Consider the following 72,089-nt stretch of genomic DNA (forward strand, 5'->3'; position numbering starts at 1 on the left):
GAGAAAGGGACAAGGGGAGAAGTCAGTCCAAAATAAATACTTGAGAGCCAGTGTAAGAAGAGGCAGGAAGGTTGTTAAATCCCAGGGTAGGAGTCCAGAATTCTACATCAAAGTCTGACCATGAATCAAAGAGTCAGTACCTGGGCCGTGAGAGCAATCAAAATAAGGTAAAAGTTGTGTGGGGGTGGGTGAGGCTGGGAGGGAAAGAGAGAACTGTCTGGAGCATTATCACTGGGATACCATTACATCAGAATAAGGGCCGCTGCTCTGGGCCTTATGCTTTAGGGAAGCATTGTCTGAGAAAGCCACAGATGGGAACCACATAGGTAATTAAAAGTTTTCTGTATATTCATTTAAAAAACTTAGAAAAGCAAAAGAAGTGACTGCAATACATTTAATGATAAATTTTACATTCTTTTAATTTTTTGTACTGTATTTTTAATATGCAATATGCATTTTACAATCAACTCATTCCCTGCAACTCAGTTCGGAGCAGCCACATTGCATACAGGTGCTCAAAAGCCACGTGTAATTAGTGGCTGCCATATTGGATAGCACAGCCTTGAAGGGCTCCACTTTGGTCCTTTTCTGGGTATACCATGGGGTAAGGAATCTGTGAGGCCAAAGTGTTCTATATACCTAGATGCACAACACCTCCTTCTAGATCACACACCAGATAAATGAGACTTTCAAATTCCCTGCCTGAAAAGTCCACAGTTCACTTTCAGGGTTTGCATGAACTCTTTCCCTGGGTCCATCATAAGGGAGAGTCAACCCTTCTGAGGGTGAACTATGCTGCTGCTCTCTGCGCCCCCAGACTTGAGAGGGTCCAAAGGGTTGGCTGCTTGTGGGGACATATGGACAGAGCATGGGCTTGTGGGTTGAGATTCCTGTGTAAGACAGAGCTGAGAGTGGGGAAGAAAAGAGAGACAGGTCATCCTCTAAAACAGGGAGCCTGGCCATCTCCCCCCACACTGCCATATGCCAGCAGAGATTTCTGAAATGGCTGAGAATCTTGCATTCGAGGCTAAATTTGACAAGGCAGGAGAATAGAATATATTTTATTTAAGAGTTTCTTACCCTAACTTGTAACTTTAAAGTCTTTAGTCATTGTATGTGAGCCTTCATTTTTACTTCTGCCCTGGACCCCAGGAATGCTGGAAGCAAACCTGATCCTGGGTTTACTTACTGTAATGTCTGGATTGTATTTATTTAAATTCTAATTTGTCTTTGTGGGGGAAGTGTGAGGAAATTGGCCCATCTTAAAAGATCTAGGACACAGTGAACTCTGTAGCACAAATTATTTAGCATAAGGGTTCTAGGCTGCTTTACTGAAGGTGGTCTCAAGGAGACGAAGTCATATCACCACTACTGTGGAGATCACCCCAATTTTAATTAGTATAACAAATAATTTCTTTCTCTTTGTTCCTACCTAGCAGTTTATTCAAAATATCTTTTTTTGTAGAATATACCATGTGTCTGTATTTTCTTCTGAAACACTTCATCTTTATCTGTGGGAATCATAGATCATTTTGAGAATAGTATAGTGAAAGTCGTGAGTCCTTTCTCCAGCGATTTGGGGGAAGGAAAAAATATATATTACAGGTACAGGATCAAGCATATGATAAACTTCCATAATTATTTGAGGGGGGAGGGAAGGAAGGAAGGAAAGAAGCAAAGGGAAGGAAGGAGGGAAAAGAATGGGAGGAAGTCTGATCTCAGAGCTACACTGTTAATCACTCTTAACCATTAGATCAGCTCTAAGTACAAATTAATATTTAGAAGCAAAAAAGAATACTTAAGAAGGCAAACTAACTTGTGTGTCCCCTCAAGGACTTTCTGAGAAAAGATGAACACACAGGCAAAAGGAAACAGAAGAAATGCTTGTTACTTTGTGGGGCAAGGGGGGGTATTTCAAAAGAATGGTGGAGATCAAGCAGGAAAATGGAGTGAAAAATGAAAGCATCAGGGAGATAATGAGGTGGAAAGGACTGACAGGGAGGGACGCTCAGGGGGGTGGACCACATTTCATTAGAGAGGGGGCGATGCAAACACCTCCCAGGTGAGCAGAAGGATTAAAGTATTCAGATTGGCTTTGCGAAATGCAGTTCTCAGGATGAGTCATAATTTCAAAGATTATGGACAAAAAATGTGCAAAATAGAAAATTTAATAGCAGGTGCAAAATTTTATTAATCACAAAACTCTTATATGAGACTGCTGGTTTTCTGCTCCAAAAAGGGATAAAATATATAAATCTTTCTTTATAGTTAAATCAAAAAGAGCCCACCAGACTAGCTAAAATAAGAAGAGATGGGTAAAACCAAACATTAGAAAGGATTTGGAACAATGGAACTCTCATACTGTTGGTGGGGATGAAGTCCAGTATACCAACTACTGAAAACTGTCAGCATCCACCAAAGCTGAACACACACACATTTTCTATGACCTAACAGTGTCATTGCTGATCTATACTCAATGAAAATGCACCCATGTAGTCCTCAAAAGACGTTCTAAAATGTTCACAGCAGCACTATTCATAATGAGCTCCACTAGAAACCACCCAACTGCCCATCAACAAAACAGATAGGGGTACCTGGCTGGCTCTGTTGGTAGAGTGTGCAACTTGATCTGAGAGTCGTGAGTTCAAGCCCTACTTTGGGGGTGGAGATTACATTAAAAAACAAAACAAAGCAGTAGAGCAGATAAATCATGGTTATTCACACACAAATACTACACAGTAATGAGCATGAACTATCACACAGTTAAGTACAGAACTATGGTTGAACCTCACAGACCTGAACATTTAAAGTAAAAAAAGAAAAGGCAAACCACGCTGGGGAAGTCAGGATAGTGATTACCCTTGTGGGAACAGGGAGGAGCTTCTGCAGGGGGTCCGGGGACAGACTTTTTGGGTTACAAGGTCACCTTTCTGTGTGGATATTTTGTCTCAGTCAAACATTTCAAAGAAGCTGTAGTCATTTTCAAAAACAAGATAAACATCTTCAAGAACCTAAAAAGGAGTTGTTCTATCACTATGTTGTACACATGAAACTAAGGTAGCACGGTGTGTCAACTAGACTTCAATTAAAAAAAAGCTGAATAGGGATACAGATACAAGACTGAGAAGAAGCAGTGGGCAGAGGAAAAAAGCCAATGAAGTTGTGTAACAACCTCCTTTCATGATCTGTTTGGAAGACACAAGGGGATCATTCTGGGGCCCCTGGAGGAATCGTTAGGCTGGAGAAATCGGAGAATCCACATCCCTCTCTCTTTATGGTGTCTTCTGTCCTCTTTCCTTCCTCAGCTCCTAGCATTTTACCTCAAGCATGGTGGGCTTGCAGTAGAAGTATGGTGAATGAGTGATAAATAAATACAATTAAGTGTCTCTTTTTAAAGGCTATGTCTTTAGTTGAGTTCCTCTAGTGGCAAACCCTAACACAGGAGTATATGAGTTTGTTTGGGTACTGCACCTCAGAAGTAGCTGTAGGGAAGTGAGGCCAAGAAGGCAAGAAGCCAATACTGAATGAAGCAATGAATAGACTTCCACTCTGGGCAGCTGGGGCTTAATCCCCTGGGGAGCTCACAGTATGAAACATACCTCAGATGGGTCCCACCTGAGGTGTGAGAATATGGAGGCATTGACCCTCCAGCTTGCGTATGTCCTTGGCCAGAAGCTGTTTCCAGAAGGCTAACCCCCTGACATGTCTTGAGAGTCACAAGTCCTTCCAGTAGAATATCTTGGGATGGGAGGGGAATCCTGAGGGGAGGAGTGCGGCGGCAAATTGGAGAGCGTCTGCCACAGCTGGTCATGAGAAATCTTAATAAGAAACATAATTTTGTTTTCCTCCAATGGTGGATGTTGGCCATGAACTGAAAATGAGAACTGGGTTTCAAGAGCTAAAAAGAAAAAATCATAACATTCTCAGTAGAAAAGCACTGTAAAAGACTTTCTTCTCTGACCACTCTTTGATGTTTAAATCCCTCTTCACACAGTTCATTCAAAGAACACCCCTGAAGCAACCTACCTGAGGAGCTTTAAGAAAAACAGCGCTGAATTCCATATGTTCCATCCCTTTTTCCATCTGCCTGGAGCCTCGCGCTTTTAAATAATTCTCTCTCGGAAGGGACATGGCCTTCTCTGGTCCATGTTATTCTATGACTTACAACATGAGCTTCAATATAGTTCTCAATGATGAAGCATGGTGCAAATTGGCTTTCTGTCATCAGTTTCCATTCCAGGATCCGCCAGAGGCTGGAAAGCACACAAGATTCATTTTGAAATCTCCAGAAAAGTCATTCAAATGCCAGATTTTAAGATCAATGTTTAGAGCCTGTAAGTCCCAGCTACTTTAGAAATAAAGACACGCCTGCCTTATTTTCACCCAAGCCCTTTGGTCTCATTACAATTCTCCCCAGCCAGGGCTGTGAGTACTAATTCCATAATGACAGCGGAGCATTGACATAAAATGTAACAGTTCCTTGGTTAATCATCAAAATTAGCCCATCATGGTAAATCGAGGAATTTCTACTGTTTCGGTGCCATGTAATTGCAGATAATAAGTGAGACGGTGAAAGAGGAATTTTAATGCATTATAAAGCCCATAGAGGGCATTGAGCTTCCTTGCATAGAAGTTTTGAAATTCCAGAGAAGAGAGAAAAAACAACAGGGACAAAAACCTAGCTCCAAGCAAAGTCTCTTTGGATACAGTTCCTAGAGATGAAAGCAGCAAGGGCTTGAAGATCTGGCAAGGAGAAGTTATTTGGAGATGCTTTTTTATAACTGCTCCTAAGAAAAAAGCAAAGTCCTTGAGTAACATTTTGGCTCATGATATGGTGATAACTTAAAGCCACCAAAGCCAAGATCAAATCTCTATGTGGAAAATATTTATGACTGATTGTGAACCTAAAAAAAAAAAAAAAAGGTTTAGTATAAAAAATACCAACTTCTTAAAGGAATCAACCTTACCTAAGAAGCAGAGTTATTGTTTATTAATTATTATTATCTGCAATGGTGACCAGCTCAGTAGTGGGTACTTACAGGGGTTCTCAATGAACTACCAATTAGAATGAATATTTTAAGGTATTTTCCATGGAGCAACATTTTAAAACATTTTTATGTGGAAATAATTTCCAAACTTACAAAGTTTGCAAATGAGCTACATTTCAAAAATCAAAACACTTGTGTAACTAGGAAGCATACTGACAGCTACAAAATCCAGAAACACATTTGTAAATCCACTGTGAAGAGCTGCTTTTCTGTCCTACCAGGACAAGATGGTGGGATTGGAAGGAAATGGTTGAGAACACATGACTTCCTCAGACAGCCCACTTCCTTTCTTTGTCCTTGTGTCCCATCACGGGAGACGCTGCAAATTAGACCATCCAAATGGGGAGCAAAGTCTCCTTTTTTTTATTTTTCTTTTGTATTGAGCTTTTGCATGAGTTGAGCAATATTTCCCTACTGCCTATAATCCCAGGGTTTCTACAAGTTTTAAAGACATTAAATCAGTTCCACACAAAAGATCTGAATGATATGTGAGACAATGATGTGTGCAAGTGGGTTCCGTCTAAATGGCCTCCCTCAGCAAACTTCCTCCCCGTGGAAGTTGGATTCAAGGATATTCTGATTAATGTTTTTGTTCTTTGTGGGTTTGTTTTTTAATTGTAATTTTTTTTTTTAACCTAGTGTTCTCCCAGACTTCTGAATTTCCTTGCCTATTAAATAGATCAGAAGTACTGAGTGAACAGCTGAAAGCCCTCTGGTCCTAGATGACTTACTTCACCTTTGCCCTGTCATGTTGGGTTTTTGTGCTTTGTTTTTGTTTTTGTTTTGTTTTAATTTTTTTTACTGTGTTATGTCAGTCCCCATATAGTACATCATTAGTTTTTGATGTAGTGTTCCATGATTCATTGTTTGCGTATAACAACACTCAGTGCTCCATGCAAAACGTGCCTTCCTTAACACCCATCACTGGGCTCACCCATTCCCCCACCCCCTTCCCCTCTAAAACCGTAAGTTTGTTTTCCAGAGTCCATAGTCTTTCATGGTTCATCTCCCCCTCTGATTTCTCTCCCTTCATTTTTCCCTTCCTTCTCCTAATGTCCTCCACGCTATTGCTTATGTTCCACAGATAAGTGAAACCACATGATAATTGTCTTTCTCTGCTTGACTTGTTTCACTTAGCATAATCTCCTCCAGCTCTGTCCATGTTGATACAAATACTGGGTATTCTTCCTTCCTGATGGCTGAGTAATATTACCTTGTGCTTTGTTTTGTAACTAACTTGTTGTATCCGGACACTGATGGAGGCAGCTAGTTGGGGAAAAGAACGCAAATGACAGGGGTGCTTGGGTGTCTCAGTCTGTCAAGTGTCTGTCTTCGGCTCAGGTCGTGATCCTGGGGTTCTGGGATCGAGTACTGCACTGGGCTCCCTGCTCAGTGGGGAGCCTGTTTCTCCTTCTCCTGCTCCTGCTGTTTGTATTCACTCTCTCTGTCTCTCTCTGTCAAATAAATAAATAAAATCTTTTAAAAAAATGATAACACTGTGGTCAATTTTATTAAATTACTTTTATTCAGTCTGCTAGATATTCATGAATATGGTTACGTGTTGTATAACTGATTTTTCAAAATGGAATAATCCCCAGGGTTTGGTTTTTTTTTTTTAAGACATTTATTTATTTTAGAGAAGGTGAAGAGGAGAGAGAGAGAGGGAGAGAGAGAATCTCAAGCAGATTCCCTGCTGAATGGGGTTTGTTCCCATTATCATGACCTGAGCGAAAACAGAGAGTCAGCCTGTGCTCGACTGACTGAGCCACCCAGGTGTCCCTTCCCAGTTTTGATAGTCTGAGCTTACAAAAGTCCAACTCAACAGGGACTTGGTTTACTTGAGTCGGATATACTTGGCTCACCTGCTACCTTAGGCCAGGTAACACAGGGTCTCCAGATTCCAGGAGCAGCCAGAGAGAGCAAACCCCAGAGCACGAGTTCCCTGCAAGCCTCTACTAATGCCTCATGGAACAAAACAAAGCCCATGTCTGAGCCCAGCTTCAAGGAGCAAAGTTCAGGCTCCCCCCTTAATGAGAAGAGGGACAAAATTCACATTGCAAAGAGGCGTGCATTCAGGAAAGGGCAGAATTGGGGGCCATTTTTGCAGTCTGGCTTAGAGAATTGTTCATCGTCATACCATGAACCTATAGCAAAAATCTGAGAACTGCTGTTTTTGTTTCGTTCACAAGTTGCTGCTGAGAGGACCAAGGAGCAAACAAACAATCCCGTCACCCTTTCCAAATCTCTAATCGCTTGTCATCTTCTGAAAAGGGCCAGAATATTTAGTTCTGGGTAGTTAGCTCTGAGACACAGAGCATAATATTTTTTTAAACACATAATGATACTGATTCAATATAACATCTGTGGAAAGACCATAAAAGGAGAAGTTAGGGAAAGGCCCATCGGAAATAAGATTAGAGATGATGTTTCAGCTTTGCAGCTTTCCCTGGGCCCTGGGAAAAGAAACACAGCAAAAAAGGTTAGTTAACTTTCTCTCTCCTAATGAACATTATGAGGACAAATATTCTGTTCGCATGTACCCTTTTGGCAGCCTGGTTAATTTGTTAAGCCCAACTGGACACATAAAGAGAGCCCCTTTATCTTCATTAAACCCGATGAGAATGAATGGCAAACAGCAGCATCATTAGTCTGGCCTGATAGGTTTCATCAAAGAGCCTGGAAAGCTCTTAAAAACCCAGATGCCTTTAAGGTTGGCTGGGTTAGGGCTTGTTCATCTCTTATAACAAACACCGGCTGCTCTCACATTCATCCAGACTCAGGCGAGTCACGATCGGCTTTCGAGTAGACACAGTAGAGAAAAACATGGGTGCACAGGCATGCACATGTCCACGTGCACACGCTCGCTCACTCACACACGCACAACACACACACATTGATCAACCAGCAAGGTAACCTGGAAGGAGGCCTAAGAAAGACAAGGAAGGTGGAGGAGATAGCATGGCCTCTGTTCTCTCCCTGGTCACACTGACTGGATGAGAGCCACTAAGAACCCGTAAGAGACCACAGTTAAAAGCATGGGCTTTGGGGCCACCTGGGTGGCTCAGGTGGCTAAGTGACTCTCTGCTTTGGCTCAGGTCATGATCTCAGGGTTATGGGATCAAGCCCCACATCACGCTCTGCACTCAGCAGGGAGTCTGCTTGAGATTCTCTCTTTCCCTCTTCCTCTGTCCCTCCCATCACTCAGGTGTGCACTCTCTCTCTCTCTCAAATAAATAAATTTTTTTTATTAAAAAGCATGGACTTTCAATTGGACCACCTGGATTTAAACCCTGGCTCTCTGACTATAGGCTGAGTGAGCCTGGGAAAATTACTCCCACTCAGTATCTTCACCTGTGAAAACAAAACAAAACTCATGGAGCTGTTGTGAAGTTTAAGTAAGTTAATATTCTTGAAGTGGTTAGAATAGCCCTGTGCCCCACAGTAAGTGCTCTTTAAGAGCTATTGAAGAAGTCATGGTGACTAGGGCTGGCGTGAAACTGCTAAGGGAGGGCTTTGTGTCACCCTGAGCTGTTCTGGAGCCCAGGTGACAAAATGTGACCAAAAATTAGGGACACGGGTCTCTTCATGCCCCAACACTGAAGCTTCACCAGCCTTGGAATTACCAAGTACTGGCAGCTTTAGAATCATTCTTCTTCAACAAGGACTTTGAAATGAGAGAGGAGGGAGGGCAAAGGTGAGGATAGGAAATCTCAGGCAGCATCACAAACACGAGGAGAAAGACAGGGACAAGGATGGACCTGTGACCACAGCAGAGACAGCAGGCAGCGACCAGTTTGTGAGTACATGCAAGAGACCCTTTCCAGACCTCCCAGAAATAATATGCTGAGTCTGACTGGATGGAGCTTGACCTCACCCCAATGGGTCTTCATCCATGTGTCTGGTAATTGATACTGATTTCCGTCTGGGATCTTCTCTTGAACTATCAGCTCCAGGACCCACACATGGTCTCTCCATTGACCTGCGCCTCCTCACAGTGTGGTGGCCTCAGGGTATTCAGTCTTACTCCCTGGTGGGTCAGTGCTCAAAAAAAAAAAAAAAAAAAAAAAAATTGTCCCAACTAATAAGGTAAGAACAGCATTGCTATGATGACAGCCTCAGAAGTCATACTGCCTCACTTCTGCCACTTTCTGTTCATTACTAATGAGACACTAGGTTGCCCAGCTCCAAAGGAAGGAAACATGGACCACCCATCTTGATAGATTAAGTGTCAAGGTCACACTGTAGAAGGACACGTGGGATGGGAAATATCAATGCGGCTAAAATGCAATCAGCAGCAGGAGATATCAAGCCAGGAGATAGTTGCATTACATATAATTTATTTATATATGTTTTAACTTTAATGAGATAATAATCTACTTAGCCTACAAAATCTTTATATTTCTCTATGGCAATATTATTACAAAGGATAATCACAATATTATGCAGCCATCATGTGCTACCTTATGGAGTGGAAATAAAAACCCAGGAGTCAACTGTGTTCTTTGAAACATAGCAATTCTATATGGTGAAAGGTTGATAAGCACAAAAGGAAGGTATTGGCTTTTGTAGCAAGGAAAGTTGCTAAATGGCTCACAGAACTGAAAGACCTTCATGACCCAGGATCTACAGGATGACAGCTGGGGTCTCAGTCCTGACACCAACTTTTTCTCTGCCATCTCTCATCTCTGCTTGTCTCTTTCCTTTTTGTGTATTGTCCTTGTTGTCTCCCACTGTTGACACAGGACCTTCTCTGTAAGGCTGGTGAATGACCCACCAGCAACCACACAGTAAGTCAGAGCTTCTTTTTTCCAGTGTCAAGACTGATCTGCTCCACTTTAGTCACATAACTTCTCCTTGGAATTACTCTTGCTGGGGGATAATGCCCTCTACTTAGCTAGGTCACATATTCACTCCTTGGCCCAGAGGTCAAGATCTGTGGCATCTATTGAGTACTGTTGTTGTTTGAACATATGAGTGTATGCATCGGGTTGGTCATGAAAATAAACAGCCCTAAAAAAGTCAAAATATTCCCACAAATTTGCAGGTACCCCAGTGTATACTGTTTTCCATAGCAGTCTTGGTTGAGAGAAAGAGCTGATTATCTTACCAGTAAGAACAGACCAGTATTCTTGTCTGGCAAGGACTGGAAAATACCTAAAGACATTACCTGCTGCTGCCTGGGACTCATAGGCAAAGGAATTCAATGATGCACAAGTATTCAATTCTAGTATTAGGATTTCGCAGTGTCCCTTGTCCTTTGGAAAGTTGATCATCCCCCCCTTCTAGGGATGGGGGTAACTCCTGGATTCAGCTAGCTTTTGGTAGGGAACCATGGAAGATCTCCCAGGGTCATTCATTGACAATAAGAGGAAGTGATACTGGGAAATGATAGCAGAGCTAAAATAAACAGTTTGCCTGATGGAAACTAATAATAATGTATAAGGTATTTTAAAAATTGAAATGGGTTTGTCCAACCTAAGGGGATGAAACAATGCCTCAGTATTAACCATCCAGCAAGACAGCTCCCTCGAGTTTTTCTGGAAGATATTAAGACACTGATTTCATTCAGCTCCGTTATTGTCTGGCTTCAATACTGTAAATTTTTTTTAAAGATTTTATTTATTTATTTATTTGACAGAGATCACAAGTAGGCAGAGAGGCAGGCAGAGAGAGAGAGAAGGAAGCAGGCTCCCCACTGAGCAGAGAGCCCAATGCAGGGCTCGATCCCAGGACCCTGAGATCATGACCTGAGCTGAAGGCAGAGGCTTTAACCCACTGAGCCACCCAGGTGCCCTTTAATTTGGTTTTAATCAAGTGTCTCTTTGAGAGATACCTTTAGACCAGACAGATGAGTGTGGAAGCCAGATGATCAGTGAGGACCTTAACTGTTCCATTGAAACACCTTGCTAGCATATTGGCTTATTCTGGTGTCCATAGCATATGTGACAACCAAATTTTGGACAGTGGGGTTGCTGGAGAACAGGCAACTTGCTTGGGCTCAGTTTCTCTAACTTCAGGGCTCAGAGATAAAAGGGCACAACAATGACTTCCAAGGTTGACTGAACATTCAAAAGTGATTATAGTCTCCCCACCCATGGCAGATTGTCTCCTAAGATCACCACAGAAAACCACTCCCCCTCACTCCACTCCTCATGCTCTTTGCAGTGTGAATGTGCTGCTCTCTCTTCCAAAAAGGGGTCTAGTCCCCTTCCCTGAGCCTCAACTGACCCTGTGACTTGCACTGACCAAAAGAATGTGGCAGAAGGGAACTTGTGGGACCTCTCAAGCTAGTTGTGAAGAGGCATGGCATCTTCATTTTTTGTCCTTTTGCCAAGTAATGATGTCCAGTATCCTCACAGACTAAGGCCATGGGGAGTAAGAAACCCTGGAGAAGGAGAAAGGACGCAGGGAAGAGAACCAAGGCACCCTAGCTGATAGTTATTACCAAAAGCCCAGATGTGTGAGTGGGGCCATCTTGGCTCCTCCATCCCCAGTCAAGATACCGGCCCACCTGGCAACACCTGGAGCAGAGATGAGTACACGCCCTCCCCGAATTCCTCACTTACAGAATAGTGAACAATAAAATAGTTGATGTATAAAGCCACCAAGTTGTGCAACAACAGAACCTCATCCACCCTCTTGTTCTACTTGGAGAAATTGGCCCCTTAAATTGGGAAGGCCTGCCCCAAATGGGGCTATTGAAAAGATCAGAATAGGCTTTGCATCTTTATCACTGGATACAGAGCATTTCTCTCCAAAGATTAAAGCCAAAACCAAATGAGTTGCTTTTCTGCAGAGCTGGGCCGTGCCATTCAAATCCAACCATTTTATTTGGTCCTCAAATCTTTTCGGCAGCCTTATGTGAGGTCAGCGAGCATCCCCCTAGTTTTCTGAGAGCCACTGGTGCCATTTTAGCAACGCTGAATCTCTTCAGTTTTTATCACTCTTCTTACTGAGCTTGACAAATGACTGTTGACAGAAATTTTTTAAAATTGATATTTGATCCCCCACTGAGTATAAGTGCAACAAAGTTTCTGTTAGCTATGGAGGGGAACACACAGACTGCTGAGCGGATCATTTCCCGTTTTAGCACATACACACTGAGAGTGATCAATTCTCCGTATCGTTTTCCGTGGACTGAGGAGGACTTTCCAGCAGCTTAGGCATGTTCCCTCATTATCATATGGTCAATAAATTATTTGCCGAGGTGCATTTTATGGTTGCCCGATCCACCAGCATAATAAAAGTTTGAATTAGGTAATGCTCCTTTTTATTATCAGAAATGAATTACCTCACGGGGCCAGCAGATACACAAATGCAGTGTGGCCTTCCACTAATTGGAAGGTTTTTTTTCAATCTGCTTCTGACAAATGCAGAAGAAAAAACAAAATCACCACGTTCCAAGATTGTTCGATTATCAATATTATAGATTTATCTTATTGGACTCATTTTTGCTCTTCATTCAATAATAAACAATACCACCATTTCCATAGCAACCACAGCATACCATTAGGACAATGCCAAACATAAATTCCAAACTTTCAGTGTTCTCTCTGAGCCCAGAATGGGAAGGTTTTCTGCAGGGCATGGCGAAATGTTCATCCTGGAGAAAACTTCCATTTTTGTTCCTACTAGACCTGAGATGCTGGCAAAACAGCACATTACACTAGTAAATACATGTAATCACACTGGCATTTATGTTCACCATAAAGGGAATATCACGCTTTGATATATGAGTGATGGTGTATTCCTATGACTCAAAAAGCTCGTATTTCATTTCTAACTTTTAAACAAAATTCAGCTCGTAATGATTAAGTGCTTCCTGTATACAAGGGATGGTCTGTCGATTTTCTCACTCCTTGCAGCTCATGAACTAGGAGCAGGACACTTGGGAATCCAGTCTGCGTGCTCCTTAAGGGCGAAGTCTGAGTCCTTGCCTTGGCTCTATTTCTAACACCTGGCATGTAGCAGGCAAACAGTAAATGCTTATAAAAGAACAAACACTTCTTAATAATGCTGAGAAGTTAGAAGCACAGAAAATTAGAGAACCATAAGTGTTGTTTGAAAGGATGGATAGAGTTTAGTCCAGTAAGGAAAAATAGGAGAAGGACATGGGACATGAGAAACAGTGAGGAAGGTGAGGAGAGGGGCTGGGCAGGAGAAGCAGGAGTTTGCAGACTCTGAAGCCCCTGGCAGCCCATGTCTGCAGTAGGCTGAGGGCAGAAGGGAAGCCAGGGAGGGAGAGACCAGACAGGTCATAAAGCACCATAGAGCACGAACTGAAGTCTGGGCATCACGAGGGGTATTGAAGCAGAGACACGTCTTGGTTGGGCTTTAGAAAGATTATTCTTTAGAAAGATTATCCAGGCTTAGTATGGAAGTGGAATCCAGAAGACAGAGCAAGAGTGAAAGAGACCATCTACTGGAGAAGTCCAGTAGAGTTTTGGCCATCCTGACATCCCTTCATTGCCACCACAGGTAAATAGCACAATCGAGTTCTGGCACCCTTTCCATACCAACGCCCCCTGAGATTCTCAACAAGCTCCAACAAAGCATCTCAGGGCTCCAGTTCTTGAAGCATCTTGAGTCTTGGACACTGCTTTTTGGAAGACGTTTTGCTCCACAGTAAAATGCTAGCCCTCACACCTTCTCTCCGCCCTGACCTGTTCCCATTTGTGGGCACTTTCCAGGAGGATGGGCAGGGTAGAGAAAGGGGATGGGGTGTTGCCTTCTCTTGCCTAGTTTCAACATTTATGAGGACAAGCCTCTCTCGGGGACAGAATCCTGGTCTTGAGCCAGCACTAAGAGGACAAGCCGTACAGGCTGAATTTGCCGACAAAGAGCTTTCCACCACATGGGGGGGGGGGGGGTGAAGCCACTTTATTCCCTGATGATTCTCATTAGAAACACACTCAAAACCACTAGCATTTAGGATCATAGACCCTCCCAGCCTAAAGCACACCATGAGCCTACTTGAGCTCCCTCAGCCTTTGCTTTCAAGCTGCTTTCCAGAACCTTGTAGGTTTTAAAAGAGAAGAGCCCAAACCTTGTACTATTTTGTAAACATCAAAAACCACCTGTCTAATGTGGGCCTTTTTCAGATTAGTCTGTGAAAATAGTAAAAAAGTTTCTGAAGAAATATTCAAGACATGGAGATTACTCAGAGTAGATGAGAAAAAATCTTCAGCAAAGACTCAGTGAATCCTTTGAATCCAGGTTACTGTTCTTAATGGCAATGGGCGCCTAATTGGTTTGCCAGCTACATCAGAAACCCAGACAAGGAAATGCTGGCTTTGTAGCAGAGGGATTTAATTTGAACAGAGGGAAAACTTACTGGTAGGAAAGGTTGTTAGGGACTGTAATGGATTACAAAGAAAAACCCTTTCAAATTCCTTCTTCCTGCAAATATTTATTGAGCATCCTCTCTGGACTAAGTGCTTCTCTGTGTTAAGGGAATTAATTTATGAATAAAACCAAGACTCCTGCCCAAAGGGAGCTTACGTTCCAGCACAGGGTCTAAGGAAGACCAAACAAATGAGACTGCCGGACACCTGAGCCCAGAGTGGTACAGTCAAGTGCGGGTACAGTGGGTACAGTCCAGTGAGGGACCACCGGGGGTGGGGCAGTGCAGTGAGGAACAGCCCAGTGAGAGCGGTGTGGGACATTCCAGCGTGGGACAGCTTGGTGTGGGGAATTCCAGTGTGGGGCAGCTTAGTGTGACACAGTCCAGTGTCGGACAGCCCAGTGTGGGACAGCCCAGTGTGACATAGTCCAGTGTGGAACATTCCAGTGTGAGACAATCCAGTGTCAAACATTCCAGTGTGGGACAGCCCAGTATGGAACATTCCAGTGTGGGACCACTTGGTGTGACAAAGTCCAGTGTGGGACAGCTTGGTGTGACACAGTCCAATGTGGGACAGTCCCAGTGTGGGACAGTCCAATGTGATAAAGCTTGGTGTGGGACATTTCAGTATGGGGCAGCCCACTGTAAGACATTCCAGAGTGGGGCAGCCCAGTGTGAGAAAACCCAGTGTGGGACATTCCAGTTTGGGACAGTCCAATGTGAGACAGCTTGGTGTGACACAGTCCAGTAGGGGACATCCCAGTGTAGGACAGTTGAGCCTGGGACATCCAGAATGGGATATTTGGTGTAGAACAACCCTGTGTGGGACAGCCCAGTGTGGGGATGGTGGCCACAGCCAGGTACAGAGGGAGGAGAACATGCTTGCCTACCCGAACATCAGGATGTGAATAAACCACTGGGATGGGCTAGAAGGCAGGGAGGAGTGTGATCCTGGAAAGGAAGGTCCAGGTGAGGGCTGACTGTGAGGAAGCTTGCAGGCCACCACGAGGAACTGGGACTACCCTGGAGAGAACAGCACTGGTGGCGGCACGAGGAGGGAGCTGGCTGGGGAAATGAGCCAAGGATGCATGGGGAATGGCAGGACAAGAAACCAAGCAGGCCTCTTTAGAGACGGAGGACACCAGTGACAAATGCCAAGACCCCAAGATGGAATCTGTGAGAAGCAGGAGGCAGCTCTTGTGCACAGGTGATGGAAAATCAGGTGGTGGCAGGAACACCCCTGGGAAAGAAGGCAGGAGAGAGTGCTGGGCCAGGTTCAGCACCGCCTGTGAAGTGCCTCCCCGGAGGGTAGAGCGGTCACGGCCAGCATGAGAAAGTCACTTACAAGTTACCTGTATGTGCCATGTACGGCCCCGGGTCAGGCAGCTCCAGGTATGTGAGCCCATGGATGTAGGTGACTGAGATGACACAGCTTCAGAAAAAAGCAACGTGAGCCTCCTTCCGACAGACTGGACCAATCAATGAAATGGCTACTGCTCAGCCAATGCTGGCTCAGTCCTGGGGTGCGGCCTCATTCACTAATCCGAACCTTTGGAAACACAGTCTCCTAACCCCTTACCTGGAGCATGACTCTGAAACTCCAGACTCTGAGCTTTCCTAGATATTTTGCTCAGCCCAGGTCCTCAGAGAGGCATTGGATTAACCTCATTTGACCCCCAAACTCTCCAAACAGATCCCTGGTTTCAGGGGCACAGCAGATAAAAGAGCAGCACAGTGTGCCTGAGAGGGTCTTCAGCCCCAATCCCCCGGTCCTCAAGGTGAGGTGATTTCTAGCCAGGGCTCCCTGCCCGGTGGTCCCCTTGGAACAGAAGCAGTGGCTGCACTCAGCCGAATTCTTCTCCACCTGGCCTGGAAGCCCGGCCTCTGCTGGACTTCACCGTTACTTGGGTTGCAGTAAGACCCTGGAGTCAGATTTATCTCTATAGGTTTCTCCATTAGCTCCTTGACCCGGTGGTTCTAATTCCTTGCTTCTTCATTTTTTTTTTTTTTCAAAGATTCTATTTATGTATTTGAGAGAGCGAGAGAGAGAGAGAGAGCAGGAGCAGGTGGAAAGGACAGAGGAAGAAGCAGACTCCCCAATAAGGAGGGAGCTCAATGTAGGGCTGGATCCCAGGACCCTAAGATCATGACCTGAGCTAAGGGCAGATGCACAACTGACTAAGCCACCCAGACACCCCAAATTCCTTACTTCTTGATGTCAGAGGCCCAGGTACAGTCTGGGGCTGGTCAGCAATTCCATTCTCCAGAATCAGAAAATCTCCTGTTCTTCATGAATTCCTGATAGAGCGCTGTCAAATGTCACTGTGAACCTTTCATATACACCTACCCACGATGTGGATATGTTGACATCCAATACAAGATACCCCACAGCATCATTCCCCTGAAGATGCTTCGTGAACTTTTCACAGTAGGCAGAACATGCTCCGATTTGAAACACCATGTAATTTCAAATAATAGCAGACATCAAACGATGAGACGCAGAATGCAACAATGAGGCACTTCGGAGGCCTTCTTTCCTTCAATAAAGAGACACATAGCCAATATTTTAGGCTTTGTGGACCAGAAGGTCTTTGTGGATTCCTAATCATCCATTAGAGCCCACTCTGACAAGCCAGAAACAACTGGATGTGGCTGAGTTTTTGGGAAACTTTATCTACAAAATGGGCAGTAAGACTCAGGGTGGTCTGCAGGCAGCAGGCGATTGATTGACACAGAGCAAAGAGGCAAAATGGAGGGAAAGAGAGGACAACACCTCTAGCACAGCAAAGTGTCAAGGCTGGGCTGTCTAGGCACATATGAAAATGTGTGTGTGTATGGAGATGTAGAGATGTAGGCACATACATATCCCTCGCGTGTGTGTATCACACACATAGACTTGGAGATTTTTGTTTCTGGCAGTTTAGAAGATTAGATGCACTGAATAAGGTCCCTCTTGTGAAAGCAATTCTGGGGCACTTGGGTGGCTCAGTTGGTTAAGAGTCTGCCTTCAGCTCAGGTCATGATCCTGGGGTCCTAGGATTAAGTCTCGAGTTTGGCTCCCTGCTCAGTGGGAAGCCTGCTTCTCCCTCTCCCACTGCCCCTCCCTCCTGCTTGTGCACTCTCTTTCTCAAACAAAAAGAAAGAAAAGAAAAAAAAAATGTGGATAAAACACATCTGTGACCTGGATAGGAAGTAAGGAATCCTCAGAGGAATTGAAAAGCAGAGTGAAGGGAGGAGCCCAGTGTATTTGCAGCAAACCATGAAAGACATTGAGATTTCCCTTCTTCAGCTCCTCAGAGCTCTGGGAAGACAGTGAAAGAGCCTGAACAAGGTGGGGACTCCAGAAGGAGCCTCCAGTGTGTTTATTACATATAAATCCCCTCAGGTGCTTCACTGCTGGAAAAACTCACAAGATTCAGTTTAAACTCACAAAACAGCTGACAAAAGATTCAGCACACCAGCAGCAGTAGAAGGACATGCATGGGAAGGGGTCAGGAGACTGCAGGCCTCAGCTTTTTTGTCCTTCCATGCCTGGGTCTCCTGGGAGAATCTTGTCTCCGGGTGGTAATAGGAACTGGTATGTGTGCTTGTGTGTACTTGTGCACTTATGGATGGGAGGCCAGGTGGGTGAGGCGCGGGGGTGCCTTGGTACAAGGAAATGCTCGTGGTGGGGGTCTCTAATAGATAAATTCTAGCTACATGACCAGTCTTAACCATTGAAACCCAAACTGCCTCCCCAGATTCCACAAAAATCAGGGACAAATCATAAATCCAAATATTGTTACTCAACAATACCGACAAACTGCTACATTTTATTCTGAAATGAGTCACCGATCCACGATCACAGAACGTCATTTGTAGTCAGGGAACAGGTGCCAAAGCCTTGTCAGAGAGTCAGTAGCTCAGGAGACAAGCAGGAGTCAGTGTAGCTTAGTGGAGGTGACCCCTATGCTATCCACCACATCCAGCTGGGACTCCTCAGTGTCAGGAATACATTTGTGGTTCAAGAAACCACAAGAAACCTTAACGTGATCTCAGATTGGGGGTGTGCCAGGTGGTAGTCAGGAACAGATATAAATCCTTTAGGGAGAAAGTCAACTTCAACCAGAGCCCCAGAGAAATCACACAGGTCAAGCTGCCACAAAGCTGAGGGACAAATCAGGGCACACACAGAATCACAACGTCTTCAGATATTAGAGTCCTGAGGCTCACAGGGTAATATAACTATTTTTCATAAGCTTTAAGGAATTAAAAGTATGAAAACACATTTTAAAAAAAGAATCTCATACTATAAAGAATGGTCAAAACAGTCAAGAATTTGAAAAAGAACCCAATACAGTTTCTCAAAATGATAACTATGATAATGGAAAAAAAAATTTAATGAATTAAACAAAAGATTGAACACACTTGAGAAGAAAGGAGAAAGATGGGATGGAATTATCCATTTTATTTTATTTTATTTTATTTTATTTTTAAAGATTGTATTTATTTGTCAGAGAGAGAGAGAGAGAAAGAGAGTGAGCGCACACGCACAAGCAGGCAGAGGCAGAGAGAGAAGCAGGCTCCCTACTGAGGAAGGACGCCGATGCGGGACTCGATCTCAGGACCCTGGGATCATGACCTGAGCCGAAGGCAGCAGCTTAACTGACTGAGCCACCCAGGTGTCCCGGAATTATCCATTTTTAGTTCAAGGTACAAAGGATGGACCGAGCGCAGGAAGAAGGGGGGTGGATCAACTTTGGGAACAGATTAGACGCTCTCCAGGCATTCCTTCCAGGTTACCCCAGGTCACTAGATCTTCTCTTTTGTCTTGCTTGGGTTTCAATGAAAAAACAAAAAAATATGACTTTTCTGTGAAATCTTCTGATCTTTAAATGTTGGGCACTAATTCAATTAAAATGAACAGGTCCATGGGCACTGCAGCTAATCTGTAACCAATGTGTGCCTTCAGAGTATTGAGGACAGAAAGACAGGAGTTGAATTCTAGGAAGAATTCTAGGAAGAGAGAGAGAACCTACAATGGGAGATCGCTACAAGCCAATAGCATGGAATCCTACTGAGTCATGGGCATTGAGGGTAGCTGATTGTCCTCGAAGACGTGAAAAATAGAGCTGCCCAGAGATGTGAGTTAAGCTTAGTATATCCAGACCAGCTTAAGGCGTTTAACCTAAGATCCTGATATCCTGTTGAACAAGCTGCCTTTGACTTTTAGCCAAGGACACTAGAGGCAGGGAGTGTCTGAAAAAAAAAAAAAAAAGAAAGGAAAAAAGAAAACCTGAATCTCATGTCACAGCACTGGGACAATAAATGTACTACTTAGTACTACTTAGTACTAAGTAGATACACATTGGGACACTGGATCTTACATTGCTATAACCATGTCAGAATTGCCAGAAAGAATCTTGGAAACATCATCTCTCCTGCTGCCAGGCAAGTAGACAGAAATTTCCAATAGGAAAAGCATACTTAAATACTCACCAAAGGATTAATGAAATCTGGGAACAATGTAACCAGGAAATAGCTTTTCTGACGCTGATTGCTAAAAGAAGACTGTCAAAACCCCAGAAAAAACAAGGGGCAGCAAAGAAGTTAAGAGAAAAGAAAGGAGAAGAAGGGAAGAGAATGGTTTAAATACCACCCTGATGTTTTAAAAGGCATGGAAAATTGGCAAGGTAGATTCTGGGGCTCAAGGAAAAGGCCATACTGTTCACTGAGGTCCTCAAGACCTTCCCAGTGACTTGGAATTACAGAGGAAGAAGAAAGAAATCTGGTTTCATGTCCACTTCCACTTTTCAGGCAAGGAGCTCACTTTCGAAGGCTCAATCTGCTTGCCGCCCTCTGTATTTGGAACACCCAGCATGGTAGCCAGCAAATGAGGTCTCACAGAAGGCAATTTCTCTCTTCAGCCTAGACCTCCCCGTGTCTGAATGTTTATTTTTGCGTGTGTGCTCATTCTCAGCAGCTACTGACCTCTCTTTTCTGCTATTTTAAAGAACCAACACTCCATCTAAAAAAGCGGTGTGCTGTGCCCAAGTCTTAAACTTAGGATAGAGAATACATATTTGATCAAGATTTATGTAAATTCCACCCACTGACAGTGTGAATATTTTCCTTTGCTTTGAAAATACAGTTCACCTCTCTGTTTGCATTTGTGTTTCTACAAGTGGCGAAGCCTCCATTCATTGTTTTTCAATCACCCTTTTATATTCAACCTCTCCCTTGAAAAAGTAATGTCTCCCCCGGAGGGATACAAATTAGTACCCCTAAAAATCACAAAATAATTTTTCATACCTTGTGTCCTATATATTTGTGTGAGAGGCTTTCAAGAGCATCACTAAGCCAACCAAAACCCAGTGCTTGTCGTCTATGGCAAATATTGTTTTGGCTACAATTTTGAATCATTTTTCCTGCAAAATTACTAAGCAGGCTCCTCTAGAGTCCAAATGTAATTTTTAATTTTAAGTATTTAAGTAGCATTTTTTAAACACATTAAAAGGTATGTGATAATATGGGACTTATTTTCACTCTAATCTAATTTTCACATTAAGACTAAAAATATGGAAATGTGTGGATGGCTCAGTTGGTTAGGTGTCTGTGTCCAGCCTAGGCCATGGTTCCAGGGCCCTGAGGTCAAGTCCCGCATCAAGCTCCCTGCTAAGCAAGGTGTCTGCTTTTCCCTCTCCCACTCCCCCTGCTTGTGTTTCTCTCTCCCTCCCTCCCTCTCTCTGTCAAATAAATAAAATCTAAAAAAAAAAAAGAGAGAGAGAGAGAGAGAGATAAAAGATATGGATTCCTCTATTATTCCTGTTCTTAGAAGCCTTATTACTAGATTGTCCAAAGGGACAATAAGAACTATATGTGGATCTTGTTAAAAATGCAGATCCTGACTTAGTAGACCTTGGGTAGAGCCAAGCTTTTGTATTTCAGAAAGCTCCCAGGGGACACCAGTGCTGCCAATCCAAGGAGCACATTTGGAGAAGCAATGCAACCAGATCAGTGGCTCTCAGCCTTGCCTCCACATGGGAATCCCCCATGGAGTTATAAAAGCAGTTGCCCAGGTCTCATTCCAAAGATCCCAATTTAATTGATCTAGAGGGTGGCCTGGTTCTCAGAAGTATGAAAAAGTCTTGGGTGATTCCAAAGTGCAGCTTAGATTCTTCTAAGGAAGAATCCATCTGGTAGACCCTCTGTATCATTGACTGTGAGCCCCTGAAGGGCAGAGTCTGTGGCTCTGACATCCTTATTTCCTTAAAAATGTTATATTTAGATCATTATGATATTACAGCATTGTAATATCATACAATGTAATGACATTTCACAACGTCATCAGTGTGCTTAGCATTAAACACGGTCCCATGGGGTGAATGATTAGGGTCCCTTTACCACTTATAAGAAGACCCCGTACATTTGAATCAGTGGCTGGCATGGCCCAAGGTGAGAGGTTTGGAGACTTGTATCTTGGATCTCATTTAAGCATCATGCACAGAAAATCAGGGTGTAAGATAGAGTCTTCTAGGTTAGGAAAACTGAGGCCAAGATCGATTAAATATTTGGATAATTAGGTGGGTGGCTCAGTTGGTTAAGCAGCTGCCTTCAGCTCAGGTCATGATCCCAAGGTCCTGGGATCAAGTCCCACATCGGGCTCCTTGCTCGGCAGGGAGCCTGCTTCTCCCTCTGCCTCTGCTTGCCATTCTGTCTGCCTGTGCTCGCTCTCTCCCCCTCTCTCTCTCTGATAAATAAATAAAATCTTTAAAAAAAGTATTTGGATAATTAGGGGCTAGTCTGAGGCTGTGTTTCCTGAAAAGAAGTAGTATTTTTTCTGCCTTATGGAGTAATAGTAAGTACTTTGGCAAAGACTTAAGGTAAGGAACTTAGGTCCCTGAGGACATCACCATCAACCTGTGATTTTCAAAGAGCCCAAGCTATAGCCCAGCTGATATTGGATATGGGAAGTCTAGGTTCTGTCCCTGCATAGCTTAATGACCCTCCAGGGTGTCCTCACACATGCAGAGACCCCATCTGTGAAGATAGATGTTCTATGACTATCAAGGTTCCAACATATGTTGAAAGGAAGGCACATAAAATAAAAACAATGCATTGTGGAAAACACATTTGACGGAGGACACAGGTGGAGAAAGAGGTACTAGATTAAGAACTCTCCCTGGAGAAATTTAAAGACCCCCCTGGGTTTCTATTCTCGTGGTTTGGAATTGGTGAGAGTAATACTCCTTCACTAATTCACTTTTAGAAACCTATCTCAGGTCTAAAGTTATAACTCATAACTATTGGCAACAGGAGCCTAGGCTCTGGTGACTTTCTCCAACGTAGTTACACTTCTGTATGAAAGGTCATCATTTCTTCTGTTTTTATTTGTTTTTTGTTTTTGTTTTTGTTTTCATTTTTAAATTTTTATTTATTATTTTATTTTATTTATTTATATTTATATATTTATATATTGTATATTATATATTTTATATTCATATTTATATTATTTATTTACTATTTTATTTATTATTTTATTTTATTTTGTTTTGTTTTTCTTGGTCTTCTTTCTATGATCTCTAGAAAATAACCCATAAATACTACTGAATAAGGAAATGACCTTGAGGACACCAAATGAGAACTCCAGAGGCCAGATTCTGCTAGATCAGAGAGGAGTCATAGGTTACAATCACGGCAAGGTTCCTACCACATACATCCCTATTCTGCCATATTTGTGTGTTGCAGAACAAACCATTGAAAAGGGATCGTTTCAATAGAGAGTACAAGTATACAGTACGTGGTGAAGGCCAAGTGCAACTGAGCAGCGCCAGTATGCAAGTGAGTACAGATGGGTAGCACAAGATCGGGATAATCATTGGTGTGTATTAAGACTTCAGCAAATCTCTCCATGTATTTCTGAGTCTCCCAGGAGATTCTGATATGAGTTCAAAATCCTAGAAGACACTGCTGTCCTTCCAGATCCCACCCCTCTGACACTGAGCCAGTAAGCACTACTGGTCTGCAATCTTGCCCACAAGGCACAGGGGTGATTGCACATGGAAAGGATCCCCAGGCAGGGTTGCTTGCATCCCAACGTGTTCCAGTGTTTCATTCTGTGTATCCAGAACACAGACATCCATCATTCTCTCTGAAACAGACTAAATTTGAGTCCTATCCAGCACATCTATTCACAATGTCTCCTCTCCTTCCATGTTGGCTAGGACTCTTCCTACAGCCCTTTTTGGTAATGACTTTTCTTCCAGCAGATGTGGAGCAAATAAGTGTCAGTCATGCATACCCACCATGCCCAAACCTTCTAGGCACAAGCAATGGGCACAACAGAGACTAACCAAGAGCAGGGAAAGTGTTTGAAAGGCGTTTGACTGTAGATCCAAGGAATATATGGGGGAAATGTCATTTTTATTTACTGTCCTTTTTTCAAAGCCAACAAGCAGATGTTTTGCCTGGAAAATGATGGGTGGTTCACTGCATGTGACATTTGAAATGAAGACCAAAATTTCCAGAACAATAGGAATCAACCATGTGGTCTTGTTATAGATGTTCCTGAGATCAGAATAAACTTGCCAAATGGGAAAACCCAAATCAAATTATTATTCAAGTAAACAAATTGAATATGAAGGAATTCCCTGATGCTTTTGACAAGGGGCAAATGGACCACTAAATCAAACATTTCATAAATATATTAGGAAAATGCATTATGTAACACTAACATTAATGACACACACCAGATTGCCAAGGTTTTTAATCAAATCTTTTCAGTCTAGGCCCTTATACTGGGAAACAGTCAGATCTTACAGATAGCTCATAACACAAAGCAAGTCTCTCCACTGACGTTTCTGCCATCACCAAATGTTTTCCTTCTGATCTGTCTCCAGGCCTGACATTTTTGCAAATTAAACTGGATTACATTATCCATGATGGCTTGAATTCAATTATCCAAATAACTAAACAGCCAGCTCCATGACTAAATTACCCACCTGCTGCCTGAACTTTTGGGGTTTTGACAATAGGCTGGTTTCAGTCCTATTTTGAAAAGTAGTAGACCTGGATTTCTCTTGGAAAAAAAAACTCCATGTGGCCTTCCCTTTTAATTTATTTGTTTGTTTGTTTGTTTGTTTATTCATTCATTCACTCAGGGGAGGGGGGCCTTCCCTTTTTAAATTACTTTAGAGATCATGGTCAGATCCTCAATGTAAAATGTGCAACAATACAGAAGTGATCAGATGTCCCCACTCCCCCTCTTCTCCTAATGTTATTACCTGTGCTGTTTTCGCCATTTACTTTCCAATTTTACATAGTCTCAAACAATGCTAGAATAGACATCTTTACTGTTGTGCACATCTCCAGGTCCAAGGGAACTCACATTTTTTTGTATCAAAATACTGTCATGTTTCCTTTCCAGGAAACTGTGTAGATTTACACTCCTTCTAGCAGTGTGTAAAACCACACACTTCCCTTCACTTTCAACAACACATCGTATGATACATCATTTAAGTTTGCTGTCTGGTGGGTCAAAACCACTCATTTGTTATACATTCCTGTGGTTACTTGAGATTGTACATCTTTTCAAGTTAGTGGTCCTTCTTACACCAGATTTAGTTTTTAAACCTGGTATAGGGAGTTAGAACAGTCTTTTAAAGGTGTAAACAAACAAAATCACGAGACTAAAAACTGCCAAAGTATTAGTCGGTAAAAAAACTTTTAGCTAATAATTGAAGATAATAGAGTCAAATTTCCAGCAAATCTGAATGAAAGTTAGAAACCATAAAAGAGGGGGAGGAGTCAAGATGGCGGAGAAGTAGCAGGCTGAGACTACTTCAGCTAGCCGGAGATCAGCTAGATAGCTTATCTAAAGATTGCAAACACCTGAAAATCCATCGGCAGATCGAAGAGAAGAAGAACAGCAAATCTGGAAACAGAAAAACAACCACTTTCTGAAAGGTAGGACCGGCGGAGAAGTGAAACCCAAGCGACGGGAAGATAGACCCGGGGGGGGGGGGGGGGGGCCGGCTCCCGGCAAGCGGCGGAGCAACCGCGCACAAAATCAGGACTTTTAGAAGTCTGTTCCGCTGAGGGACATCGCTCCAGAGGCTAAACCGGGGCGAAGCCCATGCGGGGTCAGTGTGGCCTCAGGTCCCGCAGGGTCACAGAAGGATTGGGGGTGTCTGAGTGTCACAGAGCTTGCGGGTATTGGAACGGGAAAGCCGGCTACAGAGACAGAGCTGACAGTAAGCTCACAGCTCAGTGTTACCTTGAACCAGTCACAGGCTCGGTGAGCTCGGAGCGCGGCCGGAGGTCAGGCAGACGGGAGTAACTGGCGCTGTTCTCTGAGGGTGCACTGAGGAGTGGGGCCCTGGGCTCTCGGCTCCTCTGGGCCGGAGACCAGGAGGCCGCCATTTGTATTCCCGTCCTCCGGAACTCTACGGAAAGCGCTCAGGGAACAAAAGCTCCTGAAAGCAAACCCGAGCAGATTACTCAGCCCGGCCCCTGGTAAGGGCGGTGCAATTCCACCTGGGGCAAAGACACTTGAGAATCACTACAACAGGCCCCTCCCCCAGAAGATCAACAAGAAATCCAGCCTAGACCAAGTTCACCTACCAAGGAGTGCAGTTTCAATACCAAGGAGAGCAGCAGAATTCCAGAGGAGGAGAAAGCAAAGCACGGAACTCATGGCTTTTTCCCTGTGATTTTTTTTAGTCTTGCAGTTAATTTAATTTTTTTCTTTTTCATTTTTTGTTTTGTTTTCTCGCCTTCTGGTAAATTTTTTTTTAACTTTTACCTTTTTATTTTTTAACGTTTTCTAACTAGTTTAATATATATATTTTTTCTTTTTTATATTTTTCTTTATTTGTTTTCTTTTTTAAAAATTCTTTTCTTTTCTTTTCTTTTTTCTTTTATTTTCTTTCTTCCTTTTTGAACCTCTTTTTATCCCCTTTCTCCCCCCCCACGATTTGGGATCTCTTCTAATTTGGTTAAAGCATATTGTCCTGGGGTTGTTGCCACCCTTTTAGTATTTTACTTGCTCCTTCATATACTCTTATCTCGAGAAAATGACAAGACAGAAAAATTCAACACAAAAAAAAGAACAAGAGGCAGTACCAAAGGCTAGGGACCTAATCAATACAGACATTGGTAATATGTCAGATCTAGAGTTCAGAATGAAAATTCTCAAAGTTCTAGCCGGGCTTGAAAAAGGCATGGAAGATATTAGAGAAACCCTCTCGAGAGATATAAAAGCCCTTTCTGGAGAAATAAAAGAACTAAAATCTAACCAAGTTGAAATCAAAAAAGCTATTAATGAGGTGCAATCAAAAATGGAGGCTCTCACTGCTAGGATAAATGAGGCAGAAGAAAGAATTAGTGAGATAGAAGATTAAATGACAGAGAATAAAGAAGCTGAGCAAAAGAGGGACAAACAGCTACTGGACCACGAGGGGAGAATTCGAGAGATAAGTGACACCATAAGACGAAACAACATTAGAATAATTGGGATTCCAGAAGAAGAAGAGAGAGGGGAGCAGAAGGTATACTGGAGAGAATTATTGGGGAGAATTTCCCCAATATGGCAAAGGGAACGAGCATCAAAATTCAGGAGGTTCAGAGAACGCCCCTCAAAATCAATAAGAATAGGCCCACACCCCGTCACCTAATAGTAAAATTTACAAGTCTCAGTGACAAAGAGAAAATCCTGAAAGCAGCTCGGGAAAAGAAGTCTGTAACATACAATGGTAAAAATATTAGATTGGCAGCTGACTTATCCACAGAGACCTGGCAGGCCAGAAAGAGCTGGCATGATATTTTCAGAGCACTAAACGAGAAAAACATGCAGCCAAGAATACTATATCCAGCTAGGCTATCATTGAAAATAGAAGGAGAGAGTAAAAGCTTCCAGGACAAACAAAAACTGAAAGAATTTGCAAACACCAAACCAGCTCTACAGGAAGTATTGAAAGGGGTCCTCTAAGCAAAGAGAGAGCCTACAAGTGGTAGATCAGAAAGGAACAGAGACCATATACAGTAACAGTCACCTTACAGGCAATACAATGGCACTAAATTCATATCTCTCAATAGTTACCCTGAATGTTAATGGGCTAAATGCCCTGTCAAAAGACACAGGGTATCAGGATGGATAAAAAAACAAAACCCATCTATATGTTGCCTCCAAGAAACTCATTTTAAGCCCGAAGACACCTCCAGATTTAAAGTGAGGGGGTGGAAAAGAATATACCATGCTAATGGACATCAGAAGAAAGCAGGAGTGGCAATCCTTATATCAGATCAATTAGATTTTAAGCCAAAGACTATAATAAGAGACGAGGAAGGACACTATATCATACTCAAAGGGTCTGTCCAACAAGAAGATTTAACAATTTTAAATATCTATGCCCCCAACGTGGGAGCAGTCTACTATATAAACCAATTAATAACAAAATCAAAGAAACACATCAACAATAATACAATAATAGTAGGGGACTTTAACACTCCCCTCACTGAAATGGACAGATCATCCAAGCAAAAGATCAGCAAGGAAATAGAGGCCTTAAATGACACACTGGACCAGATGGACATCACAGATATATTCAGAACATTTCATCCCAAAGCAACAGAATACACATTCTTCTCTAGTGCACAGGGAACATTCTCCAGAATAGATCACATCCTCGGTCCTAAATCAGGACTCAACCAGTATCAAAAGATTGGGATCATTCCCTGCATATTTTCAGACCACAATGCTCTAAAGCTAGAACTCAACCACAAAAGGAAGTTTGAAAAGAACCCAAATACATGGAGACTAAACAGTATCCTTCTAAAGAATGAATGGGTCAACCGGGAAATTAAAGAAGAATTGAAAAAAATCATGGAAACAAATGATAATGAAAATACAACGGTTCAAAATCTGTGGGACACAACAAAGGCAGTCCTGAGAGGAAAATATATAGCGGTACAAGCCTTTCTCAAGAAACAAGAAAGGTCTCAGGTACACAACCTAACCCTACACCTAAAGGAGCTGGAAAAAGAACAAGAAAGAAACCCTAAGCCCAGCAGGAGAAGAGAAATCATAAAGATCAGAGCAGAAATCAATGATATAGAAACCAAAAAAACCAATAGAACAAATCAACGAAACTAGGAGCTGGTTCTTTGAAAGAATTAATAAAATTGATAAACCCCTGGCCCGACGTATCAAAAAGAAAAGAGAAAGGACCCAAATAAATAAAATCATGAATGAAAGAGGAGAGATCACAACTAACACCAAAGAAATACAAACAATAATAAGAACATACTATGAGCAACTCTACGCCAATAAATTTGACAATCTGGAAGAAATGGATGCATTCCTAGAAACATATAAACTACCACAACTGAACCAGGAAGAAATAGAAAGCCTGAACAGACCCATAACCAGTAAGGAGATTGAAACAGTCATTAAAAATCTCCAAACAAACAAAAGCCCAGGGCCAGACAGCGTCCCAGGGGAATTCTACCAAACATTTAAAGAAGAACTAATTCCTATTCTCCTGAAACTGTTCCAAAAAATAGAAATGGAAGGAAAACTTCCAAACTCATTTTATGAGGCCAGCATCACCTTGATCCCAAAACCAGACAAGGATCCCACCAAAAAAGAGAGCTACAGACCAATATCCTTGATGAACACAGATGCGAAAATACTCAACAAAATACTAGCCAATAGGATTCAACAGTACATTAAAAGGATTATTCACCACGACCAAGTGGGATTTATTCCAGGGCTGCAAGGTTGGTGCAACATCCGCAAATCAGTCAATGTGATACAACACATCAATAAAAGAAAGAACAAGAACCATATGATACTCTCAATAGATGCTGAAAAAGCATTTGACAAAGTACAGCATCCCTTCCTGATCAAAACTCTTCAAAGTGTAGGGATAGAGGGCACATACCTCAATATCATCAAAGCCATCTATGAAAAACCCACTGCAAATATCATTCTCAATGGAGAAAACCTGAGAGCTTTTCCGCTAAGGTCAGGAACACGGCAGGGATGTCCATTATCACCACTACTATTCAACATAGTACTAGAGGTCCTAGCTTCAGCAATCAGACAACAAAAGGAAATTAAAGGCATCCAAATCGGCAAAGAAGTCAAATTATCACTCTTTGCAGATGATATGATACTATATGTGGAAAACCCAAAAGACTCCACTCCAAAACTGCTAGAACTTGTAGAGGAATTCAGTAAAGTGTCAGGATATAAAAATCAATGCACAGAAATCAGTTGCACTTCTCTACACCAACAGCAAGACAGAAGAAAGAGAAATTAAGGAGTCAATCCCATTTACAATTGCACCCAATACCATAAGATACCTAGGAATAAACCTAACCAAAGAGGCACAGAATCTATACTCAGAAAACTATAAAGTACTCATGAAAGAAATTGAGGAAGACACAAAGAAATGGAAAAATGTTCCATGCTCCTGGATTGGAAGAATAAATATTGTGAAAATGTCTATGCTACCTAAAGCAATCTACACATTTAATGCAATTCCTATCAAAGTACCATCCATCTTTTTCAAAGAAATGGAACAAATAATGCTAAAATTTATATGGAACCAGAAAAGACCTTGAATAGCCAAAGGGATATTGAAAAAGAAAGCCAACGTTGGTGGCATCACAATTCCGGACTTCAAGCTCTATTACAAAGCTGTCATCATCAAGACAGCATGGTACTGGCACAAAAACAGACACATAGATCAATGGAACAGAATAGAGAGCCCATAAATAGACCCTTAACTCTATGGTCAACTAATCTTCGACAAAGCAGGAAAGAATGTCCAATGGATAAAAGACAGCCTCTTCAATAAATGGTGCTGGGAAAACTGGACAGCCACATGCAGAAAAATGAAATTGGACCATTTCCTTACACCACGCACAAAAATAGACTCAAAATGGATGAAGGACCTCAATGTGCGAAAGGAATCCATCAAAATCCTTGAGGAGAACACAGGCAGCAACCTCTTCGACCTCAGCCGCAGCAACATCTTCCTAGGAACAACGCCAAAGGCAAGGGAAGCAAGGGCAAAAATGAACTATTGGGATTTCATCAAGATCAAAAGCTTTTGCACAGCAAAGGAAACAGTTAACAAAATCAAAAGAGAACTGACAGAATGGGAGAAGATATTTGCAAACGACATATCAGATAAAGGACTAGTGTCCAGAATCTATAAAGAACTTAGGAAACTCAACACCCAAAGAACAAATAATCCAATCAAGAAATGGACAGAGGACATGAACAGACATTTCTGCAAAGAAGACATCCAGATGGCGAACAGACACATGAAAAAGTGCTCCATATCACTCGGCAACAGGGAAATACAAATCAAAACCACAATGCGATATCACCTCACACCAGTCAGAATGGCTAAAATCAACAAGTCACGAAATGACAGATGCTGGCGAGGATGCGGAGAAAGGGGAACCCTCCTACACTGTTGGTGGGAATGCAAGCTGGTGCAGCCACTCTGGAAAACAGCATGGAGGTTCCTCAAAATGTTGAAAATAGAACTGCCCTATGACCCAGCTATTGCACTATTGAGTATTTACCCTAAAGATATAAACATAGTGATCCAAAGGGGCACGTGCACCCGAATGTTTATAGCAGCAATGTCCACAATAGCCAAACTATGGAAAAAACCTAGATGTCCATCAACAGATGAATGGATCAAGAAGATGTGGTATATATACACAATGGAATACTATGCAGCCATCAAAAGAAATGAAATCTTGCCATTTGCGACAACATGGATGGAACTAGAGCGTATCATGCTTAGCGAAATAAGTCAAGCAGAGAAATACAACTATCATATGATCTCCCTGATATGAGGAAGTGGTGATACAACATGGAGGCTTAAGTGGGTAGAAGAAGAATAAATGAAACAAGATGGGAATGGGAGGGAGTCAAACCATAAGTGACTCTTAATCTCACAAAACAAACTGAGGGTTGCTGGGGGGAGGGGGTTTGGGAGAAGGGGGTGGGATTATGGACATTGGGGAGGGTATGTGCTTTGGTGAGTGCTGTGAAGTGTGTAAACCTGGTGATTCACAGACCTGTACCCCTGGGGACTAAAAATATATGTTTATAAAAAATAAAAAATTAAAAAAATAAAAAATAAAAAAATAAACCATAAGAGAAATGTATTTTTAAGCTCTTGTTTGAATAAGAGAATAGAAATAGGGAAACGGGTCTTAGATTGGGAGGCAGTTCTGAAAAAAATAATTTTTTTTTCTATTTAAGTTTATTTGAAAAACTGAAGAATAATTGATATAACTATATTCATTTCAGATATACAATGTAATTATTTAATATTTGTATATATTGGGTATTGGGAAATGATCACCACAATAATCCTAGTTACTACTCATCACCACACATTGTTATAAAATTTTTTCTTGTAATGAGAACTTTTTAGATCTATTCTTTTAGTGACCATCAAATGTGCATTTCAGTATTACTAACTATAGTAACTATTCTGTATATTATTAATTTTTTTGTTATGTTATGTTAGTCACCATACAGTAATCATTAATTTTTGATGTAGTGATCCATGATTCATTGTTTGCATATAACACCCAGTGCTCCAGGAAATCTGTGTCCTTTTTTATACCTATGTTTAAAGATGTGGAGAGAATGGATGGTCTGGGCCTCTTCATTTTGATTACCATAATTGTTTTCTTTTGCTGTCATTGCAGATTACCACAAATTTCCCAACTTAAAGAAACACAAATTTGTTATCTTATAGTTCTGTAGATCACAGGTTGGCAGGTGTCTCACAATGCAAAAATCTAGATACCAGTAGGTTGCATGTCTTTCTGGAGTCCCCAGATTGTGAGGGAACATCAGGTTCCTGCCCTCTTGGGTTGTTGGCTGAATTCAGTTCCTTGAAGTTAGAGGCCTAAAGTCCCACTTTCTGGCCAGCCAAAAACTGAGAGTTATTCCCACCTTCTAGAAGCTGCCACATTCCTTGGCTCATGGCCCCCTTCCCACGTCATCTAAGTCAGCAATGGCACCTTGAGTTCTCATATGATGCCTCTTGAGCCCACTCTTAGCCTCCTTCTTCCCCTATAAAGAATTCTTGCTATTTTAAGGTCAGCTGATTCACAACCTTAATTTCATCTGCAACCATAATCTCCTTTTGCCATGGACTATAACATATCCACAGTTTACCACAATTAGCTTTAATGGAATGTTCACGGAAGTCCCAAGAATAATAAACCTTGTGTCTGACTGGATTTTGTCCCTCACTGCTGATCTAAAAGAAAAAAAACAAAAACTCTGACTCTCCTTAAAGTTCATTTGTGGAAGCTTTGGGTTCAGTCAGCTGGCACATGGGGTCTGCCATCTCTCTTTTCCTCTTCCTCTTGACCTTCTTCCCTAATTGCTAGGCACTGGACACCACTGTGACTTTCTCTGGGGTCTTCCAGCATGAAGGAGATATACCCTGCTTCAACAGAAAGTAAAGACCATAGCTGCTACCATAATGTGTGGCCTACTTCACTACCTGGGTACCCCAGCAGCACTGCTTCTCCTGCCAAGTCTCCCCAGATCTCCTGCAAAAATGGCTTCTCCTGTTTCTTATGAATCTTGGGAGGAGCTGGGTGATATAGAAGGAAACTTTTTACCTCCCCTCCTTTCCCCTTTGGTTGGAGGGGACATTGGGCACATTGACATTTGATAGATCACAGCTCAGCAGATATGTACAGAGAATTTTGATTCATATATGTGTGTATACATACATAATAAGAGTCTGGTACACACACAACAAAACAAATAATTCACTTTTCTGCCGAGGAGTTTAAAACAATATTTTTATTATACTATTTATTCTAAAAGGTCTTTGTAGGGTATATGTAGACAATAAATGGTCTCATTTGTCTGATGGCAACAGTTAGATCTGAGAATAAGTCTTTCTATCAAACTCATTATGACAAGTTCAGTCATCAATCCTGGCACAGGGAGTCTGAACTGAAATGGACCATTATTATTATGCTTTACTCAAAGAGTTTATGCTACAAGGAGACAACCTACACTATGCACTACATTCTAAGGAGACTTGGCTAAAATGCCTGCGTCTTAGAATTCCTACTAATGGCCTGTCCAAAGTGGAGCCAGGAAAAAGCCTTGGGAATAACAAAGTGCATAGGGCCATGGCTGATTAACTGTTGGCTTCCTAATAAACATTATCATCCCAAAAGATGGCATATGCTTCAATGTAGCAGAACTGCTAGAACTTTCTGTCTGGAGATGAACCTAAGGATTTGGGCACCATGCTCAGAAGCCTACTGTGATTCTCGTGTGTACTGGGATAGAAAGCTAGTAAGATGGTATTTTTATACCATAAATTCTTTTATCCAATATGCTAAGAAAAGTGGAGTTGGGTGTAATCAACTCAGAATCTTGGGAAATTGAAATATCATGTAGAATCATTGATGAGGCTTTCACATTTATCTAATCCAATGCCTTACTTCACAGAAAGTAAATCTCAACAAGAGCCAAAGATTTACTCAAGCTCATGCAGATAGTTCACATCAAAGCTGGGTCACCACACACCCTCTCTGTATTGTGCTATCTTTTTAAAAAAGATTTATTTATTTATTTTAGTGAGAGAGAGGGTGTGGGGGAAGAAGGGCAGAGGCCGAGGGAAAAGGAGAGAGAGAATCCCAAACAGAATCCTGCTGAATGTGGAGCCAGATGTGGGTTCGATCCCATGATCCTGAGATCATGCCCAACCCCGAAACCAAGAGTCAGATGCTTAACCAACTGAGCCACCCAAGCATCCCTATTGTGCTGTCTTTCTGTCACTACTCAGTTCCTGATAGTCTAAGAATGAAATTAGCAGGTTTTGATTAAAGATGATATGAGGACTACACTGTTTTAGATTCTCTTCCTCCCCAAACTCCAATAAAGCGTCAGTAAGAAAATAGGAGAAGACAACAGGAACAATATATTGAAATTTTAAAAACAGATGTGTTAAGTAACTCTAGAAATCTCCTCCTCTGAGGAGAACCTGAAACACATCACAGAATTCCCCCAAAGTTTCAGGAATTGTTCACACCAAGTACTTCCGGAACTGAAAGTGTTAGAGGATCATAAAAAAGAATTGGCTGAAAGTCTACCTAAGAAGGAGTTGGAACCCAGATCTCTTCTGTATGTCCATGCAGCAAAGCCACCAGCCTTCCCTTACTGCAATGGAAGAATGAGAGCTGCTAAGTGAGAGTTCATATTTATGCATGTTGAATACAGTTTTAACTGCAGAAGCAAGGGCTGATGAACCTGACAAGAATAGATGCCCAGTGACTATCACTAATTATATTAACAATTGTTTTCTTAAATATTTGCTAGGTATCAATTCCCAAATTAAAAACAAGACACAGGGTGGCTCAGTGGGTTAAGGCCTCTGCCTTCAGCTCAGGTCATGTTCCCAGGGTCATGATCTAGCATCACACTGGGCTCTCTGCTCAACGGGGAGCCTGCTTCCCCCCCCACCTCTCTGCCTGCCTCTCTGCCTACTTGTGATCTCTGTAAAATAAATAAATAAAATCTTTTTTAAAAAAGAAAAAGAAAAAAACAAGACACAGAAACAGTGAAGACCAGAGCTACCCTCGCTACGAACCCACACTGGGTATAATGGCAACAAAATTCCTAGGTCATCCTCTTTTTTGGTGACTTTGAGTTCATCAAAAGGAGGTTACCCTGGGTGAGTTTTACTTAATCAGAAGAGCATATGTGGCCATATGTCTGGAAACTATGAGTGGACTCTAAAGCAGTTCTAGTCAACAGATGAAAGAAGAGGGCCTCAGTCCTATAACCACAAGGAAATGAATTCTGCCCACAACCAGTGAGCTGGCAAAGGACATGAGACTCAGATGAGAATCACAACCCTAGCCAACACCTTAACTTCAGGTCAATAAAATCTTGAACAGAGGAACCAGCCAACCCATACCCAGATTCTTGAACCATGGAAACTAAGAAAGTGAATTTGTGCTGCTTTAAATCACTAAGTTCTTGGTAATCTATTATGCAGCAACAGAAAGCCAATATCTATGGGTAGTCTCACTGGAAAAAGATGGCCAAGAAAAAACAAGGCAGAAGTAGGCCATGGACCAAGTCCACTGCTACTTTAGCAGGAATGAATTTTTCCTCTTAGAGTCTCCACATTTTCCCTCAATCCATACTTCTAATTGGATCACAGACTGCATCTTCCATGTTCCTGACTCAAATTGGAAACAGGCTTTGAAATTTCTCTTCTCAAAGAAGGTGGGGAAGGTCCAGACCAAGCTATCATCACATTGACTCCTAGGTGGAGCTGGACTCATTCAAAAGCAACCAGACCCATAATTACAGAGAACAAACTGACGGGTGCCAAAGGGGAGGGGGATGGAGGGATGGAAAAAATGAGGGAAGAGGAGTGGGAGATACAGTTTTCCAGTTATGAAGTGAAGAAGTCCCAGGAATAAAAGGCATAGCATAAGCAATATAGTCAAGTCAATGATATTGCAATAACATTTATGGTGACAGATGGTGGCTACACTTGTGGTAAGCATAGCATAATGTATAAAAAGGTCAAATCACTATGCTGTACACCTAAAACTAATGTAACACTGTATGTCAACTATATTAAAAAATGTTTTTAAATTTAAAAAATTTTTAAGTGACCAGACTGAAAGCAGAGCACTCTAGACAATGTAATCTTAAAATGAAGGTGGTCAGAAACGTGAGTTAGAATCAGTATCCCAAGAGAGAAGAGGCAAAGACAGAAAGAACAAAACTTGGAGCCCTGATTACAGATAGACCAAAGCCAAGAACTGGAAATAACAATTTGAAGCAAAGAATGTGCCAGAAATGGCTTAGTGATATTGATAACATGCAATGTGGGCATAAGTGGGCATGGCTGGAACAATAGCTGGTGAGTAGTGTGGAGTGTACCTAGCTCCTGTGAAAGCACAGAATTAAGAGATGCACAGTTACTGTGAGCCCTTACCCAAGTGCTCTCGCACAGATTGGGAAGGCTCTGAGGCAAGTTCTCATTAGCTTCTCTGGAAAACTTGTACAGTCTACTTGGAAATCTAGGAAGCAAGCCAAAAACAAAACAAACAAACAAACAAAAACATACACCATGGCTGGGGCCAGTTATGTGTAGGAAACTTCCCCCTAGAAGCCATCCAGCTTAAGGCAGGCCTTGCTAGGAACACCCTGATCGAGGTCTCAGTGGATGTCCAGTGGAGACCTCAGATGGAATCATCATAAAAATAATTTGATCTTAAGATCAAAAATGATCTTAGACGTGTCTCATGTAGTAAGTCAATTCATCTTATCCTCAGAACAGTAGACTAGAAGATCCAGAATATTTTGGCACAGGCTTACCCATTCACAGCTCATCCAAGAATCTAGAAGTTAGAAGGAACCATAGCGAACTTGCATCTCAATGCCCCTCACAGGTAGGGAAAGTTCAAAGAGAGTATGTGACTCTGGAAGAAACCAATACCATCTTCAAATATCCAAACACTGCTATCAGAAGAAGAAAGCATTGAGGTGGAATCCCAGCTCTGCCTTCATGAGCTCAGGCAAGTCAGTTCATGTCTCTGAATCTGAGTTTCCTTATCTATGAAAATGGATGAAGGGATAGCCAGGGAAATTTAACAAGCCCATTGTGGAGAAAGGCACAGCACAGTGCATGACACATAACTATCTTTTTTTTTTTTTTTTAAGTTTTAAAACATTTATTTATTTGAGAGAGAAAGAAAGAGAACATGAGTGGGGTGGGGCGTGGAAGAGAGAGAGAAGGAGAAGTGGACTCCCTGCTGAGCAGGGAACCTGACTCGGGGCTCAATTCCAGGGCCCTGAGATCATGACCTGAGTCGAAGGCAGATGCTTAACTGGCTAAGGAACCCAGGTGGCCCAGCAAATAACTTTTCTATACATTTCCTTATGGGTCTTAGGACCAACCATTCTTCCCTTTCTACTCTTTGTACCCATTCCCCAGATCATTTTGGAAGAAACCAAAAGTACTGAGTTTTTGAATCTGTAGTCCTAAGTCTTGAACTTTAAAACAAACTCATCACATTCTCACCAGAATTAAAATAGGACTGGTATTTCCAGTGTCTTACAACAGCCTTCTGGCCTTGGAAGAAAACCCAGAGGCTGGTCTGCAGAAGGGAGGCAGGAAAGCTCAAAGCCCCAAGTCCCAGTCCTGAACACAGTGAAAGACAAGCTTTCTTGAAAGGATCAGTTTGCTCAACCATGGATGCTTCCAACATGCTAAACAGGACCTGAAGAGCAACAATGGAAACAAGACTCAGGGCAACAAAAGTACAGTCATTAAATGTTCATGATTTCAAAGCTCAGAACATTTGTGTTCATCACGGTGGTGCTTTTTAGGCCGGTGAATTTATAAGGAAGATAACTGTTGGAAATCAGTGCTATTCACAGCAACAACTTAATGCATAATGCTAGCATTTTAGAAATTGTTATCAAGACTATTTCACTATAAAAGCTACAGAAACCTTTAATAAGAAAAGGAAACTAAACGTCCCAGCACCACTACCATTTTCAATAGGCTAAAAAAGGTACATGACTGTCAGCTAACACTCACTTATCCTGGTTCTTTGGTGAGGTCAGCAGGACCATTTTTTTTTTCTCCCAGAAAGAGGCTTAACACAGAAAAGTTTAGTCCTTTGTTTAGTTCAAGGGGACTGAAATATAGGCAGACTTCTAGCTCATGTGCTCCAGTCCAGAGTTGTTTTCACGATATTAAAATCCTCAGCCCACCATTATACACACATACACACAAGCAAAATTTAGTAAGAGGAACTCCTCAGGAAACCAACTTGTGTTTTGAAATTTTTGCTTCTGTTTTTCTGTCCTAGGAATATGGCTCTGACTTGCCTCTTATTGGCTCTGCAGCTTGAGGACCCTCTTTTCAAGTTAGGTTCTCCTAAACAACAGACCCTGAGATAAGGATTTGAGTGTGAATGGTTTACCAGGGTGAAAAGTGACCTCAGGAAGAACTGGTAGAGAGTGAGGAATGAGACAGAACGGGAAGGCAGCCAATATAGGTGTTTTGATGAGCACCTTACATCGGTGGACAACTGGAGTTTTCCATCCCACTGGGGACCTCTGTGAGATCGTGTAGAACACGTCTCACAGAAGTTCCCCCAACAATGGGTAAGACCGCTGAGGTATTTATCCACCAACTTCTTTTTGTCATTGGTTCAAGGCTGCTCCTGTGTGCTTCTGGCCTGCCCCAGGCACAGACCAAGCACGCTCCTGAAGCCAGTAAAGGCCCATAGGCTTTTCTAAGAGCTAGTGATAAGAAGCAATCAGTATAGCATACATGAGAATGCTGAGTGGCAAGTGAAGATGGACAGGGCTCTAACAACGTCCATTTCATACTACAGACAAATCTCTTCAATTTTAGACTCTCTCAAGTGACCTTTCTATTCTTTATCTTCTCCCTCCTAACAATCAGGTTACTCAGATATGGACCCTGGACATTGTCTCTACAGACTGGCCCTTGTGCGCAGTCTTCATCAAGACCAACACTGGCAAATCTGAAAGGGGCAGATGCAGACAGGCACACAATGAGAGGCAGCATATGTAGTGGTCAAAAGCATGGATGCTTGTGTCCCACAGCCTGGGACTGGAATTCTCATGCTTCACAGATCTCTTATTTCCCACTCCAAAATTATGTCAACAGTGGGCCCCAATATTTTCCATGAACCAACCCTGTCAGCCAGATTTCTAAAAGACATCCAAAAAGAAGCACCAAATATGTTATATTAATTCTAGATTTGCACGAACTCCACCACAAAGCTAGCAGGAGAGGCATAGTGCTCAGAGAGCTAAGCCATCTAACAAGAAAAGGCCATTGTTTTCTGGAAGAGCCTGTAGACATTCTGGGAGGGAGCTATAAAGGATAAGCTCCAACTTGGCAAACTAAAAACAATGGCAGAGAATTACAGATCTATTATAATCCCAAAGACCACCAGCCATGGAGGGAGAGCCATGTGGAACTGATTGGGCATAAGCAAGGCCCAGAAGATTTTAATTTAAAAACAATTTAATTATGAGAAGAAAAGAAGCAGACCCTGCAGGGGAAAAAATGGTGGAGAACGCATGTGTGAGAAAGTTCTCATTTGTGTATGTCTATGAAAAGAAACAGCAAGAGAAATATACAGAACTAAATAGAAAGACAGAACTAATGGTGGGGGGTAGGGGTGCATAAAGGGGAGAAAAAAAATAAAAGGGGGAAAGGGAGGAAAATAATTTGTCAGCTGAGATTTTTTAGTTCCAGATAACAGAAAATAATTCTGACTGACTCAAATTTAAAATTACCTGTTGGAAGAATAATTCACAAAGCAGGTAGAATGGAAAAGAATTAAATCAGAAGACCTCAGACAGAATGAGGGAGTTTCTTAAATGAAGGAAAAGGTGACCCTTTTCCTCCTCCTAGACAGGGGAGTCACCTCTTTAGAGATCTGTGCTTAGTAATCACCACTTTTCTATGGATACCCCACTGAAGACTCTGATTACCAAGGGAAAGATTCTGGCCTATTTTTGACCACATGACCTACCTTTGGCTGAGGATTTGGGGAAAGGGTCTTGACCAACAGTCTTAAAGGCATCACATAAATGAGGGAGGGGTATCTCCCTGATGGCACTAAGACAGAGAGCAAGAGATGCCAGGCAGGCAGGAGCATCAGTGGTCCACTGCATAAAGGGATCCCAAAGGAAAGGAAGGCAGTGTGATTCAAAGGGATTTAAGGGAGAATCAGTTACAAACATGAGAAGACTAAGATACAGGAAAGGGAAGAGAATAATGAAGAGGGGGGGAAGGGTAAGAATGTAAGAAAATGGCACAGAAGAAAGAAACTAGATAAAAAAGGGAGAAACTCAGTTTCCATAGGAAAACAGACAATGAGTAGGGAGAGAAGAAAGTGGTATGGCAATGGTAATAATAATGATAGCAAGGAATCACATAGGGCTCACTCATGACTTCATGAGTCTATGACAGCCTCAACTACAAGTATGCTACTTCCTATGCCTGTGAAGTGGAAGGCAAGTAGGAGGGGTCTTAGAGCACCTCAAGAGAATGAAATTTGGTATCCATTCCACTTGACTGGCATGAAAATCTATCTACTAAATGATTTGGTATCCATGATTGGTATTTTTCTGGCTCTCTATTCCTCCACAACAAACCATCCCAAAACTTAGTAGCTTGAAACTACTTATTATAATCTCCCATTGTTATTTGGTTCTATTGGACTCAGCAGAGTAGTTTTCACGTGGCATATCTCATGTTGTTCAGCCAGAGGGTAAGCTTGGGCAGCAGTCATCCGAAGGCTCAACTGAGCTGGAATGTTCAAGTTGATACATTCACATGACAAGCAGTTAATACTGCAGTTCGGCTAAGGTTGTTAACTGAAATATCTCCATGTGGCTTGGGAGTTTCACATCATGGCAGCTGGGTTCCACAGGGGAGTGTCCCAAGAATGAGTATTCCAGGAAGCTCCAAAAGGCAGCTGTCAATCAAATTAAACTAAGTCTGAAACTGACACAGCATCATGTCTGTCATAAGCTATTAATCAAGATAGTCATGGGGAAACCCCGACTCAAGAGAATGGAAAATGGATTCCTTCTCTTCATGGTAAAGTCTCTTGATGGGTTTGACAAAGTTAACATTGCAAAAGAGCATTTAAGATGAATAGCCATCTTTAGAAAATGTAATCTAGGTATCTAGCCTCTTGACAATGAGGAATAATGTATTGACTTTTTACACCTTTTTGAGTTGATAGTTGGAAATTGCGCATACAAATTTTGAACTTCCAATCCCTCTGACCTTTCAGGATATCCTCACTTCACATGCAAGTTGGTTGGTCCGTGAAAATGTTATCTTTTCTGAGAATCTAATTTTCTTGAATATAATGTCCAGTTGAAAGCCTAACCAGTCTGTACAGAGCCCACATAAAATGGGTGTTTGCAGTACCATCCTCTTTTCATTCATCACTCATTCAGCTATTCCACAAGTATTTTAGTCCTAGGCACCATGTTAAGTGTTGAGGATACAGAGAAAGGCATAGTCTCTACCCTCAAGAGTTGAGTGCTATGAGAGAGGTTCATTCACAACTCATTTTATAGAAGTCTTGGGAGTTAGAGTTGATTTTTTTTTTTAAGATTTTATTTATTTATTTGACAGAGAGAGAGAAAGATCAGGAATATAAGCAGGGGGAGGGAGAGAGGGAAAAGGAGGCTTCTGGCTGAGCGGGGAGCCCAATGTAGGGCTCAATCCCAGGACACTGGGAGCATGTCCTGAGCCAAAAGCAGATGCTTAGTGACTGAGCCACCCAGGCACCTCAGGGATTAAAGTTTAAATTTATCAAATAAAATTCCTTATTTTCAATATCTCTCTTAAAAATCTCTTAGGAACTCTTAATGTCACAAAACAAACTGAGGGGGAATGGGGGAGGGGTGTAGGGAGAGGGTGGTGGGTTATGGACATAGGGGAGGGTATGTGCTATGGTGATGCTGTGGAATGTGTAAACCTGGCAATTCACAGACCTGTACCCCTGGGGCTAATATGTTTATAAAAAAATAAAAATGTATATTTTTTAAAAATCTCTTAGGAAGTCATCGCTTTGTATACTATCTTGCAACAAGACCAATACAGATATTTTTCATCCATTATTGGAAATTAATCATTGTTTTATTTTGTTGAAAAACACATAAAATAGCAGGTTGCTATTTAAAGGCACTTTTCTCCTCCTCCATTCTTACCATCCTAGACTTTTGAACTGGAAGGCCCTCTCAGTTGATCTTCCTACTTTCACCCTTACCCACATATAGCCAGAGCATCCTTGCTTAAGCAAAAGTCAAATCACGTTACTCCTCTGTTCAAAATCATCCAATGATGACTATGTCACTCAAAATAATAATCTAAGTCCTTTCCATGGTCATCAAGGCCCTACATGATATGGCTCCTGTCTACCACTCCAACATTTCTCACCACACTCCCCTATACTCCAGCTACATGAACTACTTCCTCCTTCATGTGAAACTCAGGTATGCCTCAAGACTCTTGAACTTTCTGCTCTTTCTGCCTAGAAAATTCCTTCCTTAATTGATCTCCGTGGCTCCTCCCCCTCAATCAGGTTATTGCTCAAAAGGAATTTGGGAAGAAAGCTCTTCCCAAAACACAGTATATAAAGTAGCATCCTCCATCATTTTCTGACCCTTACCTTGCTTTATGCTTCTTTCTAGGCTTTATCACTACCTGAAATTGGGCATCTGTTCCCTCACTGGAATGTAGCCTCCATGAAGGCAGCTCTGCTCTTTAGTGCATCCCCAAGGAGAGTAACCAGCACATGGTACTCAATGAATATGGGTAAAGTGAATGGAATGGTGGATAGATGGTGGATATATGAATGGGAGGATAGAAAAAGAGATATGCAATAGAGGTTGTACCCAAATCCCCTTTTCAGGACTAAGGCATCTGTTTCTCCAACTGCAAGCAATATTACTTGCTCTTGGCCCCCAGCTGTTTGCCCAAGATTATGATCCTTTCCTGGAAGCAACTGCTCCCACTGACTGGTTGACATGGAGGTATGTAGGCCTGGCTCTCTTGACTCAACTTAGGACAATTCTGAAGGTTTGGTTGCAAATGCACCACACTTCAACTTCTCCATACCAACTCTCCTCCCACAACTCTACAGATGTAAGTTCCCAAGATCTTTCTCCAATAAATGTCCTAGCCACAAATTTCCATCTCAGAATTTGTTTCTTGGAGAACCAACCTATGAAAGTATGGTACCAAAAATATCCACATTCAAGCACTGGAATCACATGCAGTTCACATAGGAAGTGAGGAAAAAAAAAGGAGCTCAGACTCAAATCACCCACTTTACTCATCCCAGAACAGTTGCTCACAGTAGAAATGCTGGCAAATCACAGGCTTTCCCTTTTCCATTCCCTCTGTCTCTTTCTATTTCTCTCTCCACATAGCTTATTTATTTGAATTCAGTTATTCAGTTTAGTTGAATTCAGTTAGATGCAATCCCACAGTGTCCATTTTGACCAGTCATCTAACTGGTAGAAAGTCATCTAACCCAAGGTAGCCAGATCAAGGCTTATCATATAATCTGGAAAGAAAATCTCTCCCCAAAAAGCAGTGAGCAAGGCTCTGACATCCCTGAACTCTGAACTGCTAATTGCAGAAATGTCAGCAAGAACTGAAAAGATGCTCTGACCAGCTATTAGAATTGGAAGAATAATGAAGATAAAAGAAGACAATGGAATAAATGGAAAGGGGTCAGGATAATAGGGAGATTTCAGAACAGAGAGCCACAGACTCTGGCTGCTGAGAGCTTTCTTGGATGCCAATTGATGATCCAGTTCCATACTCTGCAAGGCTCAGACATGCTAGGGCTCTGGGGCCCTGCTTGTTGAGCTCCCCCTTTTCATTTATGCCAATATGGCTAGGATTCCTGTTTTTCTAATTGCCATATATATACTCTTCAATAAATCTATTACTTGAAGCTTAGGGAGTTCTTTAAATCCCAAAATATCTTACCAGCAAATATAATTATTGAGAAGTAATAATCAGTGATGATTAAAGAGTGCTTACTCCATACCAGGCATTCACCGCATCATAAATCCTCAAAACTGTTTGAAAGAATTTACAAGTGAAGAACTGAGGGAACTGGTAGGATAAATTATTCAGTCAGGTCAACATAGCTGAACTGAATTCAAAACTAGGTCTCTCACATTTTAAGTCCCCAATCAGTCTGATTCTTCAATGTCTTTCTTATGGCTGAAGCCTGTCCTGCAGTAACATGTACCATCTTCAGAACCCATCAAAGTCAGGGAGTTAGTTCAAGTGCCCTGCAATGTTATTAGAACCACATTTTGCACTTGGTTCTGAGTTGGAAGCCACTGGCTGATCATCAGTGGATTCTCAAAGGAACATTCAAGACACTTTGACTCCCAATGAACTCCTTCTGGTCTGAGAGAATAAGAGAACTATTGTGCAGGCCAGCCCTGAGGAAGCTCAGGTGTAGATTCTTAAAGAAAACCAGAAAAAAAGACCACAAAGAAATGCCATCTTGTGACTTGCTCTGCTGGGCCATATGATTAACAGAAATCATCCCACAACAAAGATCCTCCCTCTCAGAGGCAATCCAAACACCTACTTAACTAATCGTGCTTTCTTTTATGCACACATGCATGTATATTTTACAGCTGAGCCATCTGTGTTACTCTAGTTATGGCCCTATTAGCATTTTTATAAAAATGATTATAAATCTTTGTTTTCTGAGGTTCAGAAATAGCCTATAAAACTGGGTCTTGAGGCTAAATCTCATTCCCAGCAGGTTCCAGCCAAGAAACTAATAGATTTTGTTGGCCAATTAAACAAATATCAATTTACTTGGTGAGCTAAAAAAGTATAAAAGTTCACTATTTCCAGAGGCAAATATGCATTCATAAAGGAGAAAAAAACTAAATCCAGTATAAATAAGATTATAGGCTTAACCTTAATTGTGGTGTCTATAGGTCATTCCTTTGATTAATTTAAAATATTAAAAAGTCAGGTAAGTGCTGTACAATCTACAGAGGTTCCCCAATTGCATTTGCTATAGAAATCTTTCAATAACAAGCAGCAGAAATTGGTAATGGCTACTTTAGGCAAGAAGGAAATTCATCAGAAAGATTTGCTGGATCTCACACGATTACAAAGAGGAAAAGAAGGGGATGCTGAATAATCATGGTTGAAATGGATGGAAGCAAACTGAAAGTCTTCTTGAGAGCACTGTGTCTAGAATGAAGGTATTGTAACACTTTCATTTTTGTCTGTATCCTTTTGATCTAGATTCAAAATTCCAGGAAAGGGTTTGGTTAGCTAAACCTGTCATGTGACTGTCTCTTGTTTCTATTACACTTGCCCCTTGGGACTATCACAGTGGTGAGGGAAGCATCCAGCAACATCATCTATAACTCCTAAGGAAAGGAAGAGAGAAAGGGAAAGAAAAAGAAAGAAGGAAAGGAGAAAAAGAAGGAGGGAAGGAAGGAAGAGCGGGCGGGAGAAGGGAGGGAAGAAAGAAAGAAAGGAAGGGAGAGGGAAAGAAATAAAAAAAGGAGTTGGGTAGGTCTGAGAGAGAGAAAAGGAGGAGAGGAAAAAAAGAAAAAAAAAAAAAAACCAAAAGAAGGAAGAAAGAAGAGAAAAAGAAAAAAGTGAGAAAGTAAGAAGAAAAGAAAGCCTGGAAGACAAAAAGAAAAGCAGAAAGAGAAAGAAAGAGAGAAACTACATGAATGTGCATTTGAAACTGGTTGGATAAATTATGCTCCAAATACACAGAATATTATACAATCATGAAAAGTTATGGGGAAAACATTGAATGACTTGAAAACCTGCATTCAATATAGTATTAAGTAAAAAAAGTAGGTTACCAACAGTATACTCAATATAATCCCATTTTTTGAATGAATACATACATACATAAGAAAACATGTATGCATAGAAAAAATGGTGATGGGATTTCAAATTATTTTAGTGTCTTACTTTAGCTAATCTTTGTGATCTAAGTTTTAAAAATAGATATATACTGCCTTTTAAAGGGTTTTTTTTTAGATTTTATTTATTTATTTGACAGATGGAGATCACAAGTAGGCAGAGAAGAAGGCAGAGAGAGAGGATGAAGCAGGCTCCTTTCTGAGCAGAGAGCCGGATGCGGGGCTCGATCCCAGGACCCTGGGGTCATGACCTGAGCCGAAGGCAGAGGCTTAACCCACTGAGCCACCCAGGCGCCCCTGAAAGGATTATTTTAAAAGAAAACACTTTTCAGGTTTCTAAACCTCCTCCTGCATCTCTGAAGTAACTACAATATTATTACCTCATTCTATATATGGAGAAGCTGAGGCCCAGAGAGAATATTATCAGGCAGAATCACAAAGCAAATGTAAGATAAGAACCTAAAGCCTTAGTCTCAAAGTCTTTTGTCTTCTGTCTTCTATGAGGCCTGAAGTAACTGAATGTGTACAAAGAGGGTAAAAACTGGCAGTCACCACCCTTCTTGTGAATCAGACCAACCTCCATTCCTTCTTGAGATTTGAGACCTGCCTTTGAAGCTTCTTGAGCTTGGGCTTTTCCTCCATTTTTGCAAGAGAGGGTCATTAAAGTGATATTGGAAATTCTGTGTGTTGTACTGGAACTACTGGATGTTATCTTTCACATGCCATTTTGAAATCGTCTCTGTTTCTGAAAGGTCACTACCACTGACTAAATGGCATTAGTTTCCAGGCATTTACAGATGTACATGATGACTCCTGAAAGGGGTTTTCATGGATTGAAGAACCCAGCCAATGTGACATGAGTAGTAAACATCTCTTTGAACATTAGAAGACAAGATAAACCTGGAGGTGCATGTCACCAGCCAACTAGAAAGGGAGCCATGCTTTCCTGAGATGACTGCTGTCACTGCACCATTCTCACAGCCTAACCTAGCCCAGGCCACAGCTTGGGAGCTGGCATTTTGTTCACACAACACCGTGGTGCCCATGAGAACAACTCCTATTTGCAGCTCCTCCATACCCTGGTGTTCCATAAGAGGGACTGGTGTTCTGTAAGAGGAACTCCAATGAGACTTAGTGATTTTCAGGGGTGAGGCTAAGACACAGGGTCAATGGATGCTGCTTCTCACTGTGAATTCTGAAAGCTCTCAGAAAAAGCAGTCGGATTTCATATAAATTTCTTTGAGGTAGTCAGTGTGTTGAGGGATCATGGTCATTTCCGACTTCAACCATGTCCACCATTTCCTAGCACCAAGTGCGATGGTATAAAATGAGTCTGTATCATATTTCCCCCTGTACCTTTGTCTGGTGGCCCGACCTCGTGCCCCATGGTGAAGCACTTGCTGGAAGTTTCAGATGAGACTGTGTGAAGCCAGGTGACTTCCACCCAGGGAAGAGGCCATATTGAAAGCCCAAATGAGGTAGTTTGCTAATCTCCCAAACTAAATATATATACCAAAGTAATCCTAAGAAATCTGTATTCCAATAAAGATGATTCATGCCTACTATTTGGGTTTCTATTGTTTGCTCTTTCCCAAGGCATCTAGGGAAGGGTAAGAGCCTGCATTCCTTCCTATGAAGTATCACATTTTTGATAGAAATAAAAAGAACATTGGATGTAATATCAGATCTGAATTGAAATACCAACTGAACACTTACCAGCATGTCAGAATAGTTATCTAATGCAATGGTTCTCAGAGTGTGATCCCCCTGAGGGTCCCTGAGACCCTTTCAGGGCTATACAAAGTCAAATCTATTTTCACAAAAATACCAAGACGTCCTTTGTCTTTTCACTATCATTCTTTCACAAGAAGTTTGGAGAGAATATGAAATATGTGATGTTGTTATTGCACTGATGGATATTAGGTGTGTTTGTGGGGTCTTGTGATTTAAATTTTTGTGTTTTAATTTCTAATATATACTAATAAAATTAACTCACATAAAAAATTTTGAGATTACATGGGAATTATTGATCTAATCTCTTTGCACCTCTGCCTCCCAACATAGCAACAGGCTATTAAATAAATAAATAATAAATGAAATTAAAAGTACCTGCATTAGGAGCAATACACCAAAATATATCTCTCCCTACTCAAATACAGGCATTGTCCCAAATTCATAGGAGCACTCAATTTCATCCTTTATGGGAATGAGTTTCATTCCTGCTTAAAAACGTCCATTGTCCCCTCTCTGCAAAGCCAGACCCTTGATAATCTTGGATTGAGTGCTCCAAGGCCTTCCCTTTAGATCCAATTTCCTGCCTCAACTTCCCATCCCAGGTTTCTCTGTGTCAATCCTGGAAATATTAAGTGCCCTGTACCAGTTCAAGTATATCTGGTAGATGCCATAAAACATCTTTGAGGAGTAAAGGCAGTCTTTCTCAAAATGAGTGGTCATTTCCAGTGTCAACCATTCCAGGAAGTCGAGTGGTCCAGGACAGAGCTTGGGGAGAAATCCTTCAGTAATGGTCCCCTGGGTCTCATTCTTCTTCTTTTTTTTTTTTAAAGATTTTTATTTATTTTTATTTGACAGAAACCACAAGTAGGCAGAGAGGCAGGCAGAGAGAGAGAGGAGAAAGCAGGCTCCCTGCTGAGCAGAGAGCCCGATTCGGGGCTTGATCTCAGGACCCTGGGATCATGACCTGAGCCGAAGGCAGAGGCTTTAACCCACTGAGCCACCCAGGCTCCCCCCCCTGGGTTTCATTCCTGGGTCAGATTTGTGTTGCCTCCTAGAAGTAAAGGAAACCTATAGAGAGACCAGAGCCTGGCAGAAAGAACCCCTACATTGGCAAGTCTTTTCATACCTGTTTATCCCCAAATCCTCTGTACCAACTCCTCAGGGACTCATTGGTTCTCAGAATAAAATAACCCTATCATTTCTCTATCCTGCCACAGCTGAGATACCAGCATTCACATTTCCTCTATAAGAAGATGGCTCTGGCACTCTGTGTCAGGTAAAATAGAACAGGAAAAGCTTGGTGGCAGAAAAATGCACCAAGACAGTGGGGATAGAGCAGTTTGAATTGATAAGTATTTCCCAATAACATCAGGATTGATTAAATGTACTCAGTGAGGAAAATAGAGCAGCTGAGGAGTTACACTAAGGATTCTGGCTTGGAACAGTGATGGAAGAGAAGCTCATCGTTGAGACAGAGTAGTGAAGGAGAGCTGGACTGAGAGGGAGGGAGAGTCAGAGAAACTCTGGTCTACAGCTCAGCTAGAGGTAATCCTGAAGGTCACAAAATGGCAGCTAAATCCCACAGGGATTGTACTATGCCTCTACAGATCTTGCAGCTGTAACAATGAAGCTGTCAAAAAAGCAGCAATCATTTTGTAAAATTCTCCAGAGTCCCTGTTGCTGATTCTTATTGTCAACTGCCTTTCTTGACTGCACCTCTGGCCCCTGACTTGATTTCCCCCTTGGCCTTCATAGCTGCTTTTGTACCCCTAAGCCCTGGCTCAATTCAGCACACACTTTCATTCATGACTCCCAAGACCAGCTCAGAAAACCCTTTATTCTTCCTGTGCTACTAGTTCTCTTCATTAGAAACTGAGGAAAGGAAGGACAAAGAAAGAACATGTAGAGCAAGAAGAGAGAAGGATCCCAGGAGAATGAGAATAATAAAGCAGCCATTAGCAAACTCGAAAAGCTCTTCTTTCTTCTGTGGTGTACTTTTCCAAGTCTTACTTTCAAGGGAATTATTTTAAATGGCTAATTTGGAGAATTTGTGTCATTTGGGTAAATTTGGATTTAGAGCCAGATCTCTCACCCTCAGAATGATTCAATTCATTGTAAGCAAATGTCATTTCATTCAAAAGTCAATTGTTACCATAGAAACAATAATAATAAAAATATACGATGTCTTCAGAGTGGCTTGTTAATTTCTAGATATTGTTTATATAAATGACCTCTTATATCCTAAGAATATAAGCAGCCCTTGATAATTCATTATGGACAAAAATTTGCCACTTCCTAAATATTTTGCAGGAAGATGAGAAACAGTATTAGAGCCAAAAGTTTGTTTTGTTTAAATCGCTTGCAGGTTTTTGTCTAGCGACAGGTAAAGTAATGATCTATAACAGTAAGTTTCTTCCTAGGTGGTATTACAATGCCATATCAGAGGTATGGCTTATCTGTCAATTCTGACCTAAGTGACAATAAATTCCCCAAAATGCTACTTGTCAATAATCTACTTGTAATGGATGAAGGAAGTTGTTCTAATCAGGATAGGCTAAGTTATCCTGTAGTGAGTAATAAAGGCACAGCTAGCTTGAGAAGTCTTTTATGTTAAAAATCATTGATCACATCTTCATTCTACTTGTAAGGAGCTAATTATCATTTATTGCAATAAATAAAGTCAAATCACCACTCAGAGACGCCATGTTCTCTGTTGTAAACCTGGACAATCTAAACAGATAAGTAGTTGCCCATTACTTTCTCTAAGAACTTACCCTTCAGTAAAGCCTCAGGAAAAATCATGAGCATATGCTTAAGCATAACATCTGAAGTCAAAGAGAAGGATTGGCGGGGCGCCTGGGTAGCTCAGTGGGGTAAAGCCTCTGCCTTCAGCTCGGGTCATGATCTCAGAGTCCTGGAATCGAGCCCCGTATGGGGTCCCTGCTCAACAAGAGGCCTGCTTCCGCCTCTCTTTCTGCCTGCCTCTCTGCCTACTTGTGATTTCTCTCTCTGTCAAATGAATAAATAAAATCTTAAAAAAAAAAAAAAAGAGAGAGAGAGAAGGATTGGCAAATATTAAAGAGACCTGAGAGAGCCTGATTCACCCCAGAGTTCTCCAATAACCATGTGCTCTTAATATTCCACAGAGGAAATGAAAGATACAGAAAATTAATTGTAGAACAAAATGTCTTGACCATGAAATTTGACATAATTTTTTCATTCTTAGCTTGCTTAATAATGAAAAATAAATAAAAGCATCATGTTGGTGAGCATTCTTTTCTCAAAAGAACTTTATTGTTGGAATCAAGAATTTGTCTCAGAGAATCACAAAGAATCGTAGAAACAAAAATAATAAAGTAATGAGAAGAAATGACAACCCTATTACAGGGTTTGAATAGGCGTGCCTGATGGCCTTTGCATCATACTTTAATGACAGAATTGAACTTTGAGGTCTGTGGTTGAGAGAGAACCATTAAAAAATAATCCATGTCTTTAATAAAGACAATGTGGGTCTGTGATACTTATATAAGAGCAGGTGATAAATTAGTAAACAAGACATCTTAGAAGTTTTTTGCACCAAACATGGCCCCAATATAAGACCTTCTAGATCATCTGTTTGATGGTCACATTACCCCAGGTCCTGCGATGTGGTAGTTCACAGCAACTCAAGCTCTCAAATTTAGCAGGTCTTCCACTAAACTGAGCTGAAATTTTCTCAAGCGAACTCCTAATATTTGTTCTTAGCTGTCCTATATGGTGAGACAGAAAAAGACTACCCCTTCTTCCTATTCTTTTAAATATTTTAAATTAGTTTTCATGTCCTCACTCAACGTTTTGTAACAGACAAAGGGAGCTACCAACTAAGAATCTTGTGGATACCTCAAGTGTATCAAGGTACTGCAGTACCTGAAACTACTTTCTGAGGGTACAACCCTCAGAAGAAGAACCTTAATCTTCTGTATGTTGGGAGTGAAAGTTACCCTGCTGTAACAGTTATCAGGAAGACTTTTACCATGTCATTGTTGATTGCAGCATTGTTCTTTGGCTGTATTTGAGGGAGTGAAAAAATTAACCATTATAGGAACATAAGCATATTGTTTCTTGTTTAGATTTTATTTAATAATCACAAAATTCAAAATGAAATTCATCTCAACTTGGAAGGAGGTAAGGAGTATATGAACCACAAAGAACCACAACAAATATTTACAGCCCAACTATTACAGGATATGAGAACAAACTAGAGATTAGAAAGTCTTCTCTCCAGCTGAAGAAGAAATTGTTTGGTAGTTAAGATAAAACACAAAATCCAGTCTATGAGATTTGCATCTGATTATCAATAGTGATCTTCCTGCTGTCTATCCAATCTTAGATCCAAAGCATTTCATAGATTCCGCAATAGTAATACCCAAGACATATATTTGCCTTCTGGCCACTGAGTCTTGACAGCGTAGACTTCAAAATCAAGAACCATTTGTATGGGGCCCATCATCAATCTTGGATGAGATCCCAAAATTCATAAGGTTCAGTGAGATGTTCTCATCAGGAAATTTCTTCCCATGGGTGGGCTTGCTACAGAGCCATTATGGTAAGTGAAGTCTCCACCCTGCCACATAAACTTTAGAATAGTTCTGTGAAAGCCTAATTCTTAAAACCAAATCCATTCTTTCCTATGCTGAAATCACTAACATTTACTACCATCTTTGGAGCTCAGACTGAACACAGTTTGAAAAGATACAGCCTGGGCTCTCCTTTAATGTTGATGTGTTGAATCATAGAAGTGGGTTGCCCATTGCTGGGAGTGGAAGCAGAATGGGCTGGCAAAACTGTGGCTCTAAGTGATGTCATATGCAAATCAGGGAATCAAACATTTTTAAAAGAGCAAATTTGGAAGTGCGTATATGAAACAATCTAGAAGTGTATTAACACATTTATCATTTCAATGAGATCCCTCACAAGAATGCAAGATGAATTATAGGATAGTGTTTAATGATAAATGGATTTAGGAGTTAAGTATAATGAACATTTTACCATCAGTACTTTTACTGTCTTAAAGAATGCCTCAGGGACACCTGGGTGGCTCAGTTAGTTAAGCGTCTGCCTTCAGCTCTGGTCATGATCCTAGGGTCCTGGGATTGAGTCTCAAATAGGGCTCCTTGCTCAGTGGGGAGTCTAGTCTGCTTATCCCTCTCCCTCTGCCCCTCCCCTCTACTCATGCTCACTCTCTCAAATAAATAAATAAAACCTTTATTTTAAAAGGAATGCTTTCACTAAATGAGAACTGCTAATCTGAATTTTGTCTTATTTATAAGAAAGTAAATTGAGGAGCGCCTGGGTGGCTCAGTGGGTTGGGCCACTGCCTTTGGCTCAGGTCATGATCTTGGGTTCCTGGGATCAAGCCCCACATCGGGCTCTCTGCTCAGTGGGGAGCCTGCTTCCCTCTCTCTCTCTCTTTCTCTCTGCCTGCCTCTCTGCCTACTTGTGATCTCTACCCTCAAATAAATAAATAAATAAAATCTTTAAAAAAAAAAAAAAGAAAGTAAATTGAGACACAAAGTATTGACCACCATACTTCATCTCTCAGCAACATTCAAAATATCTGTCCTCTCCCTCCTTCTTGAAATATTCTTTTATCATGATCAGAGCCCCGTGGAAACCATGCAATCCCAATCCTTGTACCTAACTAACCACAGGGACTACATCTGTCTGGGGAAACCTGTTATCGAACTCTACCTGCTATGGAGACACCAAAAGATAGAGAGCCATGTTTACCTTGACTTTCATTACTCAACACTGTTTGGGTTTCCTTCCTACCTCCTTCTCTAGCTCTACTTTAGTCTCACTCTCCTCTCTGGCCATTTGAACTTGGAGCTCCAGAAAGTTTGATCTTTTTTCTTCTCCCTCTATACTCTCTTTACTATAACTGTGAAACTGAGTATTCCATGGTAATTCACAGCAATGGAGCACTGTAGTCACCCATTCATACTGATTACAGCCCCATTCTGAGATAAGAATGAAGGATTTCCTGGACGAGTCCTAAGAGTGCAAAAAATGATGGTGTATGCATGGACTGTTTCTTAGACAATTAAGCTATTTTGCCAAAAAAATGATGAAGATATACTTTTCTTTCCTCTGCTGAAAATATTCAAGCATTTCCTAAGCAACAATCATGGTCTATGAGTGAGTGATTTTCTATAGAAGTTCCAGTGTATGTTTAAGGGAAGAAAATAAAATTACATGAAATTATTAATAATAACACAAATAAATGCAGTAGCATATACCTTATTTTTTAAAGTTTCCACAGAACGGAAATATAAAACTATAATAATAAGTAGAAAAATAACTTGAAGTTTAGAGTACATACACAAAAGCTTATTTTTTTAATTTTTTATAAACATATAATATATTTTTATCCCCAGGGGTACAGGTCTGTGAATCGCCAGGTTTATACACTTCACAGCATTCACCATAGCACATACCCTCCCCGGTGTCCATAACCCCACCCCTCTCTCCCAAGCCCCCTCCCCCGAGCAACCCTCAATTTGTTTTGTGAGATTAAGAGTCACTTATGGTTTCTCTCCCTCCCAATCCCATCTTGTTTCATTTATTCTTCTCCTACCCCCTTAGCCCCCTCATGTTGCATCTCCAAGTCCTCATATCAGTGAGATCATATGATAGTTGTCTTTCTCCAATTGACTTATTTCACTAAGCATGATACCCTCTAGTTCCATCCACACCGTTGCAAATGGCAAGATTTCATTTCTTTTGATGGCTACATAGTATTCCATTGTGTATATATACCACATCTTCTTGATCCATTCATCTGTTGATGGACATCTAGGTTCTTTCCATAGTTTGGCTATTGTAGACATTGCTGCTATAAACATTGGGGTGCACGCACCCCTTCAGATCACTACATTTGTATCTTTAGGGTAAATACCCAGCAGTGCAATTGCTGGGTCATAGGGTAGTTCTATTTTCAACATTTTGAGGAACCTCCATGCTGTTTTCCAGAGTGGTTGCACCAGCTTGCATTCCCACCAACAGTGTAGGAGGGTTCCCCTTTCTCCACATCTTCGCTCGCATCTGTCATTTCCTGACTTGTTGATTTTAGCCATTCTGACTGGTGTGAGGTGATATCTCATTGTGGTTTTGATTTGTATTTCCCTGATGCCGAATGATATGGAGCACTTTTTCATGTGTCTGTTGGCCATCTGGATGTCTTCTTTGCAGAAATGTCTGTTCATGTCCTCTGCCCATTTCTTGATTGGATTATTTGTTCTTTGGGTGTTGAGTTTGCTAAGTTCTTTATAGATTTTGGACACTAGCCCTTTATCTGATATGTCATTTGCAAATATCTTCTCCCATTCTGTCAGTTGTCTTTTGGTTTTGTTAACTGTTTCCTTTGCTGTGCAAAAGCTTTTGATCTTGATGAAATCCCAATAGTTCATTTTTGCCCTTACTTCCCTTGCCTTTGACAATGTTCCTAGGAAGATGTTGCTGCGGCTGAGGCTGTTGCCTGTGTTCTTCTCAAGGACTTTGATGGATTCATTTCTCACATTGAGATCCTTCATCCATTTTGAGTCTATTTTCGTGTGTGGTGTAAGGAAATGGTTCAATTTCATTTTTCTGCATGTGGCTGTCCAATTTTCCCAACACCATTTATTGAAGAGGCTGTCTTTTTTCTATTGGACATTCTTTCCTGCTTTGTCAAAGATTAGTTGACCATAGAGTTGAGGGTCTATTTCTGGGGTCTCTATTCTGTTCCATTGATCTATGTGTCTGTTTTTGTGCCATTACCATGCTGTCTTGATGATGACAGCTTTGTAATAGAGCTTCAAGTCCAGAAATGTGATGCCACCAACTCTGGCTTTCCTTTTCAATATGCCTTTGGCTATTCAAGGTCTTTTCTGGTTCCATATAAATTTTAGGATTATTTGTTCTATTTCTTTGAATAAAATGGATGGGATTTTGATAGGGATTGCATTAAATGTGTAGATTGCTTTAGGTAGAATAGACATTTTCACAACATTTGTTCTTCTAATCCAGGAGCATGGAACATTTTTTCATTTCTTTGTGTCTTCCTCAATTTCTTTCATGAGTACTTTATAGTTTTCTGAGTATAGATTCTTAAACTCTTTGGTTTGGTTTATTCCTAGGTATCTTATAGTTTTGGGTGCAATTGTAAATCGGATTGACTCTTTAATTTCTCTTTCTTCTGTCTTGTTGTTGGTGTAGAGAAATGCAACTGATTTCTGTGCATTGATTTTATATCCTGACACTTTACTGAATTCCTCTACAAGTTCTAGCAGTTTTGGAGTGGAGTCTTTTGGGTTTTCCACATATAGTATCATATCATCTGCAAAGAGTGATAATTTGACTTCTTCTTTGCTGATTTGGATGCCTTTAATTTCCTTTTGTTGTCTGATTGCTGAAGCTAGGACTTCTAGTACTATGTTGAATAGCAGTGGTGATATTGGACATCCCTGCCTTGTTCCTGACATTAGCGGAAAAGCTTTCAGTTTTTCTCCATTGAGAATGATATTTGCAGTGGGTTTTTCATAGATGGCTTTGATAATATTGAGGTATGTGCCCTCTATCCCTACACTTTGAAGAGTTTTGATCAGGAAAGGATGCTGTACTTTGGCAAATGATTTTTCAGCATCTATTGAGAGTATCATATGGTTCTTGTTCTTTCTTTTGTTAACGTGTTGTATCACATTGATTGATTTGCGGATGTTGCACCAACCTTGCAGCCCTGGAATAAATCCCACTTGGTCGTGGTGAATAATCCTTTTAATGTACTGTTGAATCCTATTGACTAGTATTTTGGTGAGAATTTTCACATCTGTGTTCATCAAGGATATTGGTCTGTAGTTCTCTTTTTTAATGGGATCCTTGTCTGGTTTTGGGATCAAGGTGATGTTGGCCTCATAAAATGAGTTTGGAAGTTTTCCTTCCATTTTTATTTTTTGGAACAGTTTCAGGAGAATAGGAATTAATTCTTCTATAAATGTTTGGTAGCATTCCCCTGGGAAGATGTCTGGCCCTGGGCTTTTGTTTGTTTGGAGATTTTTAATGACTGTTTCAATCTCCTTACTGGTTATGGGTCTGTTCTGGTTTTCTATTTCTTCCTGGTTCGGTTGTGGTAGTTTATATGTCTCTAGGAATGCATCCATTTCTTCCAGATTGTCAAATTTGTTTGCATAGGGTTGCTCATAGTATGTTCTTATAATAGTTTGTATTTCTTTGGTGTTAGTTGTGATCTCTCTTTCATTCAAGATTTTATTTATTTGCGTCCTTTCTCTTTTCTTTTTGATAAGTCTTGCCAAGGGTTTATCAATCTTATTAATTCTTTCAAAGAACCAGCTCCTAGTTTCATTGATTTGCTCTATTATTTTTTTTTGTTTCTATTTCATTGATTTCTGCTCTGATCTTTATGATCTCTCTTCTCCTGCAGGGTTTAGGATTTCTTTCTTGTTCTTTCTCCAGCTCCTTTAGGTGTAGGGTTAGGTTGTGTACTTGAGACCTTTCTTGTTTCTTGAGAAAGGCTTGTACCACTATATATTTTCCTCTCAGGACTGCCTCTGCTGTGTCCCACAGATTTTGAACAATTGTGTTTTCATTATCATTTGTTTCCATGATTTTTTTCAATTCTTCTTTAATTTCCTTGTTGACCCATTCATTCTTTAGAAGGATGCTGTTTAGTCTCCATGTATTTGGGTTCTTTCCCAATTTTTTCTTGTGATTGAGTTTTAGCTTCAGAGCGTTGTGGCCTGAAAAGATGCAGGGAATGATCCCAATCTTTCGATACCAGTTGAAACCTGATTTAGGACCAGGATGTGATCTATTCAGAAGAATGTTCCATGTGCACCAGAGAAGAATGTGTATTCTGTTGCTTTGGGATGAAATGTTCTGAATATATCTGTGATGTCCATCTGGTCCAGTGTGTCATTTAGGGCCTTTATTTCCTTGTTAATCTTTTGCTTAGATGATCTGTCCATTTCAGTGAGGGGAGTGTTAAAGTCCCCTATTATTATTGTATGATTGTTGATGTGTTTCTTTGATTTTGTTATTAATTGGTTTATATAGTTGGCTGCTCCCACGTTAGGGACATAGATATTTAAAATTGTTAGATCTTCTTGTGGGACAGATCCTTTGAGTATGATATAGTGTCCTTCCTCGTCTCTTATTATAGTCTTTGGCTTAAAATCTAATTGATCTGATACAAGGATTGCCACCCCTGCTTTCTTCTGATGTCCATTAGCATGGTAAATTGTTTTCCATCTCCTCACTTTAAATCTGGAGGTGTCTTTCGGTCTGAAATGAGTTTCTTTCTTTTTTTTTTTTTTTAAGATTTTATTTATTTATTTGACAGAGAGAAATCACAAGTACACTGAGAGGCAGGCAGAGAGAGAGAGAAGGAAGCAGGCTCCCTGCTGAGCAGAGAGCCCGACGCGGGACTCGATCCCAGGACTCTGAGATCATGACCTGAGCCGAAGGCAGCGGCTTAACCCACTGAGCCACCCAGGCGCCCCTGAAATGAGTTTCTTGTAGGCAACATTTAGAAGGGTTTTGTTTTTTTTTATCCATTCTGAAACCCTGTGTCTTTTGATTGGGGCATTTAGCCCATTAACATTCGGGGTAACTATTGAGAGATATGAATTTAGTGCCACTATATTACCTGTAAGGTGGCTGTTACTGTATTTTGTCTCTGTTCCTTTCTAATCTACTACTTTTAGGCTCTCTCTTTGCTTAGAGGACCCCTTTCAATACTTCCTGTAGAGCTGGTTTGTGTTTGCAAATTCTTTCAGTTTTTGTTTGTCCTGGAAGCTTTTTATCTCTCCTATTTTCAATGATAGACTAGCTGGATATAGTATTCTTGGCTGCATGTTTTTCTCATTTAGTGCTCTGAATATATCATGCCAGCTCTTTCTGGCCTGCCAGGTCTCTGTGGATAAGTCAGCTGCCAATCTAATATTTTTACCATTGTATGTTACAGACTTCTTTTCCCGAGCTGCTTTCAGGATTTTCTCTTTGTCACTGAGACTTGTAAATTTTACTATTAGGTGATGGGATGTGGACCTATTCTTGTTGATTTTGAGGGGGGTTCTCTGCACCTCCTGGATTTTGATGCTTGTTCCCTTTGCCATATTAGGGAAATTCTCTCCAATAATTCTCTCCAATATACCTTCTGCTCCCCTCTTTCTTTCTTCTTCTTCTGGAATCCCAATTATTCTAATGTTGTTTTGTCTTAATGTGTCACTTATCTTGAATTCTCCCCTCGTGGTCCAGTAGCTGTTTGTCCCTCTTTTGCTCAGCTTCTTTATTCTCTGTCATTTGGTCTTCTATATCGCTAATTCTTTCTTCTGCCTCATTTATCGTAGCAGTGAGAGCCTCCATTTTGTATTGCACCTCATTAATAGCTTTTTTAATTTCAACTTGGTTAGATTTTAGTTCTTTTATTTCTCTGGAAAGGGCTTTTATATCTCCCAAGAGGGTCTCTCTAATATCTTCCATGCCTTTTTTGAGCCAGGCTAGAACCTTGAGAATTGTCATTCTGAATTCTAGATCTGACATATTACCAATGTATGTATTGATTAGGTCCCTAGCCTTCAGTACTGCCTCTTGTTCTTTTTTTTGTGGTGAATTTTTCTGCCTTGTCATTTTGTCCAGATAAGAGTATATGAAGGAGCAACTAAAATACTAAAAGGGTGGCAAAGACCCCAGGAAAATACACTTTTACCAAATCAGAAGAGATCCTAAATCGTGGGGGGAGAGGGGATAAAAAGGAGTTCAGAAAAAAAAAGAAACAATTTTAAAAAGAAAACGAATAAAGAAAAAAATATAAAAAAGAAATATATATATATTTATATATATTTATATTAGACAAACTAGTTAAAAAAGAAAAGGGTAAAAGTTAAAAAAAATTAGCAGAAGAAGGAAAAAAATAGAAAAAGAAAAAAAATTAAATTAACTGCAAGACTAAAGAATCATGGGGAGAAAGCCTTGAGTTCCATGCTTTGCTTTCTCCTCCTCTGGAATTCTGCTGCTCTCCTTGGTATTGAAACCGCACTCCTTGGTAGGTGAACTTGGTCCTGGCTGGATTTCTTGTTGATCTTCTGGGGGAGGGGCCTGTTGTAGTGATTCTCAAGTGTCTTTGCCCCAGGCGGTATTGCACTGCCCTTACCAGGGGCTGGGCTGAGTAATCAGCTCAGTTTTGCTTTCAGGAGCTTTTGTTCCATGAATGCTTTCCTAGAGTTCCAGAGGACGGGAATGAAAATGGCGGCCTCGCAGTCTCCGGCCCAGAGGAGCCGAGAGCTCGGGGCCCCACTCCTCAGTGCACCCTCAGAGAATAGCACCCAATTACTCCCGTCTCCCTGGCCTCCGACCGCGCTCCAAGCTCACTGAGCCTGCAACCGGTTCAAGGTAACCCCGAGCTGAGCGCTCACTCCTCCTCCTCAGCTCTGTCTCTGTAGCCGGCTTCCCCATTCTAATACCTGCACGCTCTGCGACACTCAGACACCCCCGGTCCTTCTGTGACCCTGTGGGACCTGAGGCCACGCTGAGGCCACCCCACATGGGCTTCACCCCGGTTTAGCCTCTGGAGCGATGTCCCTCAGCAGAACAGACTTTTTGAAGTCCTGATTTTGTGCTCCGTTGCTCCGCCACTTGCTGGGATTCGGCCCCTCCCCCCACGGTCTATCTTCCCGTAATTTTGGATTCACTTCTCCGCCAGTCCTACCTTTCAGTAAGTGGTTGATTTTCTGTTTCTAGAACTGCTGTTCTTCTTCTCTTCGATGTCCGTTGGATTTGTAGGTGTTTGCAATCTTTAGATAAGCTATCTAGCTGATCTCCTGCTACCTGATGTAGTCTCAGCCTGCTACTTCTCTGCCATCTTGACTCCTCCTCTACACAAAACCTTGTTAACAGAAGACCAAACTACCGTACAATGGACATAAGAACTAAATTATACTTTAAAAAAAAAAAACTAAATTATAAATAGAATCTTAATTTCTTAATATCATTTGCTTTCCAAAACTCCCTAATGAAGACACAGCCATGAGTTAAGCAGAGTATAATGGATTAACTTGGGGTTGCTTGGTAGCCATTGGATATAGGGATATAGACACAACAGTGTCTATTCCAAGAGTGGATATTTCCTAGAAATGGTCTCCTTCTTTTGTCTGTTCTCTTGAAAGTCCCATTAGTATCTATATACCTTGGCTGCCAATAAGTGGATTAGTGGTGCCTTTCATAGTAGATTAGTGTTCCTTCTGCATTTAATTAAAGTAGAGTTCATTCCATCATCCCTAAGAGCAAAATTATGCTGAGAGAAATTCCTTATGTGCAGTCATTGACTACAAATATGTCTCCCATTTGGGTCCTTAAAGTGATCCAGTTGGCTGCACAGTTCAGAATTTCTGGAATAACATACAAATTCCGTGATTTTTCTCCTGAAAACAGAAGTGTCAACTCAGTAAGTTGGAGGAAGTAGGAAGGGTTCTATCCCTGACATGATTTCAATCTCACACTTTCTAATAAGATCCCACTTGCAAATCATTTTGTTAAATGGTAAAAACATTAATGTCCTCCTCAAGCTGATAAACTTGCCAAAGAAGAAGTCAAATCAGGGTATTTCCTTAGCTCATAGATGGACTCAGGTCATTAAATGCTTTGTCTCCAGACAGTACACTCTAAGGATTTGTTAATGCTATAAACATCAAAATAAATTGTTTCATAGATGGACTGACAACACTCTGGTCTGCAGCTGGGTTACCATTTTATGTAGCTTCTCACACAACAGCAAATATTTCAGCCTTGAGTCATTTTATGCCCCCAAATACATTAACTGCCTGACTCTTTTCATAAGGACTAAAACAAATGTCCACAAAACGTCTATCCTAGTGGTTTGCAACTATGGGTACCCATTAGAAACACTTAGGAAACATTTAAATTGCATGACTGAACCTCACTCTTAGAAATTCTAATTTAACTACTCTCTGGAGGGGGGCCCAGACGGAGCATTTTTTTAAAAGACCCTAGGTAATTCTGCTGTTAAGATGGAGAGTCAAGGTGGAGAACCACTGTCTGTTCTCTCCAATTCCGTCTCTGTCTGGGGCTTGCAAATCTAAGCCTTTGTGAATTCCAAGAAAATAAAATATTTATTTCTTTCCTTTTTTGGTTAATCCCCCTAAAGAATATTTTTATTTAGACTAAAGAGAACATCCATCTCTAACATTTGTCTTTGCCTCTATCCCTTGGCTTTCAAAATGGTGATGGACAATGTGTGAGAAAAGAGATAAGAGGAGAGAGCACTTGGGAAGGGAGTCCAGGCTCACCTACTTTCTGCTGCTCTTTGAGCTGTACATATGTCATATATGTCAAGGTAATGGCAGTGGACCGGGAAGGCAATATTAGGTAGTATGCTACTACTCTAATGGGCAAGAAAGGAGACCACAAATGATTTGTGGGCTCATCAGGAGATCGCTGGCAGGGGAAAATCCAACCATAAGAATGATCTAGGGGAATATCTGTGGCTGTGGCCATTGGTGACCATACCCACTGCTGACACAGGTGACCAAAGAATCCTTCCAAGAGCCAGTTCTAAATTGTTACTTGCTTGATTGTAATAGTCAACAAAGCCCCAAGGCATTTTTCTTTCTACTCCCAACCCCCCATCCCCAGCTTCAACCCAGCTTCAGAGGTTTTAAGATACTATTTTGTAGAGTCTGCATTTCTCTTTATTGTTTGTTTACATCTCACACATGCACAAAATCTTTACCCTAAAGACTGGATTGGGTCTTACAGATGCTTCCCTGGTGATGCCCAAAAACGACGTGATGACAATGCCTTATCTGTGAGGAGGCACAGAAATTAAACAAATGAGACTTAACTCAAACCACTGACAACAACCAGTACCAAATTAATTTCTGATTTAAAGTTTACCAGAAATAGCAAGACACAGCCAACCTTTCCTCCCTCAGGAAGATCTAAGATGGACAACAAAAGTCCCCGTTGTCTGTTCTGTGCTGCTCTAGGACTACTTTGGCTAAGATTTCACATGTGAGGTCTAAGCACTGCATCTAGTACAACTGCTTAAACAGAGGAGTCCTTTCAGTTATGAAATACCTCCTTTTTGTATCTGTCTTTTCATACCTTACTTATCATGGCACCTGACATAACACAAAATAATGCAAATGAGATTCAGTGTGAATCACTGATCAGACCCAGCACCAAGTTTACTTCTGATTCAGTTTACAAGCAATAGCAAAATATAGCAATTGGCAAATATATTACATAGCTTATGAAACTTTTTTCCAATGAGCCATGTCCCATAAATACATAAATTTCAGGTTTATTTACAATAAGCAGCCAACACAGAGTAGATTTATCCTGCTGTAATAGCTCATAGACAAAGATTCTCCTTTATTGTTCTGCTGGTAAATATAATTTACCAAATGGTTTTTCAGGAAATCTGGTTACTAGTGAGCTGGCAAGGGAATTTGCTGGTTTATCTTTTTCTTTCCCAGATGTCCCAAATAAATAAGTTGCAGGCCTGATTCTAACCTTTTTTTTTTAAACAACTATAAATTAAAACAAACAAACAAAAAGCTTCCATACCCACTGCCATCTTGAATCCCCATGAAACCTTTGGAGCAAAGAGAGCAAGATTTCTCCTCCTTGTAGAGTGGGGGAAATTCCAATTCAGAAAACTTGATTGAGTCACCCAGAATCTTAAAGCAAGTTGATAATGGAGCAACTTGAGAAATTCAGCCCTTGATCCATAATATTCTGTGTTACACTTTCCCTTCTGGGTCATGATTCTTCATCAAGAACAACACGTGAGTTACCCCTGAAACTCACGTATATATAAAGGCAGAAAAAAATTAGAAGTGCTGTTTTAAACAATGACCATTGGATAGTGTCTTATGTGCTCTGTAACTACCAATAGCAATAAATCCTAGAGATCTGAGCTGTGTGGCTGATGGAAGCATTGATAGATATCTCTCTAGTCAGTGCTTCCAAGGAGAAGGGAACAACTCTCAAGGTGGTCATATAATGGTTTTTTCTCTTATGCACACAGGTGCTCCATCAGTTAGCATATGTAGCATGTTTTTGTTATGCTCATCTATGAACCTCTAGTGCCTGTAGGTGCATAGTAGGTGCACAGCAAATGTTTTCACTGGACTAAAAAAATCTGCCTTTGGAAACTCACAATAACCTTCCAAAGTAGGAAGCTCAGAAATAATTATCTTTACTTTGCAAATGAGGGAAACAGTGCTTAAGGAAATTTAATGGCATTTTCGAGTTTACAGCTGGAAAGTTTCCAAATCAGGGCTTATCCCGAGATCTCAATGAACTCAAAGAAGTTTTCTCTCCCCTCCTCCTGGGTTCTATGAATACTGTGGCAGTGCCTTCTTTTCCCTTTCACAATGAAGGTCAGCATTGTTACTCAATAATCTCTTCATTGATTATGTAACCTTTGCCCCTATTATTTCCAGTTCAATTCCTGTTATTTAAAATGCAGACACTGAAAAGCTTCTAGACTCTGTCAGCAAATTTGCAAGGTGAGGAATGAAAACTGGACACTCAGCGCAAAGGTCCTTGGCACTAAATACCCATGTGCCACCAACAGTCCCTTAAATTAATAAGTCTCTGTTCCATTAACTGCAGAAGAATGGAGCTGGCAAAGTCTGTCCCTGTGACCACTGAATTCTTAAAGTCTCTGATAACTCCCCTTTGCTCTTTTATTCCTGCAGTGTGCACTTATCTAGGTGGATCTTAAGGAACTGGAATTATATTTCTTTTATTTCCTTTGCTAATGGTGAATCAACTTAACTTCACTACCTGTAAGATGCCCCAGGTGAGCTGTAGAGCCACCATCTTCAACTGCCTGCTGGATGAATCCAGAGAAGAGCAGTGAACCCCATCTTGACTAACTCAGTGCTGAATCACTTCTGTGTCTTTTAGATATGTCTCCTTCAATCCAGATACTGTGGGGGACCGGAAGACACACTTAATACAACTTTCACTTCCAGATAAGCCAGAATAACCCAGAGCTCCCAGTGACGAGCAAAAATCTATTTAAAGTTTACCCAAGAGATAAAATAAGTATCAAGGCATCACAAAAGAAAGAGGAATAAAGAGGGAGAGGAATGAGGGACAGGAAAGAGAAAAGGGAAAGCAAGAGAAAGGAAACAAGACAAGAAAGAGAAACTGAGTTAATGCGGCACTAACCTGGGCTGGGCATGTCATACACGTGGCTGTGTTAGATTTTCCTCATGACCTTGTGAAACAGACTTCATTCACACTGGGCCATTGTGGAAGACAAAGCTCAGGATTGTCATGGGCTTCCATTGCTGCAGAGATAGATAACAGTCACCAATCCAGTGGGCAGGGGACAGCGAGGCAACTGTGAGGGTCTACTGCATGGAAGAGACAAGTCTACAGTCTCACTTGCCATAGCAAACACATTGGCTGGCCAAGTTCTGTTGTGGGCTGTCAGTCTTTAGCTCTGGCAAACTGTGACTGGTATATAGGGGACCCATACTTCCCACATGTGCTTTGGTCACAGCATGCCCCATTTTTCAACAGCAGAGGCCAAGATCCATTTCACCAAGGTTTACTTTATGTCTCTCCCTGTTCTTAGAAGCTTCATCAAATCAGCAGCCTTCCATCAGGAACTTACCCAGTCAATGAGAGGGAAGGTGTATTTTTGAGGACCTTTAAGGATAAGTTCAAGCCTGGCTGGGATAAGAAACCCAGAAGCATTTTAAGGATTCTCCCTCTGCCCACTTAGCTCTCCCAGGAATGCCATTGCTTACTGTGATGACTGCCTCTCACAGCTACCATGACCTCACACTTTGGGAAAAGAGGGAGGACGATATACCCCAATCAGCCCTGATTCCTGTCAGGTACCCTCACTGGACAAGAGCTCTGGAGCTGGTGACATGCCCTCAAGTATTTTAATTTTCCAAAAATGCGTGCAACTCAGTGATATGTATTTACAGGAATGCTTGGCTTACCAAAAAGGCAAATAGAGCCACTTTGAGAGAATTCAAGTGACAAAAACCAATAAGCAAAAACCTGCATAAAAAATCCTACACAGCTCAAGAAACTGTGATTCTTCTTCTAAAATTCTATTCAAACAAGAATCTGTGAGTTTCTCTTGCCACCCCCGTGCCATAGTAGTGACTATCTACCTGGAGGTATCATTTACATATCATTAATTTATGATATATCCATGTGTATTTATTTTTATCTGTTTACTTATAATCATCAGCAAGTCAGGGTAGATAAGGGAAACTTTGGGGGTAATTTCAGTGTTCTTTGTCCTGACTACACAGCAGATGCTCAGAACATCAGAGCTAACACTGATCTCTCTTTGATTGTCTCTGTCTTTTGTCCTAGTTCTGGGTACAGTATGATGTCTAGTTATTCTTGTGTGGTATACTGGATTATTGTTACACTTTCATTCCCTCTCTCACTCTAAAATTATTCATCCACAAGCTTTGTCATAGGAGTTTGGAGACCCTCCCCTACTCTAGACAGAGTATGTCCCCTCACTCACTTGGCATGTGATTTGGCCCAACGATTACTTGGGTCAATGTAACCTCAGCCCATGTAACACATGCAGAGGCTTTCCATGGGCTGGCATGGTTTGGCCTGTGACCGCCATGAGCAGAGTGTGCCCATCAAGGCACTGCCCCTTCAGCCTGGGCCCCAGAAGGCAGACACAGGAATAGACCTGATGACTAAACCCATAACTTGAAGCAGAGCTTCCATGTGACCTAAAATAGTAAGTCTGAAGGTTACAGGACTCCATAAGAATCTAAAAATCCACAGCCATAGGTGCCCTCTTTTGTGCTATGATCATTGAACAGGCTGTGAAAGACACTACCATGAGAAAATGGAACTGTTAGAACACAGATCTTCCCTTCTCTTGCCCCAATCACAGGCACAAATAAGAACTGTTTAGTGAGCAGGTGGTTTGCTAGAGTTTGAGTTTCCGCTCAGATACACTGACATACCAGCTCTATCTTATATGGTCTCCTGACCATTTCCTCCCACCTAAAAGAAGCAAAAAGTATTTGCAGTTAAGCTATTAATCAAAGCACATGTACCATGATTCAATATTTACCATGTGCCAATCCTTACAATAGGATGTACATGCCTTAGTTCATTCAAAAGTCTCAGTGATTCTATTAATTAGGGACGGTTAGAATTCCCAGTTTGCAGAGGAGGACACAAGGCCCAGAGAGGTTAAGTAGTTTGTCTGAAGCTTCACATCTAGTTTCTAAGCTAGAATTTCAATCCAGGTCTTTCTGAGTCCAAGGCAATCCCGGTCTCCAGCTTCTGCCTGTCTTTTTGCCAACCTGATCTTACCTCACCAGTTTTAAGTAATTTCTCTGGGACCACGGTCAGTGCTTGGGCTCTATTGGGTTCAAAGATTGTCTCCCCTGGGGCCTGACTAGCTCTTCTGTAGGCAGAGAGCTATGAAGGGATCACAACGCTGACACCAGCTTTTGAAGGAAAGGAACACAGAACGATGACCTCTCACCATGATATATCCCACATGCCAGCAACATGCTGTCACAGAAGATAATCTGGATGTAGAAGCTACAAATCCACTTACAAGGATGTTGCTGCTAGAGGTGTCTTGACCTTGACCAATTCTTGGTCCCATGGGCAAGAAACACACCCAGCAGGGAACTAAGGTATGATAATGAGCATAAGCTTTTCTCCAAGTTTTTCCTATACAAACACCTCCCCTTTGGAAATGGGCTTTTGGGGGTGAGGTGAAGAGCATGGACCTGGGGTCAGACAGGACTGGTTGTAAACCAGACATTTTCTTGTGTGACTGTGCTCAAGCTAGTGACTTCACCTCACCATAAGCTTCAGCTTCTAACTTACACATCAGGGATAAAGCCTTAAGTTAGGTTTCCCAGAAACTGATCCCCAGATGAGGATTTGTATTATTAAGGAAGCACTCCTGGGGAGGCTGGAATTTGATGAGTGGGAGACACAGGAGACAAAATGGAGAAAGATAAGTAAGAGTGTAACCTCAGGTGAACGTCCTGCAAAAGGTAGGAGTAGCTGGGTGGCTCAGTCAGTTAAGTGCCAGACTCTTGGTTTTGACTCAGGTAATGATCCTGGGGTCATGGGATCGAATCCATATTAGACTCCATGCCCAGCACAAAGTCTGTTTCTCTCTCTCTCTCCCTTCAACCTATCCCCATCTCCCCTGCCCTCACTGTCTCTGGAAAATGAATAAATAAGTAAATCTTAAAAAAAAAAAAAAATGAAGTCCTACAAAGGGTATTCTCAGCCTAATCCTGAAGAGCACTCCAGGCTGCAAGTTATGCCCTAAGCTTGCCCTCCCCAGAAGTGTTTCATATCTCTGCACCTGTTAGACACTGTTTAAGGGCTGTGAGAAGAGCATGGATATCAATGCTGAGACACTTCCATGTCTACAAATGAGCTCCATGAACCCAAGAGAAATCCTATGGACAGTAGCATAGGTACTTACTGTTTGGAAGCAAGAGCACACTCAAAATGGAGGAAAGGGGACCCAAGCTGATCTTGGTGGAGTCCCAACATTTTTCACCACAAATAAGACTTATCTTGCTGGGCTGTTATATATCTATATCCAGATATACTCTACAGAGAGTTAGCTCTAAACATCCTGCCACGTTGAAGGTATCTGATACATAGGATGTGTTAATGCCATTGTCATTATTATTAATAATGTTATGTTATTGATCATAAAATCTTGCCAGGGCCACAACAGGAGTTCTGCTTGCTCTGCCTGGCAATACCCATGTGCTCCATTCACCAGCAGGGTTGGTGCCTATGTGCTGATTTCATATCACTGGCTTTCTTCAATTGGCACCATGTTTGTCACCTAATCTCACGACCACTGTCCTCTCGGGATCTCCTCCACTAGGGTCAGAAAGGCTCCACTTCTGGTCAGGCAGGATGTTTTTGAGGGAGGCAGGTGGCTGAGGGCTCCAGTCTGAGGGCGACTCTGTGTCTCAGCAGTGCCATTGGGCCTCCAGCAGGACTAGCCAGCCCCAAATCCTCCTCTCTCATTAAATAAGCCCCGGCCTTTTTAAGTTTGGCCTATTCATCTCCCCCCTCCCCTCGCCCCCCCCCCCCAAGGGCTAGGGATTGCTTGGAATGAACCAAAGTCCACAAAAGAGTTTCTTTTCCCTTTATGTCTAAGATCCTACCCCGAGAGACCTGGTGCAGCCCTCTCTCCCTAGGGGGCGTAGGACACCCACAGGAACAATGCGGCATGGGCTTTATTTAATTAATCTTTTTTAACAATCAGCCTTTTCCCTGTGCCAGCCGGGCAAGCTCATCTATGAAGGAGCCTCCCCTCTGTGACTAATCCTCTATGTTAAAAGACTGTGCTTTGCTATAAAGCCTTTACATACATCAACTCCCAAGAGCGGTATCTTCTCACTGTTGCCAGACAGCCCCCTTGGCCACACCGCTCTGGGACCTCATTTTCTAGGCTGCCATCATGCCTGAAATTAATCTAGGATGGTCTCCTTTTACAAGAGTGGCAGCAAATATCCAATTCAATTTACTTTCACCCAAGATTTCCCAGGAGTCACGCCGAATGAGATAATCAATGATGATTACAGGGTTTGGCCTGCCTTACTGAGCCAAAGTGTTAAAAGGAGGGAGAATTTCTGCTCCAGTGCTCAACCAAGTCAGGCAGATCCATTACTATTCTCAGTGGTTGGAAACCATATGCGCTGCAGTAGATATGTGGGGTAGGTCCATGGGATGTTCCTACCTAAGAAAAGAAAATTCATTTTTGCTTCCCCTCCTACCCCAGAATAACAGAAACAAAAATGTATAGAGCATCTGGAGCAAAGATAAGAGGCTATTCAAACCAATGATGCTGAAGAGATTTAATTTAGACAGCGAAACTTTCCTTGTCTCAGCTAGAGACTAGTTGATGTCTTTGCCACTAATCGAATCAAAAGGAAGTATTAAATTACTTATTGCTAGCCTCTTAACCCTGAGAGGACTGTTTTCTGCTTGGACAATTATTCTGAAAGACCACAACACCCAGCAAAGGAAAGTTGGGACAAATGGTTCCGGGGGCCAAAGAAAGCCTCATGACTCCCACTCCCTCCCTGTCATTCCTCCTTCTGCCTTACCTCGTCTTGTATTCACTATCTGGAGGTGTGGGTGGTGATCCAGAGCTCTGCACATTTTCACAAGGGCTTTGTCCCAAAGTGGGGATATGATTGTATATTAGTTACCTATTGCTATGTAACAAATTGCCCCAAAATGTAACAGCTGGAAACAACAAACACATGTAATTTCACAGTTCCTGGGGTTCGGGATAGGAGCATGTCTCCTAGGTGGATCTGACCTGGGCTCTCTCACAGGCTGCCCTAAAGGTGTCAGCCAGGGCCACAGTCATCTCAAGAATTGGCCTGGGGAGGATAACCTCTGAGCTCATGCACATGGCTTTGGTAAGAGGACTCAGAAGATCATCTATCAGGCTCACTGATCTTGGTCTTTCCACAGGACTGCCTACCACCTGTGGCCAGATTCTTCTAGAGTAAGGAACCCAAGAGAGTGCAAGGGAGCACTCATGATGGAGGCCACAGCCTTTTTATAACCTATTTTCAGGAGTGAAGTCACCTCACTTTTCTGTTGTCAGTAAGCCCAACTCCTGCACAAGTGAAGAGGATCACACAGGGCCGGAGACCATCTTAGAGATGACCATGACAGAAAAGAGACCTGCTCTCTAGAGAGATCATCGGAACATGAAAGTGAAGAGGCATTGCCCCATCAGACACTGAGCTCATGTATGTCTGAGGGAAACTCCAATGGTGTTGCTTTTTCGTGATGCAGAGTGCTATCTCTGACTCCAGAGAAAGAAGAAGGGGTATTTGCATGTACCCAGAATTGGTCTGGGTGCCTAGGGTCAGAATCAGAGCTAGAATCAGAGCCTGCCTTCCTCAAAACATCACTGAAGGTAATGGACTATGGATATACATATTGTTTTAGGAGCTGCCTGGTCCCATCACTTAGCAGCATGGTCAGCCATACACATAAGAGCACAGGTGGGAACTTTAAGACATCAGAAGGCAGGAGAGAAGAGACACAGGACCTGGATTAGGAATATCACCTGGTTGGGGATCTCTTCTTTCTTTTTGTGTAAGATAGTTACAGTCATGGTCCAGTGAACCATATCTCCCAGTATCCACACCCCTGTGTATTCTTCCTCTCCCCCACTGACTCTGGGCTTGCCCATGCAACTCATTTAGGCAAAGTCAACAAGATATAAGTCTTTGATAAGTGTTATATGCATATACCATGCATATAACATGCATATAATACTTGCATGTTAAGTGCCATATGCCTTCCGAGGCTACTATCCTGAAACTATGATGCTCGGAAGACTCCACTGTGAAGAAACAGGAATGGATTTCCAGCCATCCCAGCTAAGCCCAGCCCCAGACAACACACTCTTCAAGCTGGACACAGTCTCATGAGCTATCTCAAACAAAAATTGGCAAGGGGCCGATCCAGGGAATCCACAGTACTGGGAGAAGTGATAGCTTGCCGGTTTAGGCCACTAAGTGAAGCAGTGATTCATTATATAGGAAGAGTGCACTGTTATACCATCACTACCACCAGAACTGCCAAACTTACCTAGATAGGCAGTGGTGGAATTTTGAACAATCCTGTGGTCCTAGTGGCCCCCAAGCCAGAAAGCAGCACTTGCCAAGGGCTTCAATGCATGTTCCCTCTCTCAATGATGCCACAGAAGTAGTTAATAAACACCAATTATCTAGTGGTCCCTTTATTCCTCAGAAGGAATCTGAACTCAACCAAAACAGCTCAATTCCACCACAGGCATACCTTGACTCAAAGGAGAGTATCTTAAGAAATCACAAGGCAAAGGCTTCTAACAAGCCAGGGCTTCCTGAGAGTCCAGGGAAAATTGGAAACAGAACCACACTGTGCTCTGAAAAGGCTTTCGGGGGAAAGCAGAGCATTCTTCCATCTCATCAAGTGATTTCTGTGGATGGTGACCAGCACAATGGTGCTGTAAGGTCTTCTGCCCAGGTTGCTCTCAAAGGAAATTGCTTTTCATTTCACCAGCAGGTGAGCAAACTGGATCACTTGGGTGACTCTGAATGTCCCTGGAAGCAGTCAGGTCATCCTTCTGTCTGTTGAAAAGAACGTGTTGTCTGAGCAACGTGACTACTGCAATTAATTCCTTATCCCTATTTCCCTGGTGCCGTGCCTGCCCTCTGAAAATCAGTATGCAGAGTGAAAACCCACAGAGATGTGAGGGACAGCTTGGTGACCCTGCTCCACTGCCTGGTAAAATTCCACTCGCTTGTCCCATTCTAGCCCCAGTATCATCTGCTCTGGGGAATCCTTG

The 72,089-nt window shown here is 41.6% G+C and overlaps 1 long non-coding RNA gene across 1 annotated transcript; it reads right to left on the reverse strand.

Moving 5' to 3' along the window:
- Positions 1-3,289: 3,289 nt before the first annotated feature.
- LOC131808169 (uncharacterized) lies at positions 3,290-26,231 on the reverse strand. Its single transcript, XR_009344706.1, has 5 exons — positions 25,646-26,231; positions 8,923-9,089; positions 6,262-6,502; positions 4,027-4,253; positions 3,290-3,898 (listed from the first exon to the last, which is right to left on the reverse strand). It is a non-coding gene; the product is annotated as an uncharacterized LOC131808169 (long non-coding RNA).
- Between the last annotated feature and the right edge of the window lie 45,858 nt (positions 26,232-72,089).

This window comes from Mustela lutreola, chromosome 9 (genome assembly GCF_030435805.1).
Source record: "Mustela lutreola isolate mMusLut2 chromosome 9, mMusLut2.pri, whole genome shotgun sequence".
Classification (NCBI taxonomy): Eukaryota; Metazoa; Chordata; class Mammalia; order Carnivora; family Mustelidae; genus Mustela; species Mustela lutreola.